Source organism: Brachionichthys hirsutus, unplaced genomic scaffold (assembly GCF_040956055.1).
Source record: "Brachionichthys hirsutus isolate HB-005 unplaced genomic scaffold, CSIRO-AGI_Bhir_v1 contig_939, whole genome shotgun sequence".
Lineage (NCBI taxonomy): Eukaryota > Metazoa > Chordata > Actinopteri > Lophiiformes > Brachionichthyidae > Brachionichthys > Brachionichthys hirsutus.
This window is the reverse complement of record NW_027180321.1, coordinates 1-57,093: the sequence shown is the minus strand read 5'-3', so window position 1 is coordinate 57,093 and position 57,093 is coordinate 1. Positions and strand designations below refer to the sequence as shown.

Below are 57,093 nucleotides of genomic sequence, written 5' to 3'. Positions count from 1 at the left end.
TGATTTACAATGTCTAGACCTTAGAAGTCTAGCTGTTACTGAACTTAAAAGCAAAAGTGAAGAAAGGCAACAAAGGTTGTTTTTATAACAAGACCAGACATGTTCAGATGTTCTCAGCGCAGAAACTCAAACTTAAATAGTCGCAGTTATCCTTTTATGCATTTGACTTATCCAGAATCCTTTACTTTTTGTATTTGTGACAGGCACAGTATGCAATTTGTAGCTCTACATCCCAGATGGAAAAAAAACCCACCACCCCCCCCCCCCCCCCTTTTAGAAATACATACTTCGCCATGAACCTCTACGAAAACAATTTCTTCACATTCTCTGATTTGAAAATGCTTCTCGACTCGTGCACAAGCCTGGGACTTTTCATTTCCCTCAGCGCAGCCACTGCTGCCAATGTGCATTGCAGAATCAACCACAGGCAAGGAATTGAACAAATTATCCTGCTGATGGCAGAAATTTCCAAAAACATCCATCTCGACAAAATGCAAGTGAAGCATGATGAATACATCTGAATAATTTCACCTGCTTCTCACATCTCCTATATGTTATAAATGTTAAAAGATATACTAGAGTGGCACGGTGGCGTAGTGGGTAGCGCTGTCGCCTCACAGCGAAAATGTACCGGTTAAGAATCCTATCTGTGTGGAGTTTGTATGTTCTCCCCATTTTCTGTGTGGGTTCCCGCCGTGTTCTCTGGTTTCCTCCCTCCTCCAAAAACACGCAATTTAGGTGAATTGACAGGCTCCATCACGACCCGCGACCCGGTAACAGACAAAGGGGGTTAAGAGACTGAATTAATTATTTACTCCAAATTTTCCGTAATGTGTGAGTGTGTGCCGTGAGTGGTTGTCCATCTCTGTGTGGCCCCACGTTGTGCTGGCGACTCGTCCGAGGTGTACTCCGCTTCTCGCCCATAGCGAGCTGGGATAGGCTCCAGCAGACGCATGACCTGCAAAGTGTCAAAGAGGCTGTAGGTGATGCAGTATGTGTATAATGGGAAAATAGTCTCAGCTACGATAAAGTGGATGGATAGATGGAAGGATACTAGTATGGATGGATTTGTGTGGTTTTATCATGAATATAAACATGAAGATCAAATCCAGCCACTGGGTGTGGAAAAAGCAAGGGTGTTCCATTCCCTACCAGGATGAATGGGGGAGGGTTGTGTAATGAGGGGCTTCTGCGTAGAGCCTGTGTCAGTTCAACAAAGCAGATGGAATGCTTCAATGGAGAAGAAAAATTCCCTGTGGTGACCCCTGACTGGAAGCAGTCAAAAGAGGAAGAAGAGGATCAACATGAAAAGAACCGTGTCAGACACATTGGTGGATGTCTAGTTTGAAGGATGTAAGGGAGTATTCTTGTGCGTGGCTGTCTTTTCAACTCAGGCATAAAGGCATGGCAGCATGACTCCGTAAAAATGACCCAAATAATTTGATTAAGGAACCATAGGGTCAAGGATAGAGAGCGAAAACACAAGTTGTACTGTGAAGACTTTGAAGGAATGCTAACATGGAATACTTGGTCTGAGACAGGAGTGCAAAGGGTGTTACCTTAGTTTTAGCTGCGGTGTTGGACAAGTGGCTGACTTTATTCTCACCAGATGTATGCTGAGGATCACAGATTTAGTCTCAGATATCAAAATAAAAGGATAACATAAAAAAGGGTAAATTAATGATTTGAATCAATTATGTGCAGCCTCATGCAGCCTCATGGGTCGTGCAGGACCTAACGTTGCATTGCCAGTTTCTCCCTTTTGCCAGTCTCAAGCCCGGTTAAATGCAGAGATTTGCATCAGCAATGGCATCTGGCACTCCTTGGGAGTGATCAGGTTGGATAGGATTAGAAATTAGGCAATAAGAGGGACAGTGAAGGTTAGATGTTTTGGAGACAAGGTCAGAGAGGCCAGACTTTGATGGTTTGGACATGTCCAGAGGAGAGACAGGGACTATATCGGTAGAAGGATGCTGATAATGGACCTGCCAGGGAACAGGGCTAGAGGTCGACCCAGGAGAAGATACATGGACGTAGTGAGGGAGGACATGAGAGCGGCTGGTGTTGGGGAGGACGATGCAAAGGACAGGGTGAAGTGGAGAAGTTTGATTTTCTGTGGCGACTCCAAGACGAAAGTACATTAGTAGTAGTACTAGTAGTAGTATGTCTTGGATGATGCAAATCTTCCTGAAAATGATGAGATAATCTTGAAAAATCCTTTTTTTTTTATTATTGGGTAGACATGCTAAGATTTTCTGTCTTTGTTGGATGTACAGATTACGTTTAAACATAGAGGCACACGAAATGGCAGAAAATGTTGGCACCTGTTGTTCTAAACTACCGGTAAGTGTGCATTTAAAATGTGAAAAGTCTGTTTCTAGCTTTAAATATTCTTTGCAGTCTTAATCTTAACAGTTCATTTGTCGTATTTTGGCTCATTAGTCCAGTTGACTGTACCATTCGCTGTCGCTGTTCAAAAGGGACAGAACGGTGAATTTAAGTGCTGAAAAGGAAATGCTAGGGGTGTTTAGAATACATTTAAGTATAAGCACCTTTAATATTTAGTTGCATATATTTTCCCGTCAATGATCTATGACTCAGACATTGGCCTTATACCTGCACTTCTTTTTGCCTTCAGTGTTGCTATCAGCAGTGAAACTTGTGATCAGCTGGATAGATATCTGGTGACTAACAGGAACATTCCATCGTTCGGGCATAAAGAGTTCCTTGTCTGCGTTTTCATGCTTGAATACGCTGCTTATCCAATATGGACGCGAACACCCTCTTAAAGCAGAAAGTTTAATTCCATATAAAATACATTTCAGTTCATTTGTAATTTCAAGTCCCGAAAATATATTCTGATCAATTGATGGTGACCTCACGGCGATCGCCTATTGCAAAAAGGGTATCAATAATCATAATGGCAGCCAATGCCAATAGTCCCACACACAATCCGCTCTCTCACACGCACGCGCAAGTGGAGCGGTGCACTTGCTCCCCTTCTCTCTGAGCCTTCCTTCCCACGATCCGCCCACCGTCTCGGGAATGGAGTCACGTGCCTCGCCGCCCAGCGACGGCACGCCACAAATCAAAACTCACCCAGTGCCCGGTAGAAAGAGAGAGAGGAGAGAGAGGGGAGCTAGAGAGAGGAGAGGAGAGGGGAGAGAGAGAGAGGAGAGAGAGAGAGAGGACCGTGGTGAACGCGCTCAAAGCGCACACTAACTAAACCAGCGACTGTCATGGAGGACGCTCAGCAGCGGGCATCCGCCGCGGTGATCCGCTCCCCGCAGAGGAAGGTGGAGGGATCTGGCATCTGAGCCACGTAGGAGATGAGAGCCCCCACTCTTTCGGAGATCTTCTTCCGACTGTGAGATTAAGTAGTCCGGCTGTAAACTGCGGGGCTTGGGTGGGGTGTGCGGGACACGGGGCGCATGGCTCACAGACGCTCCAGCGCAACCGTGGTTTGAAGAAATTAGTTTATTCTGCATCTGAAACCTGCTCGACCTCCGTTGGTCCCCAAACCCGCGGCGGGGCGGGGGGGGGGGGCGCCGGGGGCGTTGGTGGTCTCGCCATGAGGGCTGTTTCAGCAAACTTATTCGCCCTGCTTTTCCTGTGCGCCCTTGCAAGTGTCTTCTACGTGTGGAGCGCGCTGGAGGACAGCTTGGCGCGTCGCAAGCGAGGCTTCTCTGCAGCGCCGGGCGGAGGCTCCCCCCACGGAGGACTTCCAGCGGAGTTCTCTGCCAAAACTTTCCGGGCTTTGCTCGCTGTCCCAGCGGCGCAGAGACCGCGCAGGCTCGGTGCGCACAATCTCACCGATCAGCTCGTCTCCGTGGGAAATCGCGATTACCACGCGAATAGGGATGACACGAGGTCAGCGCGGCAGGAGGCTGCGGTCACGCTGATGGGCCCCCCGGTGGAGGGAGGGATATTTTGGAGCGAGTGGCTGGAAGAGCTTCTGCCCGTGGGCTTCAAAGAGGAATATACTCGGGCATGGCAGGCGAGAGCTCGGGCAGAGCGCATCGTGAAGCTGGAGCCGGGATGCGGCAGGATCTCCAATCAGCTCGCCACGTTCGCAGATGGGACCAAGGCGTGCGTGCGTTACGGCATAAACGCGGATCAGGTGCAAGGAGAAGCGCTGACGTATTACCTTGCTCATTTGTTGGGCATCACGAACCTGCCTCCTCTCGTGCTATCCCGGGTGAGCGCCGACAGCGCGCAGTGGTCGGCGGTGAGGGCGCGGACCGGCGGCTTGCAGTGGAGCGATCGGGCCGTGGTTTCTCTCACCGAGTGGGTCTCCAACCTCACGGGGGTCGTCACACCCGCGCCGCTCAGACAGGAGAGCAGTGGGCTCCACCCTGCGCTCCGGGAGCTCTGGGACAAGACGCCACCGGAGCTGCTCGAGCTGATGCAGTGGACCGACCTGATCGCGTTCGACTACCTGACGGCGAACTTCGACAGGCTCGTCAGCAACCTGTTCAGCCTGCAGTGGGACGCGCGCGTCATGGAGAGGGACACGAACAACCTGCTGAAGACGCCGCGCGGCGACCTCGTGTTCATCGACAACGAGGCCGGACTCGTGCACGGCTTTCGCGTGTTGAACATGTGGGAGAAATATCACAGCGCGGCGCTGGACTCGGTGTGCGTGTTCAGGAAACGGACCGCGCGACGCGTGGAGGAGCTGCACCGACGCAGAGACTCCAGGAGGAAGCTGCTGGAGCTCTACAGAGACAGCGAGCCTTTGTCTGCGGAATTGGGGTTTCTGTCGGACGAGCACGCCGCTGTTCTCCAGGACAGGATAGACAGATTACACAAACACATTCTGCATTGCAAAGGGAGGTACGGCCAGCTGTGAAGAGTCGGCGCGCGCACGGTGACGCATTTGGCGCCCGTAACATGGCACACCTGTGTTAAATTAGACTTTACGCAGAACCGACTCGCATCTAAAGCTGAACTACCTCTTGTGAATAGAATGTATCGCTTAAATACTTTAAACGACTTATTTGACAAGTGTTTATAAGCTGCGAGGCAAAAGAGTTTAGGTCACCGCCCTGAGGTTTACCCTAAGAGGGATATTAATCCCAAGACTAGTTAATATGATTGTGGCCGTTGCCTGTCGGGAGTGAAGCCCTTCATTGTTTGGGCCCTCGCTTTGTGTCTCCTACGAGTTGACTCTTGAATTCTGGCTTCCTTTCCATAGAAAATAGTTTGCACAGGACGTCGTTATTTAGCATCTGCACTCGTCTAATTGTGTCTGGATAACATATTCAGCCTTGAATTTACATGTGTATCATACCCATTGTACATATTGTAATTATGCTGTAGATATTGTCTGATAAAGTGCTTTTGGGGATTTGATGCTCCACTAATTTAACGTACATGATAACATTCCAAAATCTTATTTGATCTTGATATATATATATATATATATATATATATACTGTAATGTCATTTAATTGCTGTCTAACTGTATTTTATATGCAGTTTATACTTGACTGTCTTAATAGAATCCATAAAGCTTCTATACACCTTGTCTTGGATTTCTCAAGCCTTTGTTCTTGTTCTCATTGTGCTGTAGAAATATCTCGCTCTACATGAACATTACAAAAAGAATCTATGATGCAGTTTATCATTTTATTTTGCTTAAAATGATGATCTTGATGAGACATTTTACATCATTAGACATCCATTGACAAAGCAATCAAAAGTTGAAGTTGCAATTGTGAAAAGCATTTGGGAGGACATGTGCAACCACTGCACACGCATGTAGATAACCTTAACTATTGTTTCTTATGGAGAGCGTTGTCTCCTTGTTAGCGCCACACTCTGGGTCCAGGTCTGCGTTTGATTTCTGTTTGGACTTAAAAGCTCATCATCCGGGGGGAAGCCAGCGATCCCATGTTCAAAGAGCCTAATTCTTTCCATCCTCTCACGACTGCACCTCATCTGGTTTGTTTTACTTCGTTATAAATATGGCAGATTTCAAGGCACAGTGTAGCCGCTTGGATCTCGTGTGAGTGTATCTTGTTCAAACGGTGGCTTGATTTGTACTCTTGTTTAATTTCAACACATGCCTAGTGTCTGTGATCCATTCCTCTTCCCTGCCAGGTCAGTATTGGCGGGGAAGCAGCAGCAGCGGTTTAAGCAGGTGTAACTGAAAGCTTTTTTCCAGACGAGTTCGCCTCGTACTGCTCTAATAAGGACGAGGGATCAATCTGTGCACCGATTGCTGCAGAAAGGAGGTCATGCTGATGCACTGGATGTAGGGTTAGAACGTGTGTTTCAGCAGAAGGGGTGGGGGGGGGGGATTACAGCTGTGCATCTTGCACGAAGAATCTGTTAGAGATTAACAACACCAGGGAATAAAGCCAATGTTAAACTGAGATCTGCAGCTCCAAATGTTATTTTCTTCATTAGTTTTTTCTTTCTTTTTCTGTCCGTTCCTTTGCCAGCTGTAATCACGCTAAAGGTGGATATCAAAGAGGTTGCTGAAGCCCCCTTTTAAATGTTCACATATGTTCCTCCTTCACGCTTTCTGCGTTTCTTATATTTCCAATCGCCACATAAAAATCCTCCAAGTCCCTCTTTTTTTTTCTTCACCCAGAGGCAAGTAAAGTTTCATGCTCATAACTTTGTGACAGTCTAATGAGTTCAACCTGTCGTAGCTCGTGGTATTTATATATATGGCAGATAGTCATGCTCTGCGCACGCCAGCACTGAGTGGGCACAGGATGAGGCATTTTCCTTCCAGATGTACTTGTTTTCACTGTCAGTTGGCTGAATCACAGGCTCAGACAGTCTTATACCCAGGGGGGGGGGGGGGGGGGGTATAAGCAGGCCCAAGCAGAGAACCTGCAGGTACTGGAGTTGATCTTCCTCCTCTCTGTGCAAATTGCAAACATTCCAGAGGAGCTGAGCGAGGGATCATCTCCATGGACACCCAAATGTACACAGACAACCCTAACCCTTCTCAGGCAGGCGAGCAGAAGGAGTCCCAGCTGTGTACACAAGCTCTTGTCAAATTTTAGGAGATCTGATTTCACGATATTAAAAAGAAAAGGCAGCTTTTTCAAAGGATGTGGACGGAACAGGAACAAGCATTTTGGTAATAAAGCACATTGCTATACGTTTCTGACAATTGGAAGAGGAAATCAATACCACTCTGAGGCCAGTCCAATTAACACAAAACAACAGCCGGGCTAAATGAAACGATCGGAAACAGCGATTGTCTCAGCATGACTGAAGCGCAGTTACATGCACTCTTTAGCATGAAAATGAAACGGTACACCCTGTTTTCATGAGCCTATAAATTGAGCACCTTATTGGGTGGGAGCACTGATTTCTTGAGGTCTCTGCTGGTTGCCTGGCAGTCTCACAGTGATGCCAAGATTTCAGAAAGCCTCTGTGGCACCACTCACTATTATTATTATTTTATTTTATTTGTTTGGGGGGGGGGGGTTAGGGTTAGGGCAATTACTCTGTAATTAGAGTGGCCAGATTGCATTCAGACTAAGCTAAGACAGCCGGCTCCCCATATTTCTAAGCTTTCTGTTAAACTAAGACAACAGGCTGCTGTTATCCGTCTTTTGTAAAACAAAATAAAATGCATTCATTTTCCGAAATGTCCAGCAAATTTTCAAAAGCCTAAAGTCACTATCTCTCACGAGAATATCAAAGTGTTTAAGGACTGAAGTCTGTTTATTGTTCTGGGAGGGGGGGACAAAAGAGCGAGACTGTTTTTTTTGCCATACACGATGTGACCGATTGACTCGGACGGTTCTTTTTGCTGCAGGCCTGCCGTGAATGAGTGGACGGACATAATAACATTCATGGTGGAGGGAACTTCCTGTGTATGACTTAATGATTTCATTACAAAACACCGCACATACTAATGGGAGAGTCATTTCGTCGCAGCTGAGTGGACACGGGACATGAAGAGTAAACTGGGGGCTGGGCTAAATCTGGGGGGCGGGGGGGGGGGGGGGGTAAGCACTGGACAGCCAGGATGTGGTGTTCACTGGAGAGCTGGCACAAAGCCACATTGTGTCCAAACAAGGTTTTAAGGCACAGGAGAAGTAAAAGGGAGTGGGACAGCGAGACATGAGAAAAGAGCTTCGTCTCTCAACTGATAAAAAGAGAACAAAAATCACGGTATAAGTACACCCACATTAATCTCATTCAAATGTAAATGTATTTTCAGCATTCACCTGTTTTTTTTTTGCTGACATTAAAGGTGTCTCGTTTTGCCAGTTGTTTGCCATTCACAATTGTGAGTTTGGGATTTCAGCCACAGATCTTCATATGCTGTGAGTTTAATAACTGTGTGCGCCTGGAAAGATCACAAGAGAGGCCTAACGAAGCAACCAACCAGACATTTTCTTGCCGCTTTTCCTCTTTGCGGGTCACGGGAGTCGCTGGAGCCTATCCCAGCTTGCTATGGGCGGGGTACACCTCGGACACGTTGCCAGCGCGTCGACAGACAACCACACACGCACACACACACATTCTCACACTAGGGACGATTTGGAGAAACTGCATGTTTTTGGAGGTCAGAGGAAACCTGCGAAACCCGGACAAAACCCACACTGACACAAGGAGAACATACAAACTCCGCACAGATAGGATTTGAACCTGTACCCTCTTGTTGTGTGGTGACAGCGCTAACCACAGCACCACCGACCCTCCCACAAGAGAGGCCCAGTGTTGTTAATCCAAGCCATATGGATTTTCTTTTAGTCATTTTTGATATATCTGAGTGCATCCAAGTTTTAAGTATTTGCGTGTATATCTTGGCTAGGACCATGAAAAACCAACCCCATGGCAGAGAGCTCATTTTTATTTGAATTTATTTCCCAAACTTCTAAAATCTAATGTTTGTAGCCAATAATCTTGTAATGGAGGAATGGATCAATTTTGCACATCTCTAGCACAATAAATAGCACACAAGGGAATAGACTCATACATCTGTCCAGCTTCTGTCCATTCTCTGGTGGCTGCCAATGCTTGCAGATTAAAGAAGATTGTAGAAGACAACATCCTCTTATTCTCCCCATCACAAAAATCTGTTATTTTCACCGCATTTGTTTATTTCATTATTTTTTACTCAATGATGCCATGATTATTTCATGCACAGTCAGTGTTGAAAGAAATACGGATCAGAGGACACAGAGGTTAATACATTTCTCATCATTATTTTAGGCTATTATTAGATTTTGATGGCCTTTACGTTTATGAATGAACATAGGAGCAAGAGAGCTCCGCATATAATCCATTAAACTGCTTGAGAAACAAGAAACGTTAAAACCTCAATTTGGATTCCCTCGATTTCTCCTTAATACGATTTGCTTTATGCCCAGTCACAGCAAACATGAAAAATAATTCCTGATTAATTTCCCCACGTAATTTGTTACGCTGCATCCCTCAAGCGCTGTTTCCAAATGTCAGAATAGAGTGTATTCTGCAGACTTGCAGGGAATACGCCTCATTTGGTTTCATGTGACCCATTTGCATTTTATAATATTATCAGGTTCATTGAATGCTACGATGACCACGGCAAGTACATAATGATGGCTGTCTCAATACCAGCAGCAAGTCTGAATGAAAGGCCTCCCGTGTACTTTATTACGCTATTAAAACACCTGACATGAATTCAGATTTATCTGAATACCCATGTATGGCATTAGCTTTCTTGTACAGTCTGCGTATTCAAATATGTCATATTGCTTTTCCCTAACTTTAAATGAGAATGCCAATGCCTGGATATGACTGGATATGCTTGGGTGATTTCGCCGGGAGGTGCCTGTTGATGCCTCGGTGCAGCCAGGGGCCCCCGTTTCAAGTACATGCAGTTTTGCTCATTTGCATCTGGATTCATCTCTATGCAAATGTGAATTAGTATGCTTATGGAAATTACAGGGTTGGTTTCATTCTTTTGTTGGAAAGGATAACAGATCCCATTCGTTGGGAGATAATGTGTCATTTTGCTGTCAAACGCGTCTTTCTCGTGGCCAACAGCACTTTTGGCTGTAATTAAGACATTTCTTTGCATTGCTGTGAGCGGTTGTCAATCTGCTCCAAAGCCAGACAGAGTTGATTGGTTCTAATTGGTTGGCTGAACATGTGGTAGCTTTAGATCTGACTAGCAAAAACTATAAGGTACGAGTTTCTAAATCTAGAATACGGCATGCAAACTCTGCACCATAAACCCAACTTTCATAATATTAAGATATTTTGTTATAAAGACTTCAAATGAATATTTATACCCTGTGACTGTGGAATCAGGACTTTGTCTTATCTAACTAAGCTTGTAATCCAAAGAGAATCAATGCACTGAAGGGCACGAGGGCGTGGGACGCATGATCACAAAGTACCTGCAACCGGCTGAATCAGCACTCTGTGTCCTCCTCGCTGACCGCTTAGGGTATTCCCTGAATGATACTGTTGGCTGGAGTCTGTAACACAGAACCTGCATGTGGGTACAATAAACATTTTGAGTGTAGCCCCGACTGGCTGCACCAGTCCCCAGTAATTTGGTAATTTCTATGTAAATTGCACTTTGTGCCCTCGTAGTAGGGTGGTGTACAACGCAAATGCGCCGGCTTGCTTCGCTCCATAATGGTGCAAATGTTATAGTGAAATAATTAAAGTTAACTGTGAGAAAATGTCACGACAGTCCATCAGTTGAGTGGTCAGGTCGGCAGAGAGTATAGCCGGAAACACAGTGAAGCCGGCCCGAACAGGCAGCCAGTCGATTTGGGCTGATTCCAGGTGCTGGCTCCTCTTCTTAGAGGGACGAACAGGGAAGTGCTCCCTGGAGACAAACATTAGCGGGGAGGGGGGGTTATGGCTGACTCTGCAGTATCATTGCCATTTGAACAGGATTAGACATGCCTTGGTGAAGGTGAGACAGGGCGACGACCTAGCGTAGCATAATGGTGCAATGCACGAGAAAGGTGACACAATAGTAGACACACTGTATAAGTCGTTGAATTTTCTTTCCCGGAAATTCAGAATGCCACCTCAAAGCTGAATCCAACGAAACAATGAGTCACTGACGGTGTTGTGGCTGCTGCTCTTGTTTGTATTTTATTGTGTGTCTTCTCTGCTGCGCTTTCCTTGTCTATGGCTTATTTTTCCTTTAATTACCCTCCGTAGCAAGGGCGATTAACAGTGATTTATTCTTTTGCATGTTGATGATTACGTCCATGCTACTTGGAGATGGGAGGATAACAAGAAAAGCACTCGGAGAGCACAGACCTCCACCAAGCAGCTCATTCCCCCTCGTAATTAGATTGACACCGTCCACATGGTGATCTGGATCATCATCAAAAGGTTCTCAATTGGTCTCGGTACCTTTATACACCATGAAAAGTAAAAGTGAATCAGAGTTGATGTGTATTTTTCACTGACCTCATTCTGGATCAGATCCAGAAGACATTTTGCATGCTTGTGCACATCGGACCCCTTTATGGCTGGGATTTATGGTGAGTGAATTGAATGCATAATTTACAAGATATAATCTTTTGAAAAAGCCTCAATAATAAATGGGACAATCTGCATTGTATTTTATTTTATTTTTTATCTAAGTGGGTATCCGGATCACTCTTATAATTTAATGGAATCTAACTAACTAACCAAGACCCATCTTCAGATTTTTTTTTTCATCAAGATCCATACAGCAGTTTTTCCATAACAAAAAAACACCGTCAAAAACATAACCTCCTTTTTCATTTCAGACCTTTAAATACACAGAGGACAGAAAAACTAAAATAATTTGGGTAATGGATGAATCAAGTAAATATTTTTTACATTACTGTAAAATGAATGTCTTTCAAAATCTGACTATTTATTAGACAAAACAAGGTACATGAAGGTGTTTCACACGACTTTGGGAAAGTGGCTGATTACAAAACAGCTCCCTAAAAAGGAAAGATTTTAAGAGTTACTGTCTTTGTGTCTTTCCAATGCAAGATTAGACTAATATGCTCAAACCTTAATATATTGTAAATGTCAGCCTCACTAATGTAGTTTACTGTAGTTTACGGACCATTACATCAAAGACAAACCGCCTGCAGACGGGTAGTCAGTCAGGTTTAAATTAGATAAATAATCTCACATGTTTTCATGTAGCACTCAAACTTACAAAATGACATACAATACCTGGAGCTCTTGAGTGCAATGCTTCCTTCATCCTTGTCTTCTATATGGGTCATGAGAAGGAGAACATGGTGATTTTTTTACTTGCTTTATTCTGTATCTTTTGACACATGTTTATCACCTCCAAGCGCCTATTTAGTACCCTTTTATAGGGCTCCTAATTCAAATAGACAAGTCTGAATTTTCAATCAATTCATGCCATTAGCGTAATTATCTACGGCAGTTAGCTACTTCTGAATGGAAAATCTGTCGCCATAATCATTGTTAACTGCATATTTGCTGCGTGGGAAAGAAAAGCTGAAAATGATTGGGCCATTTTTCCATTGTTGTGTGTCTTTTTTAGAGACTAAACAATTGCTTGATTAGCCAAACAATAACAGACAGATTAATCAGTGACGACAACAAGAAGCTCGAACACACAACGTACATTGGGACACACACACTTATTCAAACAATCCTCTGTTCTCACTGGCAGACAAACAAATGGCGTCTCTGCAAGGACGGGGAACCGATAGTTTGGTGACTGAGCATGCGAGCGAATAGAATGTCATCTTGCTGTGCAGGCGTGTCCGGACCATAACCTCTGCCTCTGGTTCTACGTTCTGTTTTAATAACCTTCAACCTTTTCAAAAACACCTCTCTCTTTGCCATCCCTGAATTCTCTGATGTTTCTTCTCATCTGAAATCGCTGCTGGACCACGTTACACGCATATTTTCACACTTGTTAAAAGCAATAGGTGTGTGAGAGCGTGCACGTGAAATCGGCAGGTTTGTATTCCATGCTAATTCATTGATTCTAAGGCATATTATACGCACCAAAGATAGTTGAGCACCAGAACTAATGCATCAGTCGTGCTGGCTGTCAGCGTGCGGCCTTTCAAAGGTATAAGAATCCTTGAACCACTGCTGCAGCTCGCTCCCTGCAACCCCCCCCCCTTCACCCCTCCCAGGTGTTCCCATAACTCACTGGGTCTTAAATCCCTATCGGGCATTCCTGAACTTCAGAGGCACACCGGCTGAAGAGCGCCTGGATTTATGGCATGCTGACAGTGACTGGACAGCAGAGCAGGGATGGGGAAGGTGATCGGGTCAGCTTCAAAGGCGAGGAAGCGTTTTTTGTGGTTCTCTAATACATTGATTTGGTGCACGCACACACACACACACACACACACACACACACTTGTGCAGCCTCATCGCCCCTCCTGTGCCTCTGAGAGCTGGAGTGCTCACTTGCTGGTTTGCACAATCACACAAACAGTTAAGCTATGGTTTGTTACCTGTAGGACTGGATGCAGGTGGTGGCTTGAATCTGTAAAAAATATTTTCCTCACACACACATGAGCAGAGACACATAACTATCACAGACGCCGTATAGGTTTTTATTTTTGACGGTATCAAAGGTGACCCTTCAAATATTGCCTCCAACCCCTTTTTTTATTGCACAATATAAAATATTCCTCTTGGTCTTAAATGCCACCTCCCTCTCAGCACTTAGGATTTGTGTGACTTTGAATGTAACATTAAAGGTCACAGACAATTGTGTAAGAGCACAGACGTGCCTGTCTGTATATTTATATATGTGTAAATGTGGTTTTCTTTATTTATTTGCATGTGAGTGATCTTTCCATGGCCAAACGTGCAGGTTTATATTGCAGAGACCTGCAGTGCCTGAGGTTGATGGATGTGTGGAGTTGTTTCTTGATTCTGAGCTTTATTCTCATGCAGTGTGTGTGTGTGAAAGTAGCTGCGCCATTATCAAGCCTTCGCCCTCATGACAGTAAACCAGTAAAGTCATGTAAGGATTTACAGCCTTTACTTTTGTGTTCAATTGTCACGCTTTCTAGAAAACTGGATATATACAGCTGTCAAATGTCCACATTGTCTAGCTTTTCTTTTATTCATCATTATTTTCCTCCCTTTCATTGATATTGATTTATCGTCAAGTGTTCCAACAACACAACCGTTGTTAAAATGGAGAGCTGGTGTAATTGGCTGTGGCTTTTATTCCCAGTAACCAGGGCAATCCAAAAGCTGCTGGTCCTCACCTGACCATGGTCTGTTCACTCTCCTTTCTCTCATTCAGGCAGCTAAAACCAGTCATTAAAATAATAATAATAATAATAGGATTAGCATCTTCACCTCACCTTCATTTGGCTTTTAGGGAATTTTGAAATTACATTTTTCAATGTTTCTGCCAACATGCAATATTCATTTATTAATACGTATAGAAAAAAAAATCTTGTTCTAATTTTGTCTCTCGCTCACTTGGCAAGGGGGTCTTCCTAAGCTGCTTCATTTCAGACATCACTGGAGACAAGCCAAAGCCTGATTCTTGGCGTGTGCATTTGTGCAACGTGTGCAAGTGTGAGCATGTGTATGTACATGGTGAGTGTTGCGCTGGCCCTGAAGTTACACAGTGAGGGTATAAATAGGTCCGCCGATTACTGTACCAGACTGAATGTGGCATCTGTTGCATTGGCAGAGCAAAATGTTTGAGAGCTTCCAACCAAGGAAGTTAGGGGGGGGAAACGTGACATCAAGTTTTATGCAGCCCAGGTAAGGCACCATTTGGTCATTTGACCCTTCCACTTCAGGCAGAGGCTTTAGTTTGAGGTCTGACAGATGAGCGTTGCAAAATGATTCTGGAATGGTGGTTCCTCATGGGCCCGTATCCAAAAGACACCTGATTAGAGGCAGCAACCAGCTTCTAACTGTGGTTTTGGAATGTCCATAGTGGTAGTGAATCAAAAGTGGCTCATATAACAGGTCATTGGCAAGATGTCATCATCGGACTGGGGGGGGGGGGCATTTTCAGGATCCATTGCTGGTACGGCTCGTGTGGCTGATCTCTTGGCAGGTAGGACTTGAGCTGAGGAAGGTAAGGATCCGCAAGGTAAGAGTAGCTCTCGGTGAAGTGTTCTCAGAGGCTTACGCTTCACTTTTGACATCTATCGCTTCACTTTTTCTTTCCTCTGTATCTTTTTCCTTCCGTCACCTCCTTCCTGTCACACGTCGTGTCATGGAGCAGTCGTATTTTCAATTTTAGGCTGTTCTTAATCCTGATTCTGAATGCATTCTGGGATAGTGGGCGAAAGGAAGCATAGTAAAAAAAGACAAAGAATGGCTGGCCCTGCAGTCTTGAAATATCAAAGCCCTGATTTCATATTTTACACCGTTCATCCGCTGCTATGCTGCACACGTTTCATGTAAAAACGACTTAATCCCGTGGGATTACTTGGTGTACTTGGGAGGCAATTCTGAGCAGGATGGGACACGACTCTGCGAGTAAAGGAGGTATAAGGAAAGCCATTGGGATTCTCCGTTGGTTATTTCTCACCAAGAGCCAATTATCCTGCTGATTAGTGATTCAATTCTGTGCTTGCAGGAAAGCCATTACTAAAGTGACTGTAGCCCCTCTGCCATTCTATCTGTATGAGTCATTCATAACACGCGCCCCTAATAATTACCCTTATACGTAGTGCAATACATAAAATTTTAATAATGAATCATTAATTTCAAGCCTCATCAAACACTCAGCAAAAAATATAGCAGCAACAATGTCAGGGTTTTTTCAGGGGATAATGAAGATTTAAGACTGAGCTGCAAACACCAAGAGACTTTTTTGCTCAGATTTGAAACACACATCTGGTGCAGCCAATGTTACGGCAACTTATAGTGTATACACTATATTTGGTGATTTTATTTTATTTAAGTTGTGGCTCCTGTCAGGAACTGACATAAGCTGGAGCACATATTTGCCCAGAGCATCTCAAACATGCCCATTAGGGGACGTCTGGTGAATTCTGAGACCATGCAACAACAGGGCTGTGTTCATCCTGCTGGAATTTAGATCCTTGTAATGTGGGAATGTGTTTTATCATGGTGCAACATGAGGTGACGGTGGTGGATGAATGAATGAATGCTTATGGTGCCTGCCAGTGACAATAACAGGAATGAGGATGAGCTTCTCTCTGATGTTCCTGCAGGAAATGTGCAAACCAACCATTGTGTCATCAGATCTTTGACAGCCATGCGCAGGCGCCTTGTATGGCCTCTTGGGTAAATGTGGTCTGCATTAGTGAGGCTGGTGAGTAATGCTTACTACCAAATCCTACCAAAAGCGTTCCAGTATTCTACACGCATCAAAACGGTCAGTGTGTGGTGAAACTGCACATTATACATATCCAATATTCATGTTTAATCAGCAGGGCATAGCTGAACAAAATGTCAGGATGAAAATAGTATTGTCCATAAAAGGAGAGGGCATTTAAAATCTTTAACTTAGGGTGGCAGCAAAAACAAAACTATTGTTGTCGTATTTTAAAGCGTGTACTTAGTGTGTTCATTCATCTACCGCCTCTTTTATGTATTTGCAAGAAGCATAACACTTAATATCATAATCTGCTTTTGCTCTGACTTAAATTCTATTGCTTCACAAAGACAGTGGAAAACGAGGTTACAAGCACACACACACAGACTCCCATGTCAGCCAAATTAATAATAAGAAGCTTAAGCGTGATTAGATTTCCATTTTTAAAACCATTCATCCATTACTTCCGTTCCCCTCCCCTTGTTCCTTTCATCCAGTATCCTTCCAGGTTTGTTTGCTGACTCAGCAGTATGTCCTCCCACTGGCAGTCCAGTAATTGTTTAAAGAGTTGATATTGGACACGAACAGACTTGCAGCAAGAGAGGCATTTTGGGGGAGGGGCTTCCATCAGAAAGATAGGGCTACTGTCCGACCGTCAGTCAGGTAAACGCAGCAGGTCATCTGTTCATTCGTTTGCTCGCAGGCACTCTCCTCCACTGTGAAGGCAAAAGCCAATCTTCATCCTTTCATCCATTGCTTTTCACTCTCTTTCAGTCGACCACCCCATTGGCCACACTACTTTCTGTCTCCCTCTCACCTGTTCGTACTTTCAGGTAGCCCTGCTCTTCTCTGTCTTATTCTTCTTTCTCACTACCCCACTAGCAGCACACGCATACAAAGGAATTACCTCAGGGATTATACCAAATGCAATCTCTCTCTCCCTCATCCCTCAGCCCACTCTTGACTGACAGGTTTAGGTGTGAACTCGACATCTATGCGCGATGCTGTGATTGAAATTCAATGACCATGGCGGTCAACATGAAATGATAATGAGAGCTTTCTTGTTGTGAAAGGTTTTGCTTTAAAGACTGGTTGTCAGATTTCAGTGTGGAAATGTGTTCCTATTTCTTTTCCAAACAAGAAGTGTGTGTGGAAATCCTTAAATCTCCAGTGGCACACTCAAAATTTTTAAAGCTTGATTGGTTTGGGAATATTTCATCTGAAACAGGCCAATTTTTTAAAAGGTGCCTCTTTCTTTTTCTCAGACATTCTGCCCATCTCGCGAAACACACTCACCTTTGAGCCGTCGCTCTGTTAGTGTGCGGTAAGCCGAGCCTCGGACTATCAAACGGGCGCCACAGAGGAGGCCATTCCGGCTTTTGAAGGTTTGAATGCTTTTGGCAAAGCCATTCATCCTGAGAATTTTCCAAGGCCAGATCGCTGCCAGGATGCCATACGTCAGGGGGCATAGAGGAGCACTGTGACACAGCGCCCACGTTTAGGGGCCTGCTGAGGGGGGGGGACCGCAGAGGAAAACAGTGAATGTCACTGTTACATGGTGCCAACAGTGCCTTCAGAAAATGATGTCATTGCAGACAGCAGTCCAGCTGTGGCGAAGCGCACGTGATGGTTGAAAGAGGACATTAAATCTCAGTAATTGTGCAAGGACTTGTTTCAGTTCTTCTATAGGAGAGATGTTATCTGGCCGTTGCTGGTGACCTTGTAAACATGGAAGCGGTGAGCTGTCTACCTTGCTGTGGGATACAATGACAAGTACACACAGGTGTAGGAGGAGAGAGAGCATATGTGCAGTAATGCCAAAGCACGAAGACCTCAGACCGACCACGATTGGGTTTGGCTCTGAAAGAGGAGAGTGTTAATCTATATTCAACAGATGTTAATCAGAATAGGGCAAGGCTACTTCCTGAAGCAGGCAATAAAACATACTCCAGACAAATTAGATCAGAATGTGATTTAGTTACGCACTAAATAAAGATGAGACATGACAGCACAAAAGCTTCCATGCTATGTGTGGCTTTGGACTGCTAACAGTTTCCCCATCTACTGACAATGATCTCCAAGAAGCATTGAAACTCTAACCAAAGTTCAGTCATGAAGACGATCTTCACACCTCCAGCTGGTTTCCTTTTTCTCCTTCCTCATATCTGCCGGTCTTTCTCTCACATGCTCATTCTCTTTCTCAGCTGCCATTGCTTGAAGCGGTCAATCAGGCCATCGGCTGTTTCAGCCCAGCTGTCCATTGCAAACTAGTCATCTTGCTGCTTCCCATTTAAAACTGTTCCTTGCACCTGGTCCATTCATGCTGTGCATCTTCAACGTCTTCAGTCTCTCCATCCTCAGGAAGACATTGGCCATCACAACAGGTGCCTGGGCTGCAGACCACAGCCAGTGTTCGTCTCTCCGGTTTAAAATTACTAGTGTCCATCATTTCAAGATGGAAAAATATCTCTATAAATTCATGCTGGCTGTGTTTTATATAAGGCAGATACTTTTTTTCTTCTTGAAAAGTCAAGGCGCCGTCTTGTTTTGACTTTCATGCCTTATGCAACATTATTTTTATGAAACCAGGGAACAATGAGGTAGAGATGTACCTCATCCCAACTGTTGCTGAAGTTTCTGTGTATTTTCAAAACAAATTTTAAAAAGCAATACATCAAAATCAGTAATTCTCTCTCATGTGCAACCAATGAATCAAAGGACTGTTGAGGTGTGATACAGTTTAATTTGCCTCAGGAATACAAGACCGAGCTTAATTGCTTCCACACACTGAACTGTGCAGTGGAAATTCAAAGTCATCATATTAGCTGTGCTTTATGCTTGATTCCAAACACTATTACTATCATCCCCTGACACCCTGTCTCTGCAGATCTGAGAAACGGTGTACTGTGAGCCGCACAGGAAACTACTGGTTGCACATCACTGAACTGCACCTGGCAGCATGAGGCAGTTACTGTGGTTACAGAGTGTGTGTAAGAGATCAAATGGGGATAGGCAGTAAGGGGGGGGGGGGGGGTTGTGAGGGAATACAGTATGCTAAGGCAGTGATAATGGATTTACTGGTTCATCTGCTCTGTGTATTTGGTCCCACATCATCTCTTTGCTTATTCAATGTGCAATTGCACAGGAGAATGTTGTTCATGAAGGTCTGGGGGGGGGGGGGGGGGGGGGGGTTTGTAACTTCTGTGTGCCCCCAGCAAACAGTGGGATTCAGTTTGCCTCCGAGTCTTAATAGTGTTAAGTGCATTTAATAGGTTAAAGTGAAACTGCTGAATTGTGTCTGTTACTTTTTTCTTTATATCTATAATGAACAGCAGCTGCATATCTTTTTTTACATAATGATGATAATACAAAAAGATTAATAGAGTCATAGGTGTTTTTTTTTAATGAGGTTTCAGAGGAAAAAGGGTTCGACCTAAAAACTGGCTGCACTTCATTGTTTGTAATGCCTCAGTGCCCATGACAGCTGTGAGCAGTGACTTTTCAATTTTGGGGTTGTACATTCTTGTGAATATAAAATTACAGGAATGCTCTGAAGAAATGCATTTAATTTTAGCTTTAAATGTGTCCTATGGAATTCAAGATTGAACTGGTTAGAAATTGGCTGTTAAAGGTCAGTCAGTGTGTGAGCTCATAAATAATGGCTTTGGCTATAAAAAAATAATTCATAGACTAATTGTGATAACATTTAACACAAGCCAAAGAGGATGAATAATAAACGAAAGGTCAGCTTTTACTTTGAAATAATGATGCTCTGCAAAAAAACAATTTTCTGGCTTTGAGACCGGATTCACATTGTTATGAATCCGTGTAATTACGGAATGAGCCGATATGCATTGGCTCAGAATTTCTTTCTCATTTGGAACATCTATCCAGTGCGTGTATTTTCTGAATGTCACAACGCCTGTGAAATGTTCCGGTTCCATTTCATTTGAGTGATTGTTTTTGCCTGATGCACCTCGGAGTGTTACCCCATGCATACCAACTTTCACTTAATACATCTGTGTCTTTAAAACAGTAATCTCGGTGCAGCAGAGGACTGCGTTCCCAGTCAATTTAACTCTTTTACATTAAATTCCATATTTGTGACTTTCTAATTCACCACATCATATGATTTACAGATTTACTGTCATCAGTTGATTGCCACTATTAGTTGATAATAGATTATAAATGAACATGGGGTGCTTCTCACTGGAAATCAATGCACTGAAAGCTTAAATGTTATTTTACATATAACTTCCATTTTAAAATGCACATTAAAAGGCAGTGGTTTTAAAGTAAGTCCAGAGATCTTTTAAACCTGCATTTGCCATGTTGTGGGTTCAATACTATGCAAATAGCTTGCACTGATGTATACGGCACATAAATTAATGTTTTCAATTTCAACAGCACCACTGAGAATCATAATCATTTGTGTTGATTAAATTACCTGAGATTTACAGTTTTGATTGTTACATTATATTTGGCTAAAGTGAGTCTCACATCAAGTTAAATTAGATTTTTTTTTGCCAAGGAAATATATTTTCATTGTCATTCATTGTGTTGAGAGTCTAATAAATAAATATTTAGTTATGGCAGTCTTTACATAAGTGCAATCTACAAAAATAAGAAAAAAGCATCATTCAATTTTGTGGATGCTGGACGCTTACTTGAAATGTGCTTTACTGTCATTTATGGTGAGCCATTCAAATCAGGAAGAGTGATTTGCCAAAACTGTTTGTGTGAAGACCGGCTCAAAAGCCTCTTTAGATCTCACTAAAGAGAGCAGCTTTTTCTCATCCCTTTTTCTTTTGCTCTATTTTTTTTCCCATTATCTCTTACTTGTGGTTATGGAGGATAAGGACATTAACCGACGAAGAATGAGGACATCGTATTCAAAGCTCCCCATCAACACACCGTTTAAAAAATGCTATGTTTATATACATTTATCTGACCTACTGTATTTTCTGTACTCAGATAATAGTTGCATCTATATTTGCCCTTGTGGTCAGCTTATTCAATTTATCAACTTATTCATGACCATTAATTAACAGGCACTCACTGAGAAAATTGGGTTGTGTTTCGTGATATGAGCTGATTGCTTTTACTTAATTCCCCTCAAGTACACTATAACGGTTTCATCTCATCTCATCCCACTCCCAACCCCCAGATAGTTGTATTTGTATTTTGACTTTTGCAATGCTGATTACAATTGAATCACATAAATAAATCAGTGCATTTTTTGTATATATTGTAGGTCATGAGGAAGTCCCAGCTTCGTTGGTGTTCATCAGTGTGTTCAGTTATTTGGTAGATGTCCAATGGTGCCATGCCAGTTTATAAAGTCAATGCCTATTAATTATACTTAATTAATTAAAGCCCAGTGTATCATATTTGATTCACTTGGCCTTTCCGCATTTTGGGACTTCTAGATCATAAATTGTGATTTGTTTTTCTTTTCTTTTCAAGATAAATTAATTGTAATAATTCGCTAATTCTAAAGTTTTCCCTGATGGTAGCGCGAGAGAACAGGTCAATGTTTCATTATCAAGAGGTTAGTCAACAAATAAGCAAAGTTCCTAACACAAAAAGTTGGCCAACAATTTTCTCTATATGAATTTTTGGAGGTAAGGTATGTTGGTAATATTTCAGGATAACAGGAAGGTCAAAGTTGAAACTGTGACATTTTGTTTTGTCCACAACTTCCGGACTGGTGTCTTTCTTTTTGTTGCTCGACAAATGGGGTTTCTCTCTCCAAAGGTCCAACCTCTGCGTGCCTCTGCCAATCAGACGCAGAAGACTACAAGCAGGAAGTAGAAAAAAGAAAGAAAAAAAAAACAGACGGCTCCTGAAGAAAACAAGGAAGTAAACAAACACGTCTCAAGCCCGTCTCTCTTTGTAAGGTGTGCAGCGGCTGTGCTAAGGAAGTTAGGCATTAGGCTATTTCATGCAAAAAACACAAGGCGGGAGGGAGACACGAAGGATACTGTAGACTAGTGCTGCTAACTGGTAAGCCCGGTAGGAGGAAGGAAATGCGTGTGACGGACTAAAAACTAGAAGAGAGGTGGAGGTGGAGGTGGAGGAGGGGACGATGGGGAAGTTGAATGCACGACACGGTACTTTTCCTATCCGGTGTTGGATTCAGCAGTGAAAAAGTGCTCCGGGGAAATGGAGAAATTGCACAGTGGGCTGTCTTCTCGTCCACTCTGAAAAGATGGTTGAGGGGGGGCAGAGACAAAAAGGGATAACTCATGAAAAGGTCAAGGCCCAATGATTTATAGAGGGGGGAGGTGGGAGTGGATAGTCTGGGTGTTTTGTTCACTCAGCACTTTTGCTCTCTGAGTCAGTAAACATAGTGAGCATATTTGCACGCATAGTCAGTTTAGAAACTGCAAATGGGATCCTGCTGTTTATTGCCCTTGAAGATTGTGTTTTTGTGTGGCTTGTGTCTTTGCATTGCCCAGAACTTGACGCCTTTGGCTCGACCCGTACACCATCTGTTGTGGGAATATTATATCAGCGGGGATTAGTCCGGAGGATCTTGGACTTTCCCCCTCTGCGAATATAAGTACTAGTGTTCACAGAAGGTCAGTGCTAATAATAACCTGTCCTCTATGTGTCTCCTACAAGACTTCCTTGCTCTCTTCCTCACATTAATAATCATTCACCATGGACCGCAAACGGGACCCCCAAGATGGAGCTGAGGAGCTGCCACAGATGGACGGGACATGTGACGCGTGCGAGCCTGATGAGGCTCAACCGGCCTTCCAAGTGTGCTACACCTGCAGTTTTGCCTTCTGCTCTGTCCATGCTGTCAGCCATACCAGCAGAACAAATCACCCACTAATGCTTTATAACCATGATGTGACACAAGCTAGCTTGCTTGGCACCAACAGAGAGTTGAGAGGCATAGCTGGAGCTGAGGATGAGGCTGGTGCGTGTAAGTGGATGGCACCAGTCAATTTGGCAGTGGCTGATGCAAGTGATGACTTTGGGTCAAGAGCAGGACTGCGGAATGGTCTGCAGCTAGATGCTGAGCCGGGTGAAGGAGCTGGGGGTACAGAAGCTGGGCAGGAGACCATGGCTGCTGGAGATGCTGGGAAGAGGGACACTGTGACAGTGGAGAGACTACGTTGCAAAGAACATGGACAGGAAGGCGCCCTCTACTGTAAAACAGATGAGAAGATAATTTGTGTGGTGTGTGCCGTGCGGGGGGAGCACTACGGGCATGAGATCACCACCCTGCACGAGGCCTACCTGTGGCAGAAGGTGAGCCATGCACTCAAACGGGGCTTATAAACATCTATAACATGAAGCAGTGATGTGCGATCTGTGTCCCCTTTACTACACTTAATCATAGTGGTGCACTCTGTCACATATGTGGTGCTGTCGTGTGTATAAAAGAGTATTTCAAGCTCTGCTTTTCTGTTTCTAGCTCACTATAAAGCAGTATGTCAGTTAGCTGCATGGCCTGTACACCAGGGCTCTTTAAGAGCTATTTGTCATATTTTAAACATTAAAATGTCTCGTGACGGCCCGCATGACCTTATGAATAAATTTATTCCATTACGTAGCCTCATAAATAATTTAAATAAAAACGGTGAAATGGAAATTAAAGACGACTATTAATCCCCGCATCCATTCAGCCCGGCTCCGCATATGGCTTCACCTTTCCTGGTTTCCCCAAATGGCTTTTCCAAAGTAGACTTAATTGGTCTCGGGAGCCGCCAGTCAAACAGTGCAGCACTACAGTAGGTCCAGTGTTCCAGTCTAATACTGCACTGGATTGTTATTATTTGCTGTTGCTAGTTTCTCAGTTATACTTTGAGTATTGTTTTGTGAAGGTTCTAGTGCCATTTAGAGTCGGATGCAATCGTTGCAATCACCATATTCTGTGTTTATGCACAGATGAACAATTAACATGATTGTCAGTAACTACTGTCTAAGTTTTAGAACTTTGAGTAATCAATGCTTTTTTTTTTAAATACTGAAATAAATCAAGGGCATCATTTGAAAATCATCACACACAGCTGGTGCATTTAGCTACACTGGAAATTACTCCCCATGCAATGCTGGATATAGTTTGCAGGTTAACAGATTAGTCCTCTCCCCCATGGCTTTACATCTTAAAAAAGATAAAGTAGAGCAGCACATGTAGTTTGGTTACTGCTACATCAGGACCATATATGGATTGATAAGAGACATAGCGGGTCACTTATGCACACGTTCACACACACCCGGCCTAAGGCAACAGTATTTACTCTAAATTCACTCAGATTCTATCTGCATCTGTGAATTCATGAGAACGAATGCTTCATCTCAGGGAGTTGTGTTTATTATTTAAACTTTATATCTAAAAATAGAATCTGTGATTGACTGGCTGTCAAGTTTGTTCCATGTTGCTGATGGTGGAATTTAAATGGCATTTACATAAAAAAAAAAAAAACATTTGATAAGTATTTATTGCTTTGAAGTTCCAAATCAAGTCAAAGACTGTAAACTTAGTTAAATAATAATAATAATAAAAAAGAGAACATTTCCTATTTGTCTTTGTCTCATTGCTTTGAATGAGATATATAGTTTAGCATTCAAAAATTAGCTAAAGAGGCGAAAGCATCTCTTTGTTTCTAATGGAGCACTAGCACCGGTGTCTTTTTTTTTTAATGGTTTGTTTGTATACTCCTACTGTAGAACAAAGAGGATTATAATCTTCTTGGCTGTACACAAGAGATGGCCAAGAAGATCAAAACCAAGTGGACCGATCCTGAGGTGAGGACCTTTTGTTTTTTTGTTCTTTTTTTAGAAAATTCATCCCAAATGATTTGCAACTCAACTTTTATAATTAAGTACTGAGCTCCAACCAGCCCTTATCAAATGAAATTATAATTTCTCAACGGTAATAAAAATGGATTTGACCTCCTTGCAAGGAGTGTCGGTGTGTTTTGTGCTTATTGCATTGCTCTTCATTGTGTCTTGTTGATGTGATTGATTGAATTACCTGATGAATCTCCTTTAGCAAAATATTACACTGCATAATGTTCTGATGACAACACACATAATTATGAATAATGAAGGTTGGTTTTGCTGCTATTGCTTTTGTATAAAGTTATTTTGTGTGTTGTTCATGTTCAGATGATGATGCTTAAGGCTGCAGAATGTGGTTGATTAATTTTAAGTGAATAGATGGAATGGATATCATGGAATACATGCTGGTTTCTTTAAGGCTCGTGCCGATGGACTCGAGGGCTACCTCTGAGGGAAGTCCTATCTCTTCCATAATTGGGCCCTGCAGCCTCAGTCAGCTTGTCAAACTGACAGTGCAGACCCTGCAGGTCCATTTTTTTATATTTTAAATGCATTTCTATATTTCTCTTCAACTGCAGGGCCAAGACCATCTCCAGTTCAGGTTTCACATAGAGAATGAAAGCGTCATTTTTCTTTTGGTCTTGTCATAAAACAGTTTGTTCAGACAAGATTAGGTAAATGTCGACAAAAGTGGTTTGTCTTTCCACAGCCACCTATGGTTTGGTTATAAGTCCTTTATTCAGAGAGTAAAGTGTGAAATATCCCAGCTCGTCATTGTTCCGCAGTGTCGATAATGCCCCCCTCTGACTTCTCGCCGGCTTCACCACTCCGCTCTCTCTCTCTCCCTGCTCTCTTCTCATTCTCATCAGAGCTGCTGTAATTTCCTTTCCAACAAACTGGCGTCCTCCAGCCTCTGGTCAGTGCATCCCAGGCTGGCACCAGGCAGTGGAGCCCAGTTGAGCTGCGCCTTGTAGCCTGCAATAGACCCCCACCCGACCCCACCACACCTCCTTCGGGGTTGGAATAACTTTAAAACCATGGGACCCATCAGTTAGAAATTGGAGCATTAAGCACCACAGCAGTGGAGACACTGCATCCTTGAATAAAATAGAGAGAGATTAGAAGCATATTATGTCATGAAAGCACTGGATATTAATCCTGAGAGCCAATCATTCCAATCTCTTTATTTATTATGCCAGTCTGATTTATTTGGTGTCTGTAGATGTAGTTCTCAAAGTGTGAGATGGCATCATTGTATGTTTACTGAGTCGTCGTTTTCAGACAACAACTCGCGTAGCCTGTCGGGATTTAGAGGGTGGTTGTTGTATAATATACAGTATGGTATGCTCTACTGAAACTAAATTCACCTTTCAGAATTCTGCAGCCCCAATGTTCCTTAAATCCATAATGAATCAACAGTGTCATTCACAAAGTTTTATTTAAAATTCACTTTTACATTTCAATGCATTACATTAAACACATTTCACTTTTGTTTTTGTTGTTGTTCATAAAACTTCTCATACACTCATAAGCCAACAAAACGAATCACAGCCTCATTTCAATCTCTGTTTGACCTTCACTGGGGTGGCATCTGAAAAGCTGAGCGCCTAATGCTTTTTACACGGGCTCACCCTTGTTTTGATATCAGCCGATGCAAAAGCTACATGCAGAATTTTCATTGCAATTCAACCTTGAAAACAGTGGCGTTATTTCCATTGTGGAATATCTGCTCTGCATCTGAGCCCACCGGAGAACAGTAGTGTGTTCAACAACAATGCTGCCCTGAGGACATCTTTGAGTTATGTACTGTTCTGTTGTAGAGGTGCAGGGTGTCTTGCAAAATCCACTTCCTGTACCTGCTCACTCTGAAAGGTGAGAGAAAGATAGTGGCGAAAAGAGATGGAGACTGACAGGCAGAACTTAGAGGTAAAGATGGACTTTAGAGAGGAGATGTGAGCAGCTTCCTGCAAGGGTAAAGGTTGATTGCAAAGATTTAACCCTTAGTAAGTATTTTCATATTAAGTCTAGCCTGCTCAATTATGAGCTGTGCCGCAGGTATGGGGATTTTAATCTCTCGAAGCTCATATCTCTGTTCTCCACAGGGGAATCAAATATAATGCAAAAAAAAAAAACAGTGATGAGGCTGCATACATAATGGCGTGCTAGAGGCATATTGGGCCTCTAGATGCGTTCTGTCATTCAGCCAATCAGCTTGCATTGCCAGAGAGCTGGAAGTGATAGAAAAAGCACGTAGTGGCTTCAGACCATAGCATATTTACTTCACTCTTGTGTTATATTTACACCCTCTTTGCCAGGCAGGGTGTTTCAGGCACGCGCTGCCCGTAGAGCTGCTCTCTGCAGTACACAGAGCGCAGGAGGATATCTAGGAGCGACGGCGCTACAGAAGCCCAGTCAAAAAAATGAGCATGTGATGCGCACGAGCAACATCCATTTTCCCCACCTCATAAAATCTACACGAGCAGCAGACACATTAAAGCTGTCTTATGGAGCTGGCGCTGAGGAACAGAAAGGAGTGGCATAAAAAATATGTGGCGACTGCTGTTCGGCTTACTCGGCGTGCTTCTTTCTTGCCTTTCTTTTACTCATCCTGCCTTTCCCTCCCTCCTCTCAGCCCCTTCTCCCATCCCATTGCTCTTTAAGGCTGTCATTGCCTTTCTATCTCCACGCGCGGCATTTTAATTGAATTACTCTGTATCATTCCCCAGAAGGTTGCTTGGCTGACATTGCTTCTCTCAAAAAAAAGCCAATGAAGAAGTACTAGGTATTGAAACTCTGTCATTAGAGAAGCCAAAAGCCTCCTGGTTAATTCTTACCCTTCATGCTTCCCCACAAAATAATACCTTGTCGCACTTTTGAAGAAGAGCTGGCAGCTTTAAAACAAGGTTTTCATAGATAGATAGATAGATAGATAGATAGTCATTTCTGAAGCATATAAAAAATTGTGTATAAGAGATAGCGAATAGTAGTTTTTGGTTGGAATGGGGCCACTATTGCCAAGGGCAAAGACAGTTCTAATCAATTTACTCCTAATGTTCTATTGATACTTTTTAGGCCCCATTAGAATCCAAGTTTCATAAAATATTTTCATCTACCGATCAGTTTCAAAATATATATTCTGCAATTTTCCATCTCCTCCCTGAAGCTGCAGAATCAAGTACAAAAAAGTCTGCGCAGCTAAAAACGTTTTTATTAATCAGTAAAATATTGTCTGTAGTATTGTCATTTCTGAAATACATGTTTGATGTAATGTTATTGTTCAGAATGGTGGTTGCATTGATTCGGGTGTTTGTGCAGCTGGATAAATTGAAATTAAAACCTGACACTACTTTGATATTTGTTGTGAGCTGTATGCAATTCACTTTTTTTTTTTGACTGTGTCCTGATTTTTTTTTTCCACTGACATTTTCATTCCCAAGGGACAGTTTTTTTTTTCCAGTACTAATGAGTAACACAACCTTTTCTATATCCAGTCAGTACACTACCGTATGAAGTTACTTCTATTTATCTATCTATTGTATCAGATGAAGTGATGGAGATAATTCCTGAGAAGGTTTTAGAGCCCAGAATAGTTATCCTGAATCCTCAGATAAAAATAGATGCATTAATATGATTATTTTGCGTATTGATAATGTCCTGCCATTGCTGGTGCTTTGCCTGTCCTCTGTCTCTTTTCCCCTGTCCTTACTCTATGCCCTTGTAAGCACTTTGCTTCGGTGTTTCCTGAGGCCTCATTCATGGCCGCATCTTGCTGCAATGCAAGTTAATATTATAATGCATGAATGCTTCCTTTCTAGCTCTCTTACTGGGTGAAAGGTCTAAGGGGCAGGAGGCTCCTGTTCCACAAACACAAAGCACACTGATCCAGGATCATGACTCCCATCTGCCACAGAGGCCGCCGGGACTTAATTAAAGGGCAGGGGGCGCTGAGGTCCTGGAGATTGGGAGATGTGTCTGTGAAATTAGTGAGATTGATGGCAGCTAAAATGTTAAGATGATACAATTCAATGCATCTGTTCTCATTATGTTGTAAGCTTTGTTCTTTGGTGGTCTTGTTATTCATGATTTATGTAAATGTCTGTATTGCCAATACAGCAACTAATTACGTAGATATGTGTGTCGTTTGATGTTGTTTATAGTCAAATCAAACTGGAGTCATGACTCATGCCTAATCCGGAACACATTACAAATGCGTTTCTGCTCTTTGGCCTTTCCTTCTGAAGAAGGAAGGCTGGTCGGCCTGGGCATTAAAGGATTCTGATTCATTTCTGAAGACCAACAAATCTAAAAACAAAAACGACATTGAACAATGAGAAAGAAGACAAACAGAAACCTTTTTTTTTTTCTAGAGAAAGTAAATTAAAAGTGTTACTTCTCGTGCTCGGTTTAATGGCCAATTTGGAGAATCGGATTGCTTGAGCAGAAATATCAAATACACAATAAAGCTTTGGGGCGTCATGGGACGACGGTTCTGCCCGTCTCGGTGAAGACAGATGATTCGTTGCTTCACTGGAGGAAAGAAGGCTGAGAGGAAATGATAAAATAGATGGAAAGGGGAAACAGGTTTTACCCAGGGGAAGGGGGGAGAGACCGGGCATCTGATGTTGACAGATTGAAACGTGTATGACATTCAGGAGCAGAGATTGTGATGAGGCATTTTGGGGTGACAGCTTCTGTGTTGGCGGCGGAGCCTTTTCAGTGGCATCTGTTTACTGAGGTATTTTAGCGTAATGAGTCACAGCTAAAGAGAGCCTCATCAGGGGAACTGGGAAATGACTTGAAACGAGTATTTCAGGGAGCAATTCAGTTGCCCCGAAAGCTAAACAGATGGTGTGCTGTGGTAGAAGGAGAGTCTGAGGTCTCAGTCTACAGATGGGGGATACGCAGAGTTGCCTCCAAGGGATCTACTTCATGCTATTAATTAGCCACGGCGTGACAGAGCCCACGGACCTCTTAAAATAATATTCACATGACAAGGTAAGGAACCAAAGTCTGGCATTTTCTCCGCTTTGCTGTTCTGTGTTCATCTCAATGATTCATACCTTCACTGAAATATTAATTAAGGCTCATTTTACAACGTGGACTAATATCTCTTCCCATCTGGGCACCTAATGGACTTCCTCTACTTAAATTCTCTTGAGTTCATTACTTCCCTAATGCTCTCTTCCTTTCTATGTTCCTCTTTCAAATGGGGCAGATGACCACAGACAAGCTCGAGGCCTGTATGAATGACCGGTTTGACCAGCTCTGTACACTGGTGCAGTTGGAGGAGAAGAGGATTCTTCATTTGGTAGACCTCAAAGAGGCCTTCTTGACGGCATCTGCCGCAGAAAAAATCGCGGAAATTGGCCTCAACGCGGAACGTCTGCAAGAAGAGATGGCCGACATCACCAACCAGCTGTTTTTGCTGGAACAGGCCGGCGCTGGAGGTCCGAGAGTGGTAGCGGAGTCCCTCACTGCAGTGCCTGGACCAAGCCTCGGATTGCAGGTAAGAAGAGCCATCCTGCCTTCTAAAACATTTTTCCTGTTTTGAAACTAATGTAGCAAACTCCGATGATAGGTCAGAGAATCCTATTGTGACTCATATTTTATAATGTGTTAAACTCTGAAGCTTTTTTTCATCCATTCATCTCCTTAACCGCTTTGTCCATTACCAGGTCGCAGGTCATGCTGGAGCCTTTCGTTTATTTTTATTTGTATTGTTTTCTTTAATTTTGTTAGTGCAGTAGTTCATGTGATCATACCTCACAAGTGAGATGTAGTCAAGTCACTCGGTTGCTGAGTCCATGGTGATTTCCTTGTGGAAGCAATTGTCAGAAATTTCCATCGCAGCGAATAATTTACGCAAACCGTAGGCTTTTTAAGCATTCACATTTTCACCCATGTCATTTCTACCAACCATTTACACTTGAAATTAATTTAATCTGAAGTGGAAGGTGACAACTGTGCAGCAGTGAACTTCCATAGCATTTTAAACACTTCTATTGAGCATTGAAATTGAACAATATACCAATATATTAGACATAAAGGTCAATTTTCCATCAGTTTTAAAAGAAACTGTCAATAATTAAGTAAGTTAAATTCTAACAAGGCGTAAATTAACTGATGCCTTATTAAACTGAATGCTGTCCCGCTTGTCGATAAACAATTTGGAAAGACTTTCCAGATGGCACAAAGCGGTGGTGCTGATTATGTGTATTTCTCTTTGCACTGCATTATTGATATTTCATAATATAGTCTGTAGGGGCAGCGCCACCTGTCATTTGATGTGGACGACCTGAAAAATGCTTGCAGTCTCGATCCTCTGCCCTTTATTTTGTGGATTATCATCTGTCTTCACCTGCTGCTTAGTCATGATGGTTAACTGAATATGATTTTTCTTTTTCTTTTTATCTGACGCATATGAAAGAAGAAATCCAAGGCCATACGTGATGCTCATGTAAAGAAATGCATTTTTAAGCTGTGTCAAAATTATACAGATAGTGAAATGCAAAATATACCCAGAGCCCTTCGGCCTACATTATACATGTAGACACACGCTAACACAACAAGAACGGCAAACTATGTCACTGCAGATTTTTGCAGTGCTTCATTCGTTCATCCCTCACGAACCTTGAAGATGAACTTTTTACTCCTAACAGGTCACAAATTTAGCTCAGATAGCGCAGACCTCCGCCAAGCAGCTCATCCCCCTCCTAACTGGATTTACACCGTTAGATAGATATCCCCACCCTACATGACTGTGTCACATTCCATAAACATTGGTCAATAATCAACCAAAATATTGAGGAACACATTTTGAAGTTCCAATGACTGCAATGTTACTGAAAATTTCAACTGATCCAGATTTGACCAAGGATAGTTCAGTTCCATTTTTTTCAATTATGCTTCTTAAAAACACAAAAACAAATGACACCAATCACACTACCTCCTCCAAAAGAGGTAGTATGAGGCGTTGCTATGCAGCACCAAGTAGGCTGCTGAGATGGTTATAATAAATGTGCAGAATTATTTTCTTTGATGAGAAATTAATCAAAGTGGACGAAGCTCATTAAGGCTCCAACTGTATGCCGATGGTTACCCTAACTATTGTCACATGTTACTTATTGCTGCAGTGGGTAATGAGGCCATGATTAATGTGTGGAGCCTCATGGATCCAGAAACATTCATTCTCTTCCTCCTCCCTCACAGTTCCACCCTTCCTCTCTCTGCCTCATAGTGGTGGTGTCTCCAGATGGCACATTGAACTACAATCATTCACTTGCCTCTTAACTGCATTTCTGCTCAACTGGTGTATAGACACCCCTTGACTGTGGTACCAGGGCTGAAAAACCTATTTATGCCTAAAAGGCTGGCAGTAGCTTTGGCCAGAGCTTTTATGCTGTTGGCTTGGTTGCCCATCCATCCCTTTCTATTGAATGGAAATCATCCACTTGGACTCGAGGATGATCTAACTGGGTCAAGGTCACTGTGATGTCATAAAACAGGTTATTAGCATTAACTCAACACTTCATACAACAAGTTTTCTCACAGATGTCTAACTGGATAAGATGTGACAATGTTTTTTTTAAACATTTTTGTGTTATGCTCTGAAAAATCACTGTTCTGGCCATTTTTGTTGAACTCCATAACAGGAACAAAGTTTGAGCTACTGAGTCATCTAACATTAATTATTTTTGCCTTAAATTATTTACCGGTATGGTATTTTTTTTTTTCAAATGTCAAATCTCAACAGGCAGAGTGATATGTGTCTTGCCAACAGTCAAAAAGCAGTATATTATTATATTATGAAAAGGAGGGAAGTAAACATGACTCATATTTGAAAGATTTTATTTTGAAGTCTTCTTTTTTACTGATTCATCTGTTGTTTTTGCACTGCAGCCCACTCACAGTCAGTCATGTGCATTCTATCGTAATTCTTTTTTCAAAGTCCTTTGCCCTTGTGAAGTACTGTTTGGAATTTGAGATCCATGACTTGTCATTCGGGTTGGGCGGGGGCGGGATACATATTTAAAATAAGTTGGCATCATTTTCTGTTTTTCTTCTTTCTCCTCGTGTAGGCTGAAACAGAATCTCATCCTTTTTGCCAGAGACTTATTGCCTCCAGCGCTTTGTGAAGTAGTCCCTTGATTCCAACTTTTTGCAAGATAAAAAAAAAAGACTAAGGCGATTCTTAGCCAAGTTGCACAAGTGTTTGCGGCTCTTATCATATAGTACTGCAGCCATAGAGCAGCAAACCTGTGAAATGAAGTAACAATGTTGTAAAATACTGCCTTTCCATTGTTTCTACATACTGATAAGAACACAGGTGTAGACACACACACACATGCACAATGAGGACTGCAAGAAAAAAAGCACTCTGAAAATTGTCAAATCAGTGGGAGCCAGAGGCAGAATATATTAAAAGACTTTGTCTCTGTCGTAGTTCATTAATTTTTGGGAAATCTCCACATTTTCATTAAAATCGCCAGTAGGTGCTCATTTGTAGAACCGTGCAGTGTTTTTACTTCAACATGTGGTAATGACTTGAAGGTAATTTAAAATCTATTTATATGTCATTGTGCAATGACTGATCTTTCTGGCTGACTTCTGCAAGAGCTGAAAGATGTGTGTCATCTGAAATGTCCATACAGATAGAGATTCAACACACACATTCTAAAAACAGAGCACGGGTATACTCTGTTATATACAGAATAGAAATGTATAGAGAGATAATATACAGAAGAACAGGTTTAAAAATATAAATATTTTAACATTTGGACAATAGGGCACATAAACCATTTAAAACACCCCTGATAATAGAGAAATACATGAATGAAATGATCTATGAGACGGGATCGGTGCACATTTCAGTACATTCACACCCTATCTCCATTGCCCACTTTAAAACGCAACTGCTTGAGGCCACATTTTATTGTCTTTGACTGAAAAGGTTCTGTAAATTTGCCTTCGTCTGTTATTGATTATGAGAAGTAGGTCCAACACACTTTAAGATATAAATTATATATAAATGTATGAACATGTATAAACATACCGTAGTTAAAAATGCTGTATTATGGGCTTTGCTTCTCCCCTTTGGGCACCTTAGACCTGTCACTGTTTGCTATCAGCTAATCATCAAATGAACCAAAGATAGGAGAAAGAAAAGTGTGCAAATGTGTGATTTTTGAATAGTTAGCCTTGCAGGAGGCTGACGAGGGCTTCTTTGGTAAATGTCAGATTTCTCCTTTTTCAAATTGACTTTTGAAGTGTTTGACAAGTTAAACCATGAAAAATCTTACTGTGTTCCAATATTTGAAACGAGGTATTTGTCCAGATCTGAAGTTAATTAGATTTAGAGCCAAATCCTATTCAGTAAGAGAGACAAGCCAGTCAACGGTCCTCAGCTCTCCTCGTATCCACTGTGCTGCCAGGAAGTCGATGCCTTCCATTAATCACACTGTGTCAAAATCCCTTCATGGCACAGGCATCTTGGCATTGGTTTATAAAGTCCTGCACTGCAATGCAGTCATTGCCAGGCGGAATATCAGACTTAATGAAAGAGGCTGTCTTGTGTGTCTCTATTTATCTGACATTAAATAAATCAAAATAAGGACTGGTATAACAAATAATTTGATGTATGATGTGTGTTTGGCTTGTTAAATATGTACTGTATATTGCATGTATTTGATAATCTAAATATATCCGATGTGAAATGATGTATTACACCTTCTGAAAATTGACACAGTTCAAAATAGAATCAAATTTTTATCTGGCTCGTGAATAAAAAAAAAAATCTTTGTGATTTTGTAACCATCACATACTAACAAATCTTCAAGCCACGATAAAAATTAAACAGGAAGACTGGCATTGGAGGAAATGCATGTGGCTTTGCTCCTCATGAATATGCACGACCACAACTGGTGAACGAAGTGCAAATTAATTGGTTAGATTTATAGCCACACCGGCATCAAGTTGATGCAAATTATGTTGTTAAGCTTTTATTTGTTCAACAACTGTGCGAAGACTTTAATATGTTTTATCCTCTCTCTCTTCTCCTCTCCCACTTGCTCTCTTTCTCATTCTTTTCAGCATGACACAGAGGCCAGGCCAAGGTAAGATTCATGCCAGTGTGATTCATGCTCTCCTTTTCCTAGCCGGATAGCTTAGTGGGCACTAAAGACACTTTCACACCTCCTCGCTCAGGTCTTTGTGTCACCAAGCACTGTAAGACTGATGAGTATTTTGCGTTAAAGCACAAAGACAAACTTGCACCCTCCAAGTCTTTTTTGCTCTTCAGTCTTACATTTTATAGTGAATCTCTCGGACAATTTGTTTCAAGTAGCCATCTAGGCTGGGAAAAGAGGGAGGGGCTTACAATACTTTTTTCTTTTTTTTTTTTAAATTACAACCGAAGACAAACATGGCAGAGACAGACAGTAGAGCATGGCAGAGAGTACAGCATATGAATATAAGTACCAGCAAAGCTCCATCTCCTTCGCCATTGGAGGGAGCACCTTCAGGGGTCCTTGCAGCGTTTCTAAGGGGTTCCCGGGAGAACGGGGGATAATTTATTTTCACTTTAATTCTTTCCATAAGTAACAGAAGGAATATATGACAATTTATGTCGTGGGCTTCACACAGTCTATAATAAAACATGTTTTAAAAAAAAATCCAATCATGTCGTCACCCTTTGACAGAATCTTATCAAATGAGGTTCTGTTATCAAATTTTGGGGATTTGACGGGACTTTGATGTGGAAAAGAAAATTGAATCACTGATCTATACGCAAAAACCCTTCAATAAATCCAAACGTATTCAATCCCATGCGAGTCACGTTAGTGCCACAGCAGGCCAATTAGTGGCTCTCATCTGTTTGTGCCTACTGGAATCAAGAAATGACAATCTGCCTGGCCAAATTAGGCTGACATGCATGTGTGTTTGTGTGGGTGTGGACGTGCATGTGTGTGTTGTTATGCTTGCATGTTGCAACATCATTCGGGTCAAACCTGACCCTCTGATATAGCATAGTACTGACATGTCTTCTAATCCAAATCAGATAGTATGGACGGTTTCTGAGAACCAATTAACAAGGGCACTCAACCTTCTAACAAAATCCAGATTAACTGTAACTGCTATACAATGCTAACACGCAACATTTAGTCTTCCTTAAATAAACTGTACTTATACTTGCTGTCTCACCTTTCAGCAATAATTACCTATGTAGCCTCAGTAAATCTTTTGTGATGTTTTCTAAAAGTTAGAGGGCGACTGCATGGATGCAGTCAAATAATTATTCACGCCTACATTTTACTCGTGTTTTTGTCACTGCTTCCTTCACTCAGCAAGAATGCTCCAGGCACCCCCTGCTGTCTCATCTTGTAATGTTCAAGTGCTCCTTTATACAAATACACATGCATTGTATATTTATACACATATACATACTCCACAGACTCAAGACACCTTCAGAAAAATTATATTGTTGTAGATTGTTGAGTTGGCATTCGGACCTCTAAGCCTGAGAGCAGATGGCAGTAAGCTCCGACCCAAGGGTAAGATGGAGCTAACAGTTTGACCTCTGTCAAAGTTAACCTCCCCATCGCTCTACACACACATGCCCGCACACACACACACACACACAAATGAAACTCATGATGGATTTGAAGAGGCTCAAACCATTGGTGTATGTTTAGGGTTATGTGAAGAGGGATCCAGACAGCAAATTGATTATGGAGCAGAAACACTAATCCGCCGTTTGAGACTGGTATCTCAGCTGGAGACAAAGTATCCCCTCAGGACCACAATCCAGAACCCGCAATCTTTTCAGAGATTTCCTCATCACGTAACGGAGAAGGCCCTTCAGGAGTTACTATTAATCAATAGTGGCACACTTCTCTGTCTCCACAAACAGAAGCATTGCTATGAAATGGCTTATTGCTATATTGGCACTTCATTTTCAAAGAGCCACTTTTATGCATTCCTATGAAATATAATTTAAGATATTAGGAGATAAATAGGAATTGAAAAAAGATACCTACCGGTATTAGGAAATTTCACATTAGAATTCAAGTTTTGTTGCATTTTATTTTGTTGAAAAATACATTATTCTTATTTAGATATAAATAATTCGTTCTCTACTAATTTTCTTTTCTAGATATTTAGCCACCAGGAAGTCAGGAAACTCCCCAAACGAGTATCCCTGTGTCTATCAAACTTATCCCTGTGTCTATAACTGGTTCAGTTATTGCCAATCCAATACAGCTCACCTCAGATTCAGTTGAGCAATCTATTGGTATAAACAATAAAACCTAAGTCAGTTTCCCCGTCACTTAAACAGTGACAAAGTATGATTTTTTCAATATGAGGCATTTATTTTATCATTTGAAGGTCAGTGTTTTGGGTGCCCTTTTCAGCCTTTGCTTTGATATCGATCTTTATCGGGTGATGTTAATGCATTAGTGTTGGTAGTGTACAGCTTTCCATTCTTTTTTTTTATGAGGAGAAAGTGACTGGAAAATGTGTTTTCCTCAGTGTATTGTAAAATTGTACTGTGTACGAAGAACTACCGACGTAGCTTGTGCCGTATGCCAGCATACAACAGTCTCTAAAATGTAAAGATTTAAAGAATTACAAAGATTTTACCTGAACAACATATAGCAAATTCCCTCGAAAGATTGAAGATAGGACTCCTCAGCATATAAATGACTCTATACTTGCATTGATATGTTGAGGCCTGCTGGGAGCATAACACTTGTAATTACAGTAGGAACTTCTGTCCCCGGCATCACTGTTTTTATTATGCATTCATGCATGGCCAAAAACACCACATACACACAACTGGAAAATAGCCAATAAAATTAATTTACTTGTGTGAGAGAGCTCCCTCTCTCTCTCTCTCTTTCTCTCTCTCTCACACACACACACACACGCAGATGCTGCATTGCTTGCATTATTTAAACCTATGTGCCCCATGTTTTCTTTTCTCTGTTTGTGTTGTTTAAACCAGACCAAATTATTTTACCTGACAAAAGGGAACACTGGGGCGTAGCACTGACTGTATCTGAGTGAAGGCTGTCAACTCCTTTCAGTTATGGCACAGATTGATATGAGCCAATAAAAAGTGGGTGGCTGTAAACAAAGGCGGGGCTTTCATATACATGGCTTATATGTTCGTCTGCAATGCTGACCAATACCGAGACACAGGCTCTTGGGCATCGGGCGTGCGTGGAGAGATTAAAGAAATTAGGATGTACAGGGAGAAATATTCACTTTGCCCTCCTATAAGACAAGGCGTGGCATGTTTTTGCTGTTATACCATTCTGTGGGTGTTTGTCAACATGCCCTTATTTAATAATTTAAAATGCTTGCAGGCCCATCTGCTACAAATGCACTAAAGTCTCTGCTTCAACACGCTCCCCTCCCCCCCTTGCTTTCCTCTTTTGTCCATCACCATTCCACAGGGGTGAATCGGAGGGCTCTAATGAATGCAAAGCACACATGAACCAAGTTGACAATCACAGATACATGCTTTTAAATGGCAAGCGACTATAAGCATGCATAATGCATGCATTAAGCATGGCAGTGCTGTTTGTCTCTGCATTTGAGCATGTGTGTTCTGCAGATGTCTGAGCTAGCGTGTTTCACATCTGTCATGTTTGAGGAAACACCAGCATGGGTTTTTCAGGGGTGTCAAAAGGAGACGATAAGTAGATAAGAGTGTGTGTGCATGCGATTTGGTTATCTGTTTCTTTTATGACGACTAATGGTAGTTATTAGTCCCTCCAGAATTTTTTTCCTGAATACAGATGAGGACATTTACCATGAAAAAAAACGCCAGTGATTTAGAATTGCTTTAGCAGCAGGCATCTTTTACAAACCAAAGATTTCGGTGCAATGTAATGGCTCGAAGGAGGCATGGAAGCTGTGCCATTGAATATCCAGTTAAAGTGCAAAGCATGAATCGTGACTGTCAAAATGCAAAATAGATGTAGACCGGAATGTGTTATTGTTTTTCAAGGGGGGAGGGGGGGTGACAGGTTGATATTGAACGGCAGTGGGAATTACCTCATGGTAGGTTGAATAATTTGCGGAGCTGGCACTAGTTTGATATAGGACTATAGACTTGTGAGTTCTGGGGATACTGGAGCTTTTATGTGATCTTTAAGTCCTCCTAGTATTGATCTGGAGGATAGATGGGAGTGCTCTGATGAAAGCTGTGTGTGCTGCTTGTGGTAGTAATTGAATGCTTGTTAATCCAACTGTGTTGCATGCACCTCTCCTCCATTTTGCTGCTGTTTTTTGTTGTGTTCGTGCAAACGTGATTATACACTCATTGTCCTCAAAGACATTTTTATGTTCTGATATTTTATGGGTGGCTTTTCTTTTTTTTTTTGCAGAGTGTGAAGATGTAGTCTGATCACATCCTCTCGACCTACAGCCTGGTCACTCCCGATTGATCATTTTGTACAAAATTGGCTCCTATTCCCCGAGAGGCCACGAACAGCGGAGTCCTAAATGAAAGGGCGTGGATGGTGCTAAATGGCTAAACTAATTGTTTCTACATACTGATATACTAAAACCTCCTAATTGTATTCTAGTTTGTATAAATGTAATCACTTCCACCGAGGTAATTACATTACATGTTTGTCTGTTAGCAGCATGATTTAAAAACTTAAACTTATGGATGGAACTGTCAGACTTTTAGTAACAGAACACCAAAAGTTCCAAACAGATCTTGAAGAGTATTGCGCCATAACTGAAGCAGGAAAAAAAAATATCTGATGAACTTATATAAATGCTGTTTCCCTAAAAATGTGCCATTTCTGGCTTCAGCTCCAGAGAGCCCTTTCATTTTGCACTACATTGCCAGTGTGTCCCCCCCCCCCCCCCCCCCCCTCCCCTGTATACCCAACAGGTCTGATAGTGGGGTCATCGCTATATATAGAATATCTCTGGCGTGACATCTCAGGAGGAAACATATGAAGGGAAAAGGCAGCAAAACTCTAGGAAGCGTTCTGCACAGGTTTCTAATACTGAATAGAATGAAAAATAAAAGATAGCGTGGCAACTCATATCAGACGGCTCCAGTGCACGGCAACAACAATAAGTTAGTCTGTCATGGTACCTCAAACCTTCCTGTTTGTGGTGTTTTATCTCCTCCTGCAGTGCATATTTTCTGGTATCTGCTTCAACAAATAACCCTCCGGATAACCTTGAGCTATCTAATATTCAGCCCTGTGTTGAACATCGTACTGGGTTACTTACGCAGGGAAACCATAACCATTTTATTTCACTTCTCGCATGCCTTTATTCTCCCCGTGATTGTAAATTCAGGCAGAATGTCACGTTTATGTCACATTGTAAAACGTGTCGGTGTTTTATTTATTCCTGCTCATTAGATTATTTCCCCGACACTTCTCCAGCTGTCTCATCTGATAATCACATTGTCATACGGATCTTTTCTTCTTTTAAGAAGAACGCTGGAAAAGATTTAAAGTCCGGCCATCCAGCTGAGAGTTAGCGCTCACAGAAAAGTCTCAGTTTATTAGTTTGAGAGATAAGAAAAATGTTGTGTTAGTTACAGCTTCTGGTGCGCGCATGCGTGTTTGCATGTGTATTTATACACACATGTATTGTTTTTTAAAGTAAAAGTGGAAAAAAATGTGACAGCAGTGACTAAGGAAGTGAAATGTGTAGAAAAGTTGGCAGACAGCAGGAGCTGGATCACTTCATTGAAGGTGCAGCTGTTGTGATTTCATCTTTATCTTCATCACTCATCAAAACACATCTGGCCAGATGCGACTGCTGCAGTGATGATGAATCGACTGTCTAGTAAGCTGCATGTCAAGTCTATTGTATTTTTTTTATATAAAGCATGACATTCAAAATGAAGTTAACATGCGGTTGTAGGGGAAAGGACACTCTAAACAGGTAAACAAAGCATAAATGTAATCAAAGGAGATGAAGCCACTGTGATAAATGCCAAAGCTTAGCATGCTGAGTTTGGCAGGAATAATGTTTGCTATATTCATTATTTTATTTATGCACGTTAGCAGACAGACATTTGCTAATATTATAACAGGCAGTTTCCCATATAAGCAAAATATGGGTCAACTTCTCATTTCTATTTAAGGATGGCTTCATTGGAAAAAAATCGTACCTTGACTTATTAATGCAAGGTGCAGGTAGTCGTCGACTCACCCACGACGTCTACCAAGAGGAAATTGTCTCTTTCTACTCCTGATTTACAGAATCATGACACAGCGTAATATACTTACGGTAATTTAACACGGGCCAATTTACGACCAAGTCGGCTCACGACAAAACCAATTGGGGTCGTGAGCCGACGACCCCCCCCTGTAAACTGTTTCAAGAACAAATCCATCCTGTCTGTTTTTTAACATTGTTTTCAAAACGGCGAGCGTCAACCTCATTGATGAACGAGAGGAAAGGTCAGCCAACCATCCAAGTCATTGTGATTCATACTTGGCATTACATGACATTTAATCCAATATTTATGATTTTAGACAGGACCGTCTCGGTGCACGGAGAGATTGTCATTACCAGCTGTAAATCCCCCCCCCCCCCCACATCCTGGCTAAAAATAGTCATAGCACTATCATGAAGACTTTTGATTTTGCATTTCTACCATGTTCTGATTTAAGCAATCACTGGCATATTTTTATTGGGTGTCTTTGTTGATATTATCTAGTTGGAACATTTTGCAGCTGGAATTGTCAAGCAGATGTCAGAGTTGTCAATCAAATTCACCTCTTCAGGAAACTGCCAATTAGACAGATGTTAACTGTTCTGATGAGTGTTTCAAGCTGGAGACCACTTTACGGGTAGTTGTGAATTTTGTTTATATTTGAGAATGCCATTATTTGATTTTGGAAAGGTGCCTGCAGGAAGTTGAACAGGCGATCTTATCTCCTGGCATGCATTCTATCAGTACATTATACCCACTTATAAACAGGAATAATATGTTAAACTTCATATCTGGAATATCTGGAAATTCTTTGTATATTCGCTCTCCTTCACTTGCATTCCTTCTGTCTTTTCTTCTTACTTTATAGCACACACACAAACACACACACACACACACAAGCACACTTCTACTCTCCGTGCTCTGTCTTCAGGCAGGTTGTCACACTGGATCTGCAAACTTTGCCTCTCACCTCATCATGCATGCAGCGTTCACACACACAAGTAAAAGCACTGTGTGTAAATACTCATTATCTACTCTAAATTACACACGAACACCACATTCACGTGCACACTCGTGCAGAACCTTGCACGCTTACCATGGGTAATTAGTGGAAAGATGGGAAGAACAAGGCAACTCTCTCACAGGACATGGAGAGAGTAAAACACAGATGCCTTCCTTCCATTGTCCAACATTGTGTGTTCCCTTTAACCACCTAATGTGTGAGCGCGTGCACACACACACACACACACACATCACAGTCTTCAGGTGGAATTTCAGGGTGGAGTTTAGCTTGCTGGATATGCAGATGAATGATAGTGGCAGGCTGAACCAGGGGGCAATGAATCGCTGTCTTATCAAACCTCTGGCCACAGATATGAACTGTCAATATAGAAACAACACACACACACAGACAGACACATGTACCCCATTGGCAAATACTGTTTCTCCCTTCCGTAGTTGGACACAGCAACAGCATCACAGCATGAGGTGATTGCTCAGTGGGGCGGCTGGCCGGCCACTCTTACTCTCCCAGTTCGCAGTCTGTCCTTCTGCTCAGTTATTCTTGCAGCGAGCGGAAGGAGGAGTAAATGGAGGTTGGCATGTTTAATTCAGGAGCCTCGCGACAAATCCTGTCACCATGTAGATTTATTGCGCTGGCTGGAGAGGAATGAGGCGATGGTTGGTTTTTAACTACCCCTAGATTCTAATGGGTGCTTTAGCGTGCGCTTTGCAAAATCACCTTAATCCAGTGTTGTTTTGGTGAAAGGAGAGAGACGTGAATAAAACATGACTTGCTTTTTTTTTTTTTACAAACTGGTCATTTATTTAAAAAAAGCATTAAATAGGACTGCCTTTTCGAGAGTGTCATCCAGACACGGAGATTAATTAGTTGATTTTAAATAGCAGTTGTGTCCTGTAGTCACATCTGATGGCAGATGAAAATAATATTTCCAAAGATGGAAGGATGGGCATGTCGTTAAGACCATAATGTTGATGGAATATTTGATAAAGGTGTGTCTCCTTTACGAGAAGACCGTTGTCGAACAGGATGCATGATTACACATAACATTTTATTAGTGGGAGAGAGCGCTGACGAGCTTTCAGCCCTGATGTGTCTATTTCACTGTGTTGCAACGTTGCATCTAAGAAAGCCATGCAAGACTAGTCTCAGCACAACTCAAATGTTGTATTTCTAACTTTGTTTTTTTTTTTAGCTTGGCTTTGACTTCAGAACAGTTAATGCTTTTGCTTGCTGCAGGAAGAAGATCTTTGTGTTGCACCCCTGAGGGAGACACTTCATTCACACAGTGTGTTTAACATTCTGCAGAGGAAAAAGCGGAAATGGATAGATGAGGCACACGACATACTGTATCAGGCGAGATGAGCGCTGTGACAGGATGGAGCCCAGGTTTTCTGAGCTGTCATTCGGAGTGTCCTTCACACCGAGGGCTTTGATGACGAGGCTTGGAGAGTTCTCATGTGACAGAAGGCTTTTCCTAATAGCCAGCCTGTTCTCCCCAACTCTTTCTGTTTTCTCTGTCTTGTGCACACATGCTTTTTCCCCCCTCTCCTTCCCATCTTATCTGGCTATGTGTCTCTAACATGCCTCCATCTTTGTGACAGAGAGCACAGACAGAGGAGGGGGGGGGGGGGGGGGGTCCATAATCTCTCTGCAATTGTGGTTGAACAGGATTTTCATTTTGAAATCTCTCCAGATTCTAGGCCAGCTTGTCCAGACACCTGCAGCAGTTCAGTGATTTAGGTGGCGCCAGTGTTCTGCTGTTGGAAAAGAGTTGTTTGAAAGAGGCAAAAGGGGGGGTAGCTTTGCCAGCTTGCCAAGTGTGTGGGCCCTGCTGTGATTCATTATTCTTCATAACGGCTATCTGGCCCTGGGTTAGATCCAGCTCACTGGTCACGTGACTGGCTGGGGAAGCGAAGAGGGAAGGACTCGTTCAGAGATCCTACCTCATTGATGCCAGCGGAAACGAGAAACAAATGAGAACAGAAGGAATTCTTGACTTGGACAAATGAAGGAGATATGGGAAGAAAAATGCTGTTTAGAGGGCGACATAATGAACGAGGCCAGACATTACAGCCAAGTTGAAGTCTCAAAGGAGAGAGCAGAGAAAACTCTGAGGGGTCTTACTCACTGCCTGCATCGGAAGCTTTGTGAAGGACAGATAAAAGTTTATCTTCCCAAAGTGTGATCCTTTTCCTTTCTTAATGCTGTGGGCTTGAGATTCAAGTTATTAGTACTCCTCCCATCCAGAGGTTTCTGATATTTAATATATACACACACACAAAGTAGACTCTAGCTAGGCAGCTGTCGTAGTGCCATTGTTTGCACACACAAGCACTTAACACAAATGTCGAGGGAAACCGAAGACAAAAGGCTTCCAGTTTCCAGTGATCTGACAACTTTCATGAGAAGTGATAGTTTAGAGTTTACAAGCGACTAATGTTTGAGGAGAGAGTCTGAGCGAATCAATCAGGGTAGGTAGACGAGGTAACAGCTTTGTGACACTGATCTCTGATATACATACTACTTTTTGGGGGCTGAAAATACATGTTTACTAACATTTCGAATGGAAAATTACTTCAAATCCTCACAGGAAGGCCCCTGGTTGCCCCACCTTTGCCCTCCCTTTCTTGTATCTGCACGTCAGTAACAAATTAAAATGAAGTTGTTGTCACTTCATGCCAGAAGTGTTCTTCTCCTCCCCTCGTGCTGTGATCTTCGCGTCTCGGAAGCTGTGATAGATTGTCGTTTCATCGTTTAAGACCTTCTTCCCATCTCTTTCCTTTACCGTTATTACATTTTCCTTTGCACTTTTTAAAACTGAAACCTTGCTTATCAGCTTAATCACAGTGCAAATTGCTGGGAAGATTGCAGCAGGGCTTATAGAGAAAGGCTGATAAGATGACCAGAGAAAGATATTAAATGTCCTCAGACAGGCCATTTAGATCCACCATTTTTATCCCCATTTCAATCCGTGATATGATCTATTTTTCCATATCACAGTCACCATCTCTTCACAAATCTGTTTGTAATGTTGAATTACCTTGTAGAAGAGTCAAACTTCATCACAAAGAGGCAGAGTGCTCTGCCTCACCGGAGAGGGAGGCTAAGAATCTGTCCTCCTGGGCTCTATCAATAACCATTAAGGATCTTCTCTCATTAAACAAAGCCCTCATAGCCCCCCAGGACTTGACAAATGGCTCCTGTCACCCCATGTGATGGAGTCAGCTCGGAAGGAATCGCCCCTGTTTGAAAATTCAAATCAGTAAATGTATTGCCTCCTGAGAATGATTGCCACCAGCGCTATGTAAACAACCTCATTCTCACCCAGCCTCTTTGCTTAATCAAAACAAATAATAATAAAATCCTCTTTTACTAGGAACCTTCAGTTTGCTCTCACCTTTATTAAAATGAAGGCAACACCTCGACCCCATCCTGAGCTACTGTGGCAAGATTATTCATGTAACACTGAAGCTGTCACAACATGATGAAAGTGTTTCTGAATGATGACTTATTAGTCATGCAGCATCTGTGCCAAGAGCAGGGAATTCAAACCCAATCAGAGCTAGGATTCCGGATTCTCGATCAGTTTGAAATTTTCTTTAACATTGCAGTCAATGGAGCAATAACATTTGTTCCTTTAATATCTCGGTAGATTATTCACTGATGTTTATGGCATTTGACACATGCATGTAGTGTAGGGTGGGGGGGGGGGTAGATCTTTATCTCACCACCTAATTTCATCCAGATTGGATCCAGAAAGGACTCGGTAAAAAAATATTACATTTTAAAATTTGAAATTCCATTTATAAAAATCAACTCCGATTCACTTACTTTTCATGGTTGGTGTATAAAGATACCGAGAACACTTTATAACCTTTTGGCGATGATCCAGATCTCCATGTGGATGATGCAAATCCAGTTAGGAGGGGGGATGAGCTGCTTGGCGGAGGTCTGCACTCTCTGAGTGCTTTTCGTGTTGTAATTACTTTTCTTTTTGTTTGTTTTGGTTGACTGGCGATGCAAAATGAAATTGCCTAATATCTGCCAACGTTCTACCCCAAACACCATCTCCGACAGGAGGGAGCTGCGTCAGAGTGCTGGGCTCAGACATCTGCATGCTGCACCGCCAGTGAAGAGTGAACAGCGTCTGATGTGGCTGACAATTTGCAAACTGGGTGAAATTGTTTTGGTTGAAAGTAAAATGTGGTAAACTTATTGCATCGGAGCTCAGTTGGAATGGTGCTTTTGAATAATTCAAATCTCAGTCAGTAAATTGGCGGTTGAGCTCGAGACAAGACTGGATTCATCTTGTGCCTGTTTTTTTTTTAACTCCTGCATTCCAAGGCTTTGTTTTATGGCTTGATCATTAACAGTTTTAGAGTTTATATACTAAAATTTGCAAGTTCCATGAAAATTATTTTACTTACAGGGATGCACATGTGCTAGCATGCGTTTCCGTGTGCTCCTGTGTGCTGTTCTTTGATGAGGTGCACTGTTGTGAGTTTACATTGTGATAATGTGCTCCTGGAGGAGGTGCACCAAGGGAATGGAAGAAACTCTTTGTCTCTGCCAACAGAACTATGTCAGACAGGAATGCTCTGGGAGCGGCACTCGCAAAGATACGTATCTCTGCCTATTAACTGAAACGGGGAGGTGGAACAGCATTTGAAGCAAGCGAGGGATGGATGGAGGATATTTTACTGAGAGAGGAAGAGGAGAATTAGAGTCAGCAGGCACAAAGTCAATAAGTGTATACAATGCATTAATTAGCTGCTTGCTTAAACATTTTCTTTGCATAAATAACAAATAGTAAGGTATGATGAAGACTGCATGGCAAGATTTAGTAAAGTTTCCATCGATGAATATTCAGATTTAGCTCTGTGTGTTTATCACATTGAACCATTGTTTATTTTAAATGAACAGTTTGCCTACTGCTTTTATTTTAACAGGCAGTCTTTTAATATTCAGTTTAGTTGTTACAAACACTCATAACAAGACTTTTTCTTTTGCCTAATTATTATTCCCACAGCTTATTATAGGGGGGCATAGCTGTCTCTCTGAAACACTGTCTTGTCCTCTGTTTGGTTGCCACGGGCAATTATATCTCCAAATGTGGTGAGCACAGCAAAAACAAAAAGTCACACATATCTCTTAATTTTGTTAATGATATCTTCAGCTTTACTTATATGGGGTCCAGGTTGTCAGTATGACATCATAGATTTCTTCTTCGTTGATTCCTGCTCGAATAGACGACGGTAAATTCACAGATGATGTGACAATCCAAGGTCAAGGGAAACGATTGTTTCACAATAAACCTTTGAGCAGTGAATTGAATATCATTGAATCCAACGGCATCTAAATCCAGTAAGTGCCTGTTTAGAAAAAAAACATGCTGAGGTATCGTCCTTTGAAGTGGAAAGAAGTCGTATTAGGAATGGGGAGGGAGGAATGCGTGAAGTTTCAGAAGAGAGCTTGAGTCTCACGGAGGAGCCGCGCTCTGTCACATTTACTGCATTGTCCAATTAGAGCGTGCGATTAGTGTCTCCAGTGACAATGAATTTATCTGCCAGGTTTTGACTCGCTGCAGGTCCCTGCACCTTAGCGATTACTTTGTGTCACCGTAGAACTCCCAAAATAAAATCAGCAGAATGGATGATCTCTAGCTCAGGCACAAGCGTGATTGATTACATTTCCGTGGTATGTGTGCATTTGTGTGGCTGCATGTAGGTGTTTGGGAAGGAGAGAGATGTCTTGTCATCTGATTGTCATTCTTTTTTTTTTTACAGGCTACCGGAGCCCAGGGCGAATCCCGTGGAGCCGCAGGACTTTGAGGACAGTGATTATGAATCGTCCATAGACCCTCTTCCGTGACACCATCAGACCAGACTGTAAATCCACCTGCACATCCTCTGTTAGCCGCTTCCCCTTTACTTTCCTCCCCTCACTTCCTGGAGCTCTATGACGGTGAACTGACATTGAGGAATGCTGCTTTCTTTTAATTATTATTCTTCACTGGCTGCTAACTTTCTTGAACTGGAGCAAAAAAAAAATGTTGCATGTAGTCTGTTACGACACGACCGTATATCAGCAGCCACTCACATCCCTGATCTAACGGGGAGCGCGGCTGACTCAGAGGAGACGAACCAAGAATCGATGAAGCCGAACATTTTGAGAATGGCAAACGCTGTGACACGGCGTGCCTCACACTTGATTTATTCACACTATTATTTTGTGCTTGTTGTTTTGACAGGCATATTTAGGGGACTCTGACACAGAAAGCGAATATTTGTCGGACACCGAAGTGCTCTATGTCTGTCAAGAAAATGTATCACATCGGTGTTTGTGGTTATTGCTCTATCTTGCACTTTACATAATTCGGTTGCCCCACACCTCCACATGATGGATTTTAGTGCAAGCAAGTCTCTGCTGTTTGTACCTTGACCTACTTAACTCTGGCTCTCTGCAACAAGGAGCGGTACATATAGAAGGATTCTGTGTGGCTTAAATTGAAAGTGTTGTCACCCGTGATGCGTTTTTACAATGGTGTGACTTCACCACTGTCATGCAGCCGTGAGATCCACTGGGTTGTATACCCACTCTGGAGAGCTGTTGCCATACCAACAGCTCTTTGGAGTAACTCTTAATGTAACAGCAAGTCTGACAACTCTATCTGCCTATTTCTGTCTGAACGCTATCTCGGTGGAGCATCACGTGGCTCACGTTGGCGTCACACGTACTTTTCCTCCAGAGCATCTAGATCGTGCCGCGAATGCTCTCTCAGCATATCTGATCTCTTCTCATTGCGGTATTGACTCAGGGAAATTCATTAAGCAATGGCTGTACATCTGCATTCTTCATTCCCGTGCAATCTTCCCTTCACAGAAATAATAAGGATTATGATTTACGGCTTGGGACACTGATCCCAAGCCACTGCAGACTGGCCGAACGCCGCAGTAATCAAATCCTTCGAGAGATTATTTTTCTTTTTCTTTTCCTTGCATGGGTTTTAGCGCGGCTGTGGGATGCATTGATTAAAGTTAGCATGCAGGATGCAGTGCCAGATGCAGGTAATCTCTCCAGCAAATGGAGGCTGGTTTCACTGATTAATCATTATCATGTCATCTGCAACTGCTCCTATCTCAGCCTTGAACGTGATCAATGAAATAATAAACCCGACGCTGGTGAATGGGCCCGTTTTCTCTGGAGGAAATGGAGAGAGGAAGATCGCCTGATCTAACGTAGTCGGGGGGAGACCGCAAGGTTCTTTTTGTTCCCACCTAATTGCACCTGCACTTCCAGGTTCACTCCAGTGAGCGTGTTCACAGCGAGGCACAAATGAAGAATCAGGACCCAAAGACCTCTGTGCTGCCGAGGGGCAGAAAAAAGACGAGTTTTTTTTTTTGTATTGACATGAATTAATTGCTTCATGGATTGTGAGATTGAATTAGCTACGTGACGTGTTTGCTAGTAATGATCCTGCTTTGATTACCGCCTTTTTAAAGGAAGCTGTTTCTCTCCAGTCGGTGTGAAGCGGCCCCTCTGACCATCTATGGCTAGATTCTTTTATTTCAATGACATTGTCGTGAGCTGTATCTGGCTGTGTATTTGTACTGCATCCACCTGTGAGAAAAGGCCCACGCCTCTTGTACCGTTCACAAAGTATTGCGTGCTTCACAGTAAATCCTATTTTTCATATTTTCATGTGTCATTTTTGTTTACCCTGCTGGTCTCGTCTCTCACATAGACATCAGCCACGGGATTCTAACCCGGACTTCCACTGCTTATTGGCTCGGCCGTTGAGGCTACATTTTTGCCTGCATTGGTGTGTCTTTTCTGTCTGTTTGTTTTTCTGTTATCAGGATAACTCAAAACGTTCATCCCCATACATTTGATTAAAGTATGAGGATGATCCAGAACAGATCCTGGATTCTGGATCACTTTGAATTTTTCAGTGACATCGCAGTCAAGGGGCTTCAGTTTATTCCTCAATATCTCGCTTGATTATTACCAGATGTTTATGGAACTTGACACAGTCATGTAGGGTGGGGATCTCTACCTCACCACCGAATTACATCCGGATTGGATCTGGGATGTGGACACTGTGTCCGTTTCATATTGTGTTCACAGCAAAAAGGTGAGAAACACCAACAGGGAATAAATTGATCTCTTTCCAGCCGTTGTTTTTTGTTTTTTTTCGCCTCATATGTGATCCAGCCAGAAGGTAATACAGATTCTGGACCCTCCCAGACTGATGGACAGAAGGCCATCCGTCAGGGGTGACGGGTACAGACAGCCGCCTGGCAGCCCTGGCTCATGAGCAATGAATGGATAGAGACAAGAGGGCCGAGAGAATCCCTCTCTTCTCCAGCCTCCATCACTCTTTCATCCCAGAATCAGTGTGAGGACACATTTGGGCTTCTGTCTGTAACCTCGATGCAATCGTTTCCTGCCTGAACATCGTGCTCGGACAAGTGGAGGAATTGCAGTGTGGGGAAGAGAAGCTGACTTGTGGGGGGTATTGGGATCAAAAGCAATTGATGAGCCTATTCATTGGGTTTACAGCGAGGATTCTGGTTGAGAATTCCGCTTGCAATGTGGAGCCATCAAATTGGTCACATGCAAGGTAATAGAGATGAGGATCATGGTGACATGGATGCAGTAGATGGGGGGGCAGTGAGGCTTGGTTTTCCCCAGCTGATAATGGAATGTGTTATCCCGCTAAGATAACCCCCCACGGCTATTACTCCTGGCCGCTGTGGCCCATTATAGCGCCGCTGCCACAGCTGTGACGAATCAGCCTCACAACAATGATGAGCGCAGAATGCGGAGCATCGCGAGGCAAAGCAGCATTTTGTGGGCCTGCTCTCCAAAAACTCTGCTCAAGGAAAGGAAACAAAAAAGAATATATGTTATTACTATATCAGCACATCACATGGGTGCTTCTTTGTTGACACATGTGTGTCTCTGTGATTCTCTAAACTGTTGCATTGCGGTCTTTTAGATGCGAGTCCTTGTGTCTCATTTCGCAGCATTTGACATCCGGCTACAGCAAAGCTGTTCACACACACACAAGCACGACAAAAAAAAATCATCTTAATCTGCTCATGTAACACTTTCTCACTGCTCGTCTTTCTTTATTCCTCTCATCACTCATGCTGTGTACACAGCTTGTCTCATTCAGGTTGCCCAGGCTCCCTTGGAGCTGGTGAATTGTGTCGGTGACTCAGGTCTGCATGCAAAGCAGCAGAAGCAGCAGCAATTGCTCTGGCCTGGCCTGCAGAGAAGGGCCTTCACCATTTGGCCCCAGGTTTGGACTTCAAACATGCTTCAGAGTCTGATGAGATGGACACCACTAGCATGCAGTTTGACCAGACAGAGGACTGTACTGGTCCCCACTGGACTTGCCAGACTCTGCTGCAGACGGTGTATATCATGGTGCTTATTTTTATTAGTTTCATAGTTTTTTTGTACCTTGAAAGCAGATCACCATGTGGATCACCATGTGGATCACTACAAGTTTGTTATTCTGCTTTTGGTTTTTAAAGACTAAATAAGGTTGTGATTTCAATAGTTGATATATTGTGCAAGAAAAGACAGTCGCAGGCAGTGAGAACCATGTGGAGATCAAATCTGTCAACAAGCCATGACTGATTCCGTTTCAGTGTTCAAGCACATTTTTGATCTGAAAGAGTTCAAAAAATGTATGCCTTGACTGAATCGCATTCCAGGTGCTTTAAAATATTTTTATCTCCATGCCTTCGCATCTGTGCAGCTACATGTGTCAGTCACCCTGGACTCTATCCAATCATCCTTTAGATTTATTGCTGATTATTGATGATTTGGCTGCAGAAATGCGACATGCGACTTACACGCGTGTGGGTGATGTGGAGACGGATCAGAATGGAACGTCAATCTCTCCTCAGTGGTGGCAGCAAACTCACACATCAGGCTTGCTGTGAAACGATGGCGGGAAGTGAGACTTGCTTTCAAGGCTATAAGTCGAGGCTGAATTCGCAGCATGTATATAATACACACTGTAGCACAAAGGGATTAAACCTGTCCATTGTGTATCATGTAAACGTGTCCCACAGGAGCCTAAAATCCTGTCTTCCTTCAATTCCATTGTCTCTCTGGCATCCGTCAGTGCTGGTCAGCAGGGGATTGAGATGGATGTACCTCTCTGGGTACCCTGTAGGGTCGCCGCTGTATAGAGGGAAATTGTGAATTGAGAACTGTCCCAAGACATCTTGGCCTGTTTGGTCTCCACCTGTGGGTGGAATACCGAACAGATATTTATGAATGCTGTTGTACATTAACAGCTGCCCGCTCTGCTCTCTCCTTCTTCTGCCTTTGCGTTTCCTTCTTCGTCCACTCGAGGAGTGTCAGGAATCAGGTCTGTCTCTAAGATGTGTGGAATCCCTTCGATGCGTCTTCATTATCATGGCCCTGCGTGGATAAAAAAAATATTACAAATACTCACAAGGAAATCCCGTTGTCTCTGACGGCCGGTAATCTGTTTATTCACTCTGCACCTGAGTCATAGTTCTGGTTGTGTACGACTGAGGGGAGCAATAAGCGGTTAGAATAAAATAAAATAAAATCCTTGTCTGTATTTAAAATCTGTCTTCTGTTGTTGCTTAGCGATGATGTATAAATGGCCCTTACTGTAGCCAAATAAAAAGCTCAATTACTCCCCTGCCCACCTTCCAGTGGCGAGCAGGATTCAACTGTGATATGTCTCAAATATCAATCGCAAACGATCAGGCTCTGCGTGCGTCTGATCCATGCACCACCAGCAGTTATATTTAACAAAACTATTTTAAGGAAATTATCCACAGGGGGGAGAGAGAAAAAAAAAAGATGAAGGCCAGTAGATTTTACTGCCGACTGACATTTATAGGGCATGGTGGGTCTTGAAGGCACTTTAGCAATGGAAGGCAGTTTGTCACACCACCAGATGTCATGGAAGACCGACTGGTGCATTGCACACATAAATAATCACTTTAACGGCGCAGAGTTGAGCTGCAGCCGCTGCACTGCAGAACACGAACAGGTCTTTCTCCTTTGAGGCTTAGAAACGATCAAAGCTACGCTCATTCCATGTTCATAGTTACTCCCTCCCAACAGCAGGCAGGACCCCCCCCCCCCACCACCACCGGCCACACATACATATCTGTACCCGCCGCAGGATAAGCTTTAGGCATGCTCGGGAGGGCAGGAAGATACGAACCTAAAATCGCTCTATTCGTGCGGATTCACTCTTGCGATGTTTTGTGGCCATATTGGAGGTCTTACAGGTGAATCGCGCTGCTTGACAACATCTGCTCACTGTTTAGAAATTAAATGGATGCATCTGAGACAGCCAGCCTGAGACATGTTCAGGCTCTAGTCTACTTCTATTGCAGAGATGCTTCTGCTTTCCTGCTTTTATTTTAAGTATGCCGGTTCATCTGAGGCTTGCTTGCTAACTCTGAGGTGGACTATCAGGTCACAACTACTGCTGCCTTGTCGGACTCATTTCACTCCGTTGGATGCTGCTATTCGGGTATCTGTGCAATAAATAATGTGTACATATTTTGAGAGAAAAAAAAGGTTTGCACTGAATGACTGTTTGATACTTGCCTTGATCTGGGACCTGAGTACTATTTTTCGTTCCTTTCATGTGAGTGGGGGAGTTACAATAAAACTTTCTTGATTCTTGATTCAATACCAGCTGTATATGCTCTATCGGAGTATTTTGGAGGAATGGACATAAGACAAAATATGAGAGGAGGGGGGGATGTTTAGGCAATGGAACAAATGGATGGACGTACACGCTCAGGCAGAAGATTATTGATTGGTACTCTTGGTTTAGATTTCTGCCTCTGCTCACCACCACCATGTGGAGCCTACGGCCAGAACAGGACTCGGTCTTTGAGAGCTTCCATCTTGGGGAAGGTGAGCAGCTGGGGGAGGACACTGAAACGGTGACACAGTTTCAATGTGCTCTGCACTAGTTTCTTCACCACAGATGTGACGGCACATTATATGTGGGACTGGATCTCACGAGTAGATTGTTGCTTCATTGTCCTCTCAATAAGGGAAATCTGATGATGCACGCCGGCATCTTGAATGAACCGCGTGTGCTTGCTGGTGCAACTGCTGTCATCTCGCAAAGTGATTTGTGCCATCTGCCGGCCGGGTAGGACTGCAGAATGTTATGTATGAACAAATTATTTCTCCCCCACTTGCTTCAGCTTTATTTTATTCTCAATGGCTGTCCGCTGCTCCTTCTATTTTGATTCACATTTCAATTGCTCAAACGTGCCATGCAGTCACGCTCCGGTGCCGTGCATAGTTGTTCACGCCAGCATTTTGCAGATGGACAATGCTGCTGTAATATCTTCAGTGTTTCTCTGAGTGTCAGCTTCCTGCAAATCTGGGTCTTTGTTCAAACATAAATATCGCCCAGAGCTCTGATCAGCCATATAAAACATGTGTGTGTGTGTGTGTGTTTCTCACTCAAATTGTTGCATGTCCATGCACCTTTAATCCCAAATCAATATATGCTTCTCCAGTACACATGCACATGTGCACACCTACGTTAGAAAGATCATTCTTTCACTCAGGAAGCATGATTGCACAATCTCATGATTACACAATTCTTGCACTCCTCTGCAGGTAGGACCGTTCAATACGCATCCTACAGGTTTGTACACATGTTTGAATGAGATTGGTCACATCAGCCTACAGTGTGAGGTGCTGTTTGGGGAGAGTTTCGTTGCTCTGAAGTCTCTTAATGGGCTGGTTTTGTTTACTGAAATGCTCTCATCGCTTTTCCCTCTCTGCTACTTTCCAACTCTTACACTCACTTGCAACGATGTCCTTAACATCAGTAAAGTAAATCAGCTATTAAGTGTAAGATGAACGTCAGCAGACTCGCACGAGAGAATTAAAATTGCCATCACCAATCTATGGGGGCCTTGGCGTTTCACAGCTGCCTTCAAAGCAGTGTAGATTGAAAAGGACCTGTCACCATGAAGCTCTCCTGGGTTGTAGAATGGCTCTGCAGCGCTGGTTTTTCACTCGCCTTAGAAGAACAGATTTATTGGCATGGCTGTCACTGCCAGTGGACTCGGCTACTCTTTGCAAAGTTTCTGTTGTGTTTAAATTCAAAACAGAAAAACATGCAGGCACACAAAAGGCAGGGAGTGCAGTTCAAGAACATCCATCCATCTTCCACCACTTACCAGCAAAAAACAGATCGGGAATCCAAGAATCGGGAATCCCTACGGACACCAGGAAGACGGGGGAAGACTGACATCACACGTACCACAGGAGGACAACCACCAAACTGTCAAGGAGAAGCACGTGCTGATAAGACACACAGCCGGGAAGCGACGGCGCGTCCACAGGTGACCGAGCCGCTAAAGACACGAGGTGAATGGACACGGTGGAAAATGAACCTTCAAACTAAAACAGGAAGCTGCAAACCAAATCGAAAGCCTGACGCTTACTGTATCTTGACTTTCACCAGCACAGAATTGTATATTGTACTTTGTGATATATGATAATACCTTAAATACAGAGGAAGGTTTTTGCACAAATACATCTGTTCTTTTCTTGAATCTCGTACATTCGCACCTTCCTCCTCCTCTCTCACTTTGCTTCCCCCCCCCCCCCCATACTGCTCTTGCCGCCGGCTTCTTTTGTCGTCTTTCACAACTTCTCTGCATGCTGTTCTCTCTCTCTCTCGATGCCACCACTCACTGCAGGCAGAGTCATCGCAGGTTGCCCGTCTCCCTCTTCGCCGTCAATCAGATTGTCTCTCTACCTCCGGAGTCATTTTCCAAATTTGGCTGCTAATTGGGTTTCTCCTGAGATTAAGTCAATAGCAACCTTCATATTAGAGTTTAATGTCCCCTAATCAGCCCATTTGTTGGCCAGAAGCTAATTAGTTTGAAGCTGTATATAGATAGCCTAAACTAATTGATGGGCATGTGTATCAATCAGGAACGTGGTTGAGCCCATTTCTGCTTTTAGCTTGCAGCCTTCAAGTGTAGAACTCCCACCCCCAAACAGATTATGCTGTTCTGGTTCATGGGTCAGGCTGTATCATTTGTGAAACAGCTGAGCATTAGTGTTAATGATAACTCCATTGGAGCAGAATAAAATCCATTCTAGAATAGAATAGAATAGAAAAGCACTTTATTGTCATTACACACGGTGATGCAATGAAATTCATTCTACATTAAATCACAAATGACCCCCCCCCTCCCCTCAAAAGGCATATGAGGAGGAAAAGGGGTTTTATTAGTGCTCGTTGTATGTTGGGCTGCTTTTTAGAAGACCAATGTCTGTTTTTGTCGGCTGTGTCAATTGTTAAAATATTCATGACACAGTCAAATAGACATTCTGAGGATGGAGATGCATCAGGACCCTTCAAAACGGGGGGGGGGGGGGGGGGGGGGGTGTTAAGGACAGCAGGCCTACGCAGAAGCTATCAGGAAGCTAATCTCGGACAAATTCTTAGCAGATTCGACGCACATACCGAGAGACCCTCCTCCGGAGTTTGCATCTGAGCTTATCAAGCTTTGGGGTGATAAGGCAGAGAGTGTAGATGAATATAAAGCGAGCCAGCAGCGATATCATGCCAACCGTATGCCTCCAGGTTAGAATGCTTTGAAGCGAGGTTGTCTGTGTCTGCAAACAGCTGCAAGCTCTATGATAAAGAATGAGAAAGGTTTGATAGGCAAAGTTTCCTGTCCTTTCATCCCTCTCGCTGTCGCTCTATCATTCAATTCAACTTGAATTGGAATGGAAACATCAATATAAAGCAGA

General features: G+C 42.7%; 2 protein-coding genes across 2 annotated transcripts; both read left to right on the top strand.

Moving 5' to 3' along the window:
- The first annotated feature begins 3,571 nt into the window (after positions 1-3,571).
- LOC137912699 (four-jointed box protein 1-like) lies at positions 3,572-4,852 on the top strand. The gene has a single exon (XM_068756833.1). It carries the CDS (start codon positions 3,572-3,574, stop codon positions 4,850-4,852), a length of 1,281 nt encoding a protein of 426 aa, XP_068612934.1.
- A 17,192-nt stretch (positions 4,853-22,044) lies between these two features.
- Positions 22,045-48,144, top strand: LOC137912698 (tripartite motif-containing protein 44-like). Its single transcript, XM_068756831.1, has 6 exons — positions 22,045-22,143; positions 22,871-23,509; positions 24,932-25,009; positions 30,261-30,551; positions 35,135-35,157; positions 48,060-48,144. Exons 2-6 carry the CDS (start codon positions 22,910-22,912, stop codon positions 48,142-48,144), a joined length of 1,077 nt encoding a protein of 358 aa, XP_068612932.1. The 5' UTR covers positions 22,045-22,143; positions 22,871-22,909.
- Positions 48,145-57,093: the final 8,949 nt, after the last annotated feature.

Bases quoted from the DNA above. Each gene is read 5' to 3' on its own strand.
- LOC137912699 (XM_068756833.1), top strand. From the start codon at position 3,572: ATGAGGGCTGTTTCAGCAAACTTATTCGCCCTGCTTTTCCTGTGCGCC.
- LOC137912698 (XM_068756831.1), top strand. From the start codon at position 22,910: ATGGACCGCAAACGGGACCCCCAAGATGGAGCTGAGGAGCTGCCACAG. The intron at 23,510-24,931 runs GTGAGCCATGCA...CTCCTACTGTAG, and splicing joins AGGCCTACCTGTGGCAGAAG to AACAAAGAGGATTATAATCT. The intron at 30,552-35,134 runs GTAAGAAGAGCC...CATTCTTTTCAG, and splicing joins GACCAAGCCTCGGATTGCAG to CATGACACAGAGGCCAGGCC.